At 43.4% G+C, this 72,089-nt stretch overlaps 1 protein-coding gene across 1 annotated transcript; it reads right to left on the bottom strand.

Moving 5' to 3' along the window:
• Positions 1-35,344: 35,344 nt before the first annotated feature.
• Tex36 (testis expressed 36) lies at positions 35,345-50,218 on the bottom strand. The gene is made up of 4 exons (XM_051192129.1): positions 50,168-50,218; positions 42,962-43,093; positions 42,146-42,226; positions 35,345-35,653 (listed from the first exon to the last, which is right to left on the bottom strand). Exons 1-4 carry the CDS (start codon positions 50,216-50,218, stop codon positions 35,357-35,359), a joined length of 561 nt encoding a protein of 186 aa, XP_051048086.1. The 3' UTR covers positions 35,345-35,356.
• Between the last annotated feature and the right edge of the window lie 21,871 nt (positions 50,219-72,089).

Consider the following 72,089-nt stretch of genomic DNA (forward strand, 5'->3'; position numbering starts at 1 on the left):
ATTAAAAAGGAAAGTTTTAACTTTAACATAGTAAAATCATATATAACAAAACAGTTATCAAGAAAGAACTATAGTTACACTATTTAGTTGATTTGCATTTGGCAAAATTAAAGAAAATATTCTATCATCTATTCTAACTTTGTGAGCCTAGAGTTATATCTTTTATCATAACTAAGGAAAACTATAACTATCACATTACCCACTTTCTCCCAATCTTAAGCCACAAGGATCCAATGTGAGGGTTAGCTAAGGAAGATGGCTGCTTGTTTGTCTGAGATGCAATGTAGGACTTGGTGTTTGCTGGAGGACATTATCTAGACATTAGCTGTAATGAGAATCACCATACTTACTTCCACCTGGATTATTACCTGTGTACAATGGTGCTTACCAACCTTGCCAGCTTGGCTTGGAAAATTCTGAAAGAAGATGGTGATCACTGGAAGGTGAACCGTAGCCCTGGGACATTTGGAGCATGTCAGTGTGGCACAGCCACATAAGGCCCTCAAATGACGTCTGAGGACTCTGAGCGGCTGACATGTGGGAGGAGAATGCATGCAATGCACACAGAGGCTGAGCAAGCCTGAATGTGATGTTTTCTTAGGGTCTCCTCTGGACAGTGTCCAAGGACAGCAGCTGAATTCTGGGACTCTGAGTTGTGTTCTTGTTCCTGCCCTTGTCCTTTAGCAGGAGATTTGGGGTGCACATCCTGAAGCCATGCCCATGCCACCAGTGGGCAGTGACCAGATTTCTGCATGACCAAGGTGGTGCTGAAGGCAGGAAGGTCTTTATAGAGATTGCTCCTCACTGTAGCCCCTCACCATAGCTCAGCTTCCTTGCTCATCAAGAAGACAAAGGGGTTCTGAGTGGAGAGGTCCTACTGAGACTGGTGATGTGGGGGTTAGCACAGCACATGCCCCTTACCTCTGGAAAGGGCTTGTGCTTTCACCATGAAATTTCAAGTACAAATCATCCTCTCTTGGCAGTGCCCCAAAAGGGTTGGAATGGCTCCAGAGATGCAGAAGAGAACAAAAAGAAACTAAGGTCATTTTTCAAGATCAGTTTTCACCTCGGGTAAGGACCTTGCCCTAGGAAGGAATGTGCCCTTCCCCTTCACCTCTGTGCCCAATCTGGAGAAGAAGGGCCTGTTTTTGTTTAAAGATGAAGTCTCCCTGTGTTACAGGCTGGGCTCAAACTCTGACTCTACTGATTCCCCCTAGCTCAAGTCTTGATGTATTTAGGACTACAGGTGCCAGGGTCGCTACACCTGGCTCCACGGAGGATCACCATCACTTCCTAATACCCCTTTCCTTCCCACATTCATTCCACACTTTATGTGGGGAAACCACATCTGGTTCCTTCTTCCCAGGACTCATGACCTCCTGGTTATAACCTACACCAGGGCATCACGTGACTGACTTGTGCTTGATCATTTGTTCAGCAAACACCTCTGAGTGCCAGCTCTGTCCTGCAGAAGTAACCAGACAGGAAAGAAGGGAAAGGGAGAAAAGGGGAGTTGTAACCTTTCACATAGGTTCTGAAATGCTTGGTTATATCGCCTTACTATAAAGAATTCTATTTCCTTTTGAAAAATAAGATTAACACTTTTCTCCTGTGGTGGTTTCACTTAGAATTGCCCCTGTAGATCCATTTTTTGAATGTGTAGACTCTAACCCTCTAGAAGGTGGAACCCCAACTAAACACTTTTAGACGTTACCTTGGCCATAGTGTTTTGTCACAGCAATAGAAACATAACTAAGAGAGAAGTTGGTATGAGTGATTGCTGTGGCAAGCCTGACCATGCTGGGGGTTGGAGGAATGTGGGTGACTTTGGGACTTTGGAATAGGAAAGTGGTTGGATGCTGCAGGCAGGGCTTACTGGCCCACATCGGAAGACAGTATGGCTGAGAGCAGTGTGGACTATGGAGGCCCAGCCCAAGAGGTTTCAGAGGAACATTAGCAACTGGGCTGGAGACCGTTCTTACACTATTTTGGAGAAAAATGTCTTAAATCAGGCAAGAGAGGATAGTAGGGCTACCAGGGCCATAACCACAAGGTAGGGTTATGTCTCTACCCAGCCCTGTCCACTGTCCTGTTTCTTAGATGGGTACAGATAAGCTGCTGTCTTGTCTCACTTCAGGATGCCTCTGGAGAGATGCATATCAGGTTTTCCTTACTGTGTACAGGGACAATTACATGATTAATGATCCATTGGGCACTGGAGAATGGACTTACCCTTGACCCATCTTTTCTTCAGTCCAGGTCTCTCCTAGGCCTAAAAAAAAAAAAAAAAAACAAAAAAACAAAAAAACAAAACTTGTAATGTCTGTAAGATTAAGGTCTGTTTGTGGGGATTTGTGAGTGAGGAAGGAAGGCTAGTGTTATAAAAAAAAACTGTGTGTTGTAAAACTCAGCATGATGTCATGGGGGTGGGGCATGGAGAGGCTAGTAGCGTTAGACTGGAAACGGATGTTAGGGTTGAGTTACCATTGGGGATAAAGCAACAAGGTAGGAAATGTTGAAGATATGGCTTATCGTTGGGTATGAGACAGCTAAGCTGAACAGGCAAAAGCAAGGATGAGGCTGTGACAAAAACCACAAAACCTGTCTAGTCAGGTTCTGATGGCTCTCATGACACCGTCCTAATGGTCCAAGATCACACAGAAGGAATTGTTTCCCTTTCCCCTAGTAAACTTTTCAACTCTGAGGAGTTTGCGTTTATTCTGCTTTAGGGTTTCTACTGTTTAACAACAATACCAGCATGACCAAAAGTAGCTTGGAGAGGGAATTATTACAGCTTTCAAATCTCAGGTCACAGTTCATCTGTGCAGGAAGTCAGGGCAGGGGCACAGGAGGAACCCGGCAGCAGGAGCTGGTGCGGAGACCATGGAGGAGCACTGCTTACTGGCTTGTTCCTCAGGGCTTGCTCAGCCTGCTTCCTTACAGCACCTGGAACCAAGGATGGTACCATTCATAATGAGCTGAGTTCTTCTGCATCAATTGCCATTCAAGAGAATGTCCTGCAGTCCTTCCCATGGTCTAACCTAGTGGGGACATTTTCTCAGTTGTTCCTCTTCTCAAATGACTCCAGCTTGTGTCGAGTTGACATAAAACTAACCAACACATATACTTATTTGTGAATGTAGTTATTACAGACTGAAGTGAGTAAGAACGAATACTAGGAAAGCTTTAAATCATTCCAGGAAAAGTGGCCAACAGGTCACCCTGGGGTGGGCCAGAAGAGAGGAAATGACCTCTGGGCTCTGTCTGCCCCCCAACTCCCCACCCAAGACAATTCTCATTTTCCATTTTTGCTTCTGCATCTGCTAAAATAAACCTTGACTGTTTGCTTTCTCTATTTATGTCCTGGAGTGAACCTGAGGCTGCTGCCGTGGTTGGGGTCAAAGGGAATGGGGGGGGGGGGTGGATGCCTCTCTCTCCCCCACACAGAATCACAGCCAGGTCTTAGCTCTTCTGGGCAGGCAGTAGTGCCTACTCCCTACCTCAACTGCCCTTCTTAAGCCTGAGATTACTTACATTTTCTTCCCAGATTGTCTATGAAGTCTATAAGGTTGAGTAAAGCCAGGCCTTCCCAGTTACTCTCAATACAGCAAATAGTATAAGCTTCAATTTTTTTTAAATATATGAATGAAAAATAAATCGTATGGCTAAATGAAGGAATGCATGAAGGAAATTCTCTGGGTCTGATTTGTCTGTTTTTATTTTCTAGTGGCAGAGTTTCTGTTTACCTTCCTCCTAATTTATAAAAACAAACAAATAAACAGACAAAAACCCAGCAGCCTTTGTGGATGTATTTTAAAAGTGCATTCTAGGCCAACAAGATGTCTCAGTGGGGAAAGGTGTCTGCCACCAAGCCTGATGTCCTGAGTTTGAGCTCCAGGCTCTGCATGGTGGAAGAGAATAGACCATGGGACATACACACACACACACGAACACACACAGACACACACACACACACACACGCACACACACACACACCAAACAAATGTAGCTTTAAAAAATCAGTATTTTCCCTTTATTCATCTACAAAGTCCTCACCATCTTCTATATGTCTTTGGCATTGAGGACTTTGTGAACACTGCTAGCTGGGAACAGCCTCAGACTGTATCAGCGCTCTGAAATCAATTCATAGAATCCCATAGTTAGAAAAGGCAGAGAAAGGACATCTTAACTGAGCAACATGGTAGGATTTTCCCCCTATAATGAACTATATTCAGCAAAGATATATCAATAGATTCTTAAATTTTCAGACATCCCTATGAAAACCTGAAGCCTGGACCACTTCCTTCCACCTGTCTGTCCAAACAGGTAATTTTACTCTGTGTATTAAAGTCCTGTATATTTGACCTATCCAGTGGTGGGGGAGTCAGTTTAACCTTTAAACCAAGTCATGTATACCATTTTCCTTCTAGAAAGATGAATTTATGTTATCCTGTCAAATCAGTATCAACCTGACCTTTAAACATATCAGTGTTTCTGGGAAAAATATTATGGCTGGGATGCCTAATGCAGTAAACAGTGTTAGCTTCCCCTACCCAGTGCTGAGCCTTGCTGTGCTGTGGCTTATCAAAACAGGGGATTGGAAGTCAGCGGGGACCCAGCGTTTCTGACACACTCTATAGGGTATGTAAGAAGAACAATGTAAATGCACCAGAGTTGGCAGCTAGATTCCTCTATTACTGTTCCTAAGATAACAGCTAAGGTGAATCATTTCCCACCCCCCTCCTATCCCAAATTATTTCAAATTCTGAAGGGACCCTATTTATTTCATTGGTAGCTAGCAATTTACTTAGCTGAAGATCATTATATTTATGTGTCTGTGAAATCCTCACAATAATTACACATCTGAGCGCTCTCAGATGTGCTATGTGTATTCTCATTAGTCCTATATTTGCAAGGATATTATTGCGTTTCTTTTGTAGCAGCCTTCATGACGTACGGTTAAAGTGCCTGACTGGATGTGAACTTTGGTACTTACGGTTCCCTTCCGCATCAAATTTATGAAACAGCAGGACAGCCTGCTTCACATGCAAATGCTTTTGGAATACTGCGAAGTCTTAATTTCTCTTTTTCTCCCCGTCACTTCAGTGCCTCAGCCCTGGAAGATATTGTATTGGGCAGCAGGGAGAACAAACCTAGCTGAGATCTGAAATTACTCGAGGAGCTTACCAAAAAGTTCCATAATGGGAAATATTTATAAGGCAGGATGCTTCCTTCTGAGCAGTAAAAGTCGTGGAAAGAGGAGTGGGAGGCAGAGTTTGTCGTTTCTAGTGTTCTCCAGCAAATGTCCCTGGTTGAGTTCTGGGTAATTCCAAGGCTGGCTGGTTTATCTGAAAGGTCTGTTTTGTGGTTTTGAAGTCAGAGATTATGAAAGGGAACAGCCTGGTGGTTTTGTTCATTTCTGCCTTCCTGTGTTTATTTCAGAAGAGCTTGCTATTATTATAGACACAGCGGTTCTCAGAACAACTCTAACCTTGATAGCAAATAAAAAGGATTCTCTTTCCTGAGCAATTCTTCTAAGATAACAGGACTGTTTGTGTGAAAAGGAGCATAGCAGAATACTCAGGCCCATCATCTGGAGGTTTATAGTGGGCTGGCAGCGTTTTGTTGGATCTCTTTATTGCACAGGTCACTGGACTCTCATGTAGCTCTCACTCAAATAGCAAGTGCCTTGAGAATATGGATGGTGTCTGCTCATGTTCACCTTCTCCTGGATACCCTGTGCAGTACCTGGCATAGAGTAGGTGTTCTCAGGTACTTACTGTAAATGTGATGGACAGTGTTACTGTTCAGCTTGCCAATCTGGAGTCATCAAGGGGATGGAGCTTTGGGCACACCTGTGCCGAAGCAGAAAAACTCATCCATTGTGGGTGGGGTCATTCCCTGACCAATATACAGAACTGTACAAAGATGGAGGGAGTAAGCAGATCACAAGAATGCATGCATGCATTCATTGCTCTCTGCCATTGACTGGATGTAACGTCAGTAGCTGCTTCAATTTCCTGCCACCTTGGCTTCCCCCACAGTGATAGAGTGTAACCGGGAATTGTGAGCCAAATAAACCCTTTCTCCTTCAAGTTGCTTTTGTCAGGGCATTTTATTGCAATAACATGAAAAGAAACTGAACAACAATACATGACTGAGGGAACCCTCTGAGGCAGCTCTGCCTCTCACCCATAGCATCATCTCATAGTTGACTCACCTAACGCTAAGTCATAAGTTATCTTCATGTAAGATTGAAGTCAGAAGCAGAAACCAAATCTCTGGACCCATCACACTCCTTTATCCATGAAATTATGTCCTGCTCAGCATCTACCAGGTGCAGGGACCTGTGCCAGACACAGGAGAAGCCATGAGGAACAAGTCATACAGATTGGGACTCTTGAAGATCTCATATTCTGATGGGGGAAGGGAAGAGCCTTCTATTGCAAACCCTTAGGGGATCACTGAAGGGGTCTGAGGACAGAAGGAACAGACTAGAAACATGTCCACAATGAAGGGACAGGGGTGTGTGCTTCCTGCTTCTATTGCTGGATAATGGACTATCCAAAGCTTGCTCCCTCAAGGGGCATTCTGTGGGGTTCAACTGTCTCTCTTCATGGTGATGAGATATGGCTTAGAATACAAAGCCCTCCCCCAGGGTTTAGATGTCTTCTGATGGGCTTTTAGGATCCTAAGGACTCTGAACTCACCAGTGTAAGATTTATCTATAGGTGGAATCATAATTTGATGACATTTTGGGGTGTGGAAACTAGGAAGTGAGACCTAGGTGGAGGTTCAGGTCACTTTATAGGCAGGCACTGAACGGAAGGACATACCTTTTCTTCAGTCCGTTGTTCTCTCTCTCTCTCTGTGTGTGTGTGTCTTTCTCTGTGTGTCTGTCTCTTTCTCTGTGTGTCTGTCTCTGTGTCTCTGTCTCTTTCTCTGTGTGTCTGTCTCTTTCTCTGTCTCTCATCCTCTTCCTCCTCCCTTTCCTCTCTCCTATCCCACTCTAGCACACTCCATTCATGATTCTCTGACTTACCACACAGTCCCAGGAGCAATGAAGCCGAGTACCATGGGCTGAAACTTCCAAAACCCTGAGCCAAACCCTTCCCTTCCTCCTTTCAAACTGCGTGTAGCAGGTATTCCAACACAACAACGCAGAGCAACCAATGCCTTCACTGAGGCTGCACATTTGTTAAGACTCATCAAATTGTACATCAAATGGCATATCATTTGTGTTTCAGGGGAAAAAAAAACCACACATTATAAAATAACGAAACATACTGGCTAAAGACAAGAGCTGTTTGTGCTCCTAGATGTAAAAGGTTTCCGTATCCCACTATCAAGTCTCTCTGCCTACTCAGTAATCCAAATCAGGTGGAATTAAAATAAAAGGCCAGATTTATTGGCAAAATGCTCCCGGGTGATTTTCCTGAGCTGAGGAAACCCAGCTCTAGGTGGCAATTTAAATATCCTGTAGACATGGTCTTGAGCAGTTCCAGGGGTGGAGCCGAAGCTTGGCAGGTGTTCTGAGAAGGGGGGTGGGATTGGAATGGGGGAGCCTGAGGCAGAAGGGGAGCTTCCAACTTAAACAAGGTGCATGGAGGAGTGATCTGGAACTTGAGCTGGATTGAGTCAATGGACTGGAAGTGACCATATGATTGAGGAGTTGAATCTCAGTCTTGGGTGCTGGGGAACAGTGAGGAAAGGCTTACCTGGACCACCTCCATTTGATGTCTCTCTGTTCTGCAGATGATCTCCTGTGCTGAGCAGTGCCACCTCTGCTGTGAATGCGGGCATGCTTTAAGGTAACACTCACACAGCCTTGCCCTGTTAGCATTGCAAAGTGGGAAGACAGCGTGTAAACAGTAAACACTACTAACAAGTAAATGAATAGTATGTTAGAAGCAGCACATGCATAGAATAGAAATGTTAAGCAGGATGAGGGGGGTTGGGGGAAAAATCTCTGTGAAGCTGTTTGCTGGCTGTGGATGGTCTTGATAATCTGTTTTGCCAGTCTGGTGATGGAAATGGCTTTAATTACGTTTCCCTGATTGCTAGCGGGAGCTGAGTGTCTCTTAAGATGTGTGGCCAAGATTGCAAGCTATCTGGTTCCCAACTGCTCTCTCCTTTCTCAAGCACAGTTTGACTCCATCTCCCAGCCTCTCCAGCAGTTAGCTGTGGCCTTGGAGTTCCAACCAATGGATATTAACAGAAGCTCTCCACAGTTTCTTGGTCTAATCTGTGAAAACCACCCCAAGACAAACATCTCTTCCTCCCCCACCTTACCCTCCCTCCCTGTTTCCAACTACCAAATTTCCTAATGTAGCTTAGAAATATGTCTCTGAGGCTAGGGAACCCAGAGACAAGTGTATGTGCATTCCCGTCAACAATCTAGAACACTTGCCCTATTCATTTAAGCAATGAACTTGTTATTACATCTTTAAATTGCAGCAGCAACCTTATCTGTGCTATTGTTGTGATCAAGGACCTGACAGAAAGCAGTTTAAGGACGTTAGATAAGAGATGTGCCGTCCAAGAGTAAGGGTTGTTTTGTTTTGTTTCTTTTCCCATAATACAAGACCAATGATCTCTGATCCAATTCCCAGTAGACTCTTTATTTCCCTCTGAAGCTTGCTGATCCCTGGCTTCATTTTCACCTGCATTCTGGTCTTCCAAATTCCCCACAGAAGTGCCCGTGGAGTTCTGCTTACAGAACTCTAGAGCTGTCTCACCTACAGCTTCCACCTTTCCTGCGTTCCTCCTATACACCCGAGTCCAACAAACTACATAACAATAGCACCTACTTCTCTCTGCTCCTTATCTTGTTGCTGGGACAAAATCACTAACAAAAAGCAACTTAAGGCAAGAAGGGCTGATTTTCACTCATCGTTTGAAGGAGTACAGTCCATCGTGGTGGGGAGGGGTGGTGACAGGAGTGGCTGCTGAGCAGAAAAAGACATGTGGCACCCTTCTGAACTTCCTCTCCCATTGTCCTAAGCAATGGAACATGTCTATTGACCACTCAGTTTCTCTTCTCTAAGGACTGCCCACTCAGACCCTTCACCAGGCTTAGTCTTAGGTGTTGATTCTTCTTTTATTTGCCTGTGAGACTCCTTCATATCCTTGTTACTGAAAATGTGCTCCATGGACCAGCAGCTCCAATTCACATACCCACCTGTGATGCCCAGACACGCTGAAATGGAGGATGCATCCCCTCAAGTGTTCTTCCATCCATCTTCCTTTATCTAAATACCTTGACTTCATTCATTGTGGTATTTTCCTGTTTTAGAAACACTTATTTAAGCCAGGAGGTGGTGGTGCACACCTTTAATCCCAGCATTCGGGGAGGGGGGGTAGAGGCAGGCATCTCCCTAAGTTCCAGGCCAGCCTGGTCTACAGAACTAATTCCAGGACAACTACAACTGTTACACAGAGAAACCGAGTCTCAAAAAAAAAAAAAAAAAAAATGAGAAATACAAAAATTCTTATTTAACATTTATTTATGGGTATGGATATAATGTGTTGTTTTAATCCAATTTACCACCTTCTCTCTCCTCGAATTCATGAACGGTATTTGTCAGACATAAACTCACAACAGCTGAGACTACATTCACAAGATTTACTGTTTTTGTTTTAACTCTAGGCTTCTTTGTCACTTAAGACATTGTTCAGCCTGAGGTCATGTGGCTATCATGCCATATTTCCTTCTAAGCCATCTAGTTTTTCTCTTCACCTGTAGCCTTTGCACGTGGCATCTGTGAATGTCAATGGTGGACTATGATGCTTTCATCTTACTTTCTTGTGTGGGTAATCAATGATCCTGAGCTGCCCATTGACTTCTCCATTCATTCTCTGATATGTAATATGAGCCCAGTCCCAGGCAGTCTATCAAGTTTCCACACATGACTGATTTATTTATATCTCTAGCCTCTGGATGGGAATTTTCCAGTTGTGCAAATTCTTTTCCCTCCCGTTTACCATATATTGTGACCATTCTCCTACATCATTAAGTGCCCTCAATGATGTAAATTTTAATGGCTGCCTATCACTCTGTCCCATTTGAATCTGTAAGACAGTTATGGTGTTCTCAGTTTTACTCTGTTATGAGTGATGCTGAAGTTAATATCCCTCATCTAACTTTTAAGTAAAATGACCAAGTAAGCATACTTCTAAAGCTTTTAATGGACACTGCCAAATTGCCTCCCGAGAAAGTGACACCAATTTATATTCCCACCTGCTTCTGGTCACTTCCCTCAACATCTTAATGCCTCAGCACTAAATCCCTGCTGATTTCATCAGCAAAAATAAATAAAGAAATAACGGCACATGACTGTTTTAATTCATGAGTCTTTGATTATCACCGAAAGGAAGTCTTCTTTTTTTCTGCTTATCGGCCTTTTGTATTGACTTATTTGGGCATGCACGTGAGACTTTTTTTTTTTTTTTTTTTTTTTTTTTTGATAGGGAGGAGCTACTTATTGATGGACAAAGCTTTTTTGTATATGAGATTTGTAGCTCTTGCTTTTATTTGTTGCAAGGTTTTCTTGTGGTTTTGTTTTTCTTTTTGCAGTTTGCTTTTGCTTGTAGCATTTTCTCAGTGCCATTGCTTTAGTGGTAATAGGGTCAAATTCAACAGGGCTTTCTTTTAAAAACTTTTATTACATTTTAAATTTTATTTATTGTCTCTGTGTGCCCATGTTGTGTACACCACGGCATGTGTGTGAAGGTCAGAGGACAACTGTGGGAGCTGTTTTTCTCCTCCACCATATGGGTCCTTGGTATAGAATCCAGTTATCAGGCCTGGTGACAAGTGCATACCTTTACCTGCTGAGCCATCTCACCACTCCCAGGAATGCTGTCTTTAGTATTATGGTAAAAAAGAAAAGTAAGCAAACCCTCTTCCCACACACAATTATCCCTCTATGTTTTCTTCCTATTTCTTTAGATTTTTTTTTTAACTTTTAAAAAAAAATTATTTCTTAGTTTCAGTCAGCTCTCAGTTGGTGCATTGTGCCTTCCCTTGCCTTCACTGGCTGGACCCCCGTGACTCTCACAGAGCACCATTTACCTCTTTACCTAGTACTTGGCACAATGGCTAAGTTTCCCAGCTATGCAAGTCACTCATTAAGATTCTCATCCTGTTACACCATGAAGCCCTGTGGAGGTAAGTGCTCTATTGCATCCCACGGTTGTGTTCCAGCATGCGTCTGAGGCACCTGCACTCCCATTCAGACACCTGAGCACTTCTGTTTCCACAGCCCTTGCTGCAGCTGTTTAACTCAGCTAGGACACACAGAGACATAAGTGTATATACTCACACATGTGAGAGCTAACATATAGTGTGCAGATAGACACAAATGTATGCAGGCATGTGCTTGAGTCAACACACTGCAGGCATATAGCAGTAAGCATATAAGTATACATGTACACACATGTGTATATACCTTTATCATTGTAAAGGGGAAACCTAGATACTCCTCTGAGTTTGCATCCAGGCAAGGCTCTGCTATGGTCACTGGCCATCTTGTTCTCTGACCTTCAGTAGGTTTCTAGGCAATCCTCCTGGGTTTATCAGCCACCAATCACAATATTTAAAGGGAATGTAGAGACAGACAGATTCCTGGGGAATCGCTGAGCAACAAACCTTGCTTTGTTGGCTTGCTCTAGGCCAACGAGAGGCCCTGCCTCAAAATACTGGTCACCCATATGCCAGGGCAGGCACCATGCTTGAGTGTCATTGAGCAACACAAACTGGACTCTATGGGAAAAAGAAAGAAGAAAACTCAAAGTTGGGTGGGTAAATTGGGTGGGTATGGAAGTGAGGGTAGATATGGGAGGAGTTGGGGGATGGGTATGATAAAAAAAAATCCATTGTGTGACATCTTCAAAGGACTAGGAAAATATTATTTTAAAAGTTATAAGAAAGGTGTATGCCACCCGAGAAAATACATCCAAGGATGTCCTCTGACCTCACCACACATGAACATACACTTGCACATGCACCTACATACTCATGTGAACCTACACATACATGAACATAACATACATGACCACAGACATACAGAAAGAAATATACCGATTCTGTCTGAAGTTATCCAACGCAACAAATCCTCCCCAATATTAGGTATAGAAATCATGATACTAAACTCTTTACTCATTGTATGGTGGGCAGTGGGCCGTATTGCTTCAACATGCTTCCCCTGGAGCATCGGTGAAGTTAAACATCTCTTCATCGAGTTACTACCATTTGTAATTTATCTCTTGATTTTTCTATTCAACCTTTGTTCCCTTCCTCCATTGACCGCTCCCAGTTTTCCTGAGACATCCGGTGAAGATGTTCTGACCCTAACTGTGGGGAATACTGATCAGGAAGAGATGGAGGGGAAGTCACAACACACCTAGAGCCCAAGCATTGCCTGGCAGCCAGTGACCATTTTCATTGTGATTTTTTTAAAAAAGAAGTTATCATCTTAACCATTGTGTATATGTGTGGTACTTCAGATGGACTCCATGGCCTTGTGCATGCCAGGCAAGCACTATTGCTGAGCTACAGCCCCCATCTTAACAATTTCTCAAGGTCTACTTTGGCAGTATATCCACATTGCTGTGTTACCTGCTCCCAGAACTGTTTCATCTAATAAAACTGAACTTCTGTCCCTATGGCAACAAAGCTTTCTGTGTCACATTCCTCAGATGCTGCTGACCAGCCTTTTGCTGCCCAATTCTGTGGATTTGGCTGCTCTGGGACGTGCTACATGGGGAATCACACAGAGATTTTTCTCTCTGTGTAGTTTACTTCACTTAACATGGTATCCTCAAAATTCTTACATATTAGAAGAGGTGCCAGAATGCACTTCCTTGTTACGGCTGAGTAATATTCCTTTACATTGCAGACCATGTTTTGTTCACCTGTTCACCTGTCAAAACTTTGTGACTTTTTCTTACCTTCTCGTTGTAGACAAAACTGCTTTGCTGATGGGTTCACAAGCATCTTCTGGGTATGTATCCAAAAGGCAAATTTATGAAATCATGTGACAGTTTTATTTTTAACTTTTGGGAAAAGCATCATGCTGTTTTCTGGGGCAACTGTACCAGTTTCCATTCATACAAATTGTGCACAAGGGGATCAGCAAGATGGTTTAAGAGATAAAAATGTTTGCTGCCAACCCTGAGAATCCGAGTTCAATCCCCAAGATCTACTTGGTGGAAGAAGAGAGCTGACTCCAAGAAGTTGTCCTCTGACCTCCAGACATGCACCATGTGCGTGCTCGTGAGTGTGAGGGCATGTGGGCATGTGTACACACACACACACAAACCTTCACCCTCACACATAGGTATACATGTACACAAATGAGCGCACACATGAGACTCACAGGCTAAATCAGTCAATCAATGAAGTAAATATCTGTGATACACACCAATGGGATTGGCTAACTTTACAGTGGAGGAGAAGGCTGTGTGAGTCTCTGATCCCAACCTGCCCTGCACCCATGCTGAGATACTGAGGTGTGGGGCCCTGAAGGGGTCTGACAAACAAGGCGGAAGTGAGTCTGAAAAGAAAAGTATTTTCTGTCCCTTCCAGCTCTCGGAGCCTTGCTGCGAATGTTGTATCAGCAAATATGTACCCAGAGATTTAACAACGCATTAAGAAAGGATTGGGTGTAAATTGTTTGGAGTGGCTGTCTAGGCAGTGTGAATCTACAATCACTTCTGTGCTTTGGGTCTGGAAGTCTGGGGATGTATTTACTGGCACCAATTTATTCTCACCCCAGAGTAGGGACATGTATAAGAATCTGAGTCAAAAGTTTTCTTCCTTTTTTTTTTGTTTTGCTTTGTTTTGTATTTTGGGTCAGGGTCGCGTGTAGACCAGGCTGCCAGTCTGTCCTTGAACTCACTATGTAGCCTTGAATTCCCTATCCTCCTGCCTCAGCCTTCAAAGCACTGGAATTAGAGGTGTATTCCAGTATGTCTGGCTCTATGGGAGGCTTTCTCAGACATCTCTTTCTTTTCATTCTTGCTGAAAATTCTTACATCATTGCTTTTAGAATTTGCTCCCTGCTTTTAGATTCTCAGCAAACGTTGCCTGCCCAATTTCCTTCCCTTTTCTGTACACTGTTGCAGACTCAAAGAGGCAAGCTCATCTCAGGGTTATGGAAGTAAAACACACCCAAGCTAACTATCCTGATCTTCTCCAAAGGCCTCCCTGCAGTTCCCTAATGAGCTAGGGGAAACAAAGGCCAAAGATGTCTCTGTGAACATCAACAGGATGCTCCCACCTGTGAGCCAGGGCAATGTGACTCCTCACTGGGCGAACTTCTTGTCAAGCGGTTTAGGGTCTGAATAATGGAAGGAGTTGGTTCTCACTACTGTCCTGTGAGAGATCAGTGGTGCCAGGCAAGATGGGGTAGGCCACTACTAGTCAAGCTGGGAAGTAGCCAGTTAGAGAGTCCATCAGGCCCTAGGGTCTCCTCTGTTTCTCTTATACCTTGTTCCTGTGGGTTGAGCATGAGAAATGACTGCTCCTTGGATATTCATAAGGCATAGAGCTCTGCAGTTCTTTTTTTTTTTTTTTAAGGTATGAAAACATAGAAGAAATCGTGAATTTTGTGAGAACATTGTCCACCAGACTCAGGGAAGAGTATGGCACAGAGCATTTGGGGAAAAAAGGCTAAAGGGATCCCCTCCAGCAAGAAAACTCTGTGATCGAAGAGCGAGCCACCTTTGTACATAGAGAGATAAGGAATAGGTCCAAAGGCAAGAGCAGAAACCTAGGCACCCAACAACCAAGGAGGTCACAGTGACCTACCTTTATGCTTAGAGAATGCACACACAAGCAAAAAGCGGCTTCCAGGACATGTGCCAAACATTTTAGATGGCAATGTTTTACAATGTGGTAAGGGTGGGGTGCCACCTCTTCCAGAGAGGCCATGCTGATCTTTGGCTTTACTTGTAGGATGCCAGCTTAGCACCCACTGAGCTTCAGATGTGGGCCATCTGTGAGCATCCAACTCCCCCAGCAGATGGGGCCTTATGTGGTCAGATGTACCCTGTTCAGTCCTCTTTTAGAGCTGCCATAGTGCTAACACAAAAGTACATGCTCAGCTAAACTCTGGTAAAAACAAAAGAAACAGAAAATAGTTTCACTCCTCCATAACTGTTTAGCTCTTTACATTCAGTGAGGTTGGAGGGTGGAGGATAGACAGTTGTCCAAGTTCATAGTAATATTCAAGTTCAGATTATTGTGATGCCCTCTGCTCATCTTGACTTAGCTCTGAAATACTTGTTTCCACTTGGGGGTAAAAAAAAAAAAACTGTACAGTCGAACTACTGCGGTATTTTCTCTTTTAAAAAGACAGATGGAGGCAGGGAGTATGGCTCAGCTGGTAGACATAAGTCACATAAATCACATAAGCTCTGTGCTGTGGCACACAACTGTAATCCCAGCTTTTAGGAGGTAGGTGTGTGTAGCGATATTCACCTCCAAACCTGTAGCATTGACCATGCCCTTTTGGGATGAGGAGGATCTGAAGGTGGATCTCAACTATAGAGCAAATCGGAGATCAGCCTGGGATATATAAGACAGAGTGAAGCAGCACCGACTGGAAGAACTTGGGTTTCATTGCCAGCACCGACGTGGCAGTTTACAATTGAGCTGATGTCCTCTTCTGGCTTCTGCAAGTAAGCAGGCAAGCAAGTGGGACACAGACTGCATGCAGGCAAAATGCCCACACATGTAAAAATAAATTAAATAGAAACTTTAAAACATGAAACTAATTTGAACAGCTTTATTGAGATATAATTTTCACAATGTACACATATATATATATGCGATATAAACATAATGTATGCATATAACCCCACACTCAGAGCAAGACTCAGAACACTGAAGCATCCCAGAGGTCCTGGGCTTAGATTCCTGTACTCCATATAGGTGCTGAACCCCTTTGTCCACAGAGACACTCTATGTACATCCCAAGCTTGCTTTGCCACTGCAGCCATCTCCAGTGTGTGGTGTACAGGTCCCAACCTTCTCAACTCCCTGTGGTCATGCTGTGCTAGGCATACTATGTGCTGCCCAGATCCTCTTTTGTAAGGGAGCACTATCCAATGAAATATTAGACACATCTCCAAGGACTGCACCTGCAGAGACACCTCACCTAGGCCATTGCCCTTTCCAGAGAGCTTCACAGCCAAGGATGGTCAGTGTCAGATGTGAAGGTGAATTTATTTTGGTCAGAGCAACTCTGAAGGGTCATTGGAGCCAAGAGCTGCTATGGGTCAGCCAAGCTGTACATGACCAACATTAAGGCCAGCTTCTACCTCTTCATTATCCTTCTTTCCCCATTCTTACCACAGGCTGGTCCATTGCTTCCCTAGGAAATATCCTGCAACCAGGGCCTCCATCTCAGGCTATCCCTGGGATGTGACCCATGACTGGGATGACTCTCTTCAGCTCTGTAGTCTTCATTTCCTCTAGATGCATGGCTCTGAGGCCTCTAGGTCCAAGAGAGGCACCAGGTGATCCCAAGTGTAAACAGATTCCTTTCGGCTCGTTCCCAGGTACTGTGCTTACAAAGCTCTTCTGTGTATAAACTCTAGTCTGCTCACTCCTGTCTTTGCCCTAAAGACATGGCCAAGTGCCAGCTCTATGCAGGAGTGAAGAAATAAGGAAGAAAACACCTTTCCCTTCCTAGGAGAACTTGCAGCCCAGTATAGCAGGCTGATGCCACCCACTGAAATCTTCCAGGTACTAAGGGCCACCATGTGGAGATCACGGAAACCATGAAGTGGAAAGTTTCTGGGGAAGGAGGCAGCTGTGTACAACATGGAACTAGCAAGTGGAGAGCAACAGCACAGCACTAGGCTTGATCCACACTGCCCCCATACACACACAGTGCATCACTGTGCGTGCAGGAGGGTCTGTTGATCTAGGCCAGGTGGCAAGGGTGGGAGAAGCCCAGTGGGTTTCTCTCTTCTTCTCTCTGTCATCATTGGTTGGGGTCCAGGAAGTTGAGCTGATCAGATAGACAGAGGAGTGGAAGGGAAGGAAGGAAGTCCCAAGCGATAGGTGATAGGATTCCAGCTAATGAATGTTTGATCTTGGCAAACTGCCCTAGGTCCCACTTCATGCACTGAACTAACTTAAATCCTTATTTGCTACCTTCCAAAGTCAACATGATTTTCTAAAGTTTGTGCCTTTGGAAAAGAACTTAGAGAAATAAATTAAAACAAAACCCAGGAAAACAATATGTTAGCTCTTGATTGTATTTGGGGCATACTGATGCTGGGGGCTGGGAGTAAGGGGAGGGGCAGAATGTAAAGGCTTAAGGGTGTGGTCAGATGCACTTTTTGAGAGCACGTCTGGATAAAAGAACAATGGACAGCAGATGCATTTCAAGATGACACAAAGTTGAAAATAGATCTTGGCTATTTATCAAATTAATCACCCTATAATCTCAAGACAAATAGGATTCCTAGGGCAATATTCAGCTGGTAATTTAATGCCCAAGTTTTTCTGATCAATAAACCATTGGCCTGTTAGAATATTTTAAGTCATGCTTGAAATCATTCAGGAAAAAAAAAAAAAAACTATTAAGTTCTTTGAAAGCATGCCTTTAATTTAACATGTCATTTTCTATTTAAGCATTGCATTCTGCCTTACTCTAAAACAACCCTGATCTTAATTTTATTAAGAAAGATTAAAATAAATATTTTATGTCTGAAATGACACAATTCATTGTATTTTATTTGGCAAATATTTGACTGCCTATGTTATGTGCCACTATACTGTGGAAGGACAGAAGACACCATTCACGCTGTGTTCTCAAGAAGTGGTCTGGGTCTGGATGAAGATCTGGAGATACTGTGTTCTCAAGAAGTGGTCCATATCTGGGTGAAGATATGGAGAGGCAGTAAAACAGAGCCCTTGCAGCTATGGAAGTAAGCTCAGGGCCCCTGAATGCTCAGAGAAGACAACCAGCTTCCCTGTAGAGCAGTGGTTCTCACCCTTCCTAATGCTGTAACCCTTTGATACAGTTCTTCATATTGTGACCCCCATCACAAAATTTTCATTGATGCTTCATAACTGTAATTCTGATACTGTTATGAATTATAATGTAAGTGTCTGTGTTTTCTCATGGTCTTAGGTGGCCCCTGTGAAAGAGCTGTTTGACCCCCAGAGGGGGTCGAGAGGGGTTGCTCTCAAATATTAAAGCCACAAGAGACTCTTCAAAGCTTATTCAAGTGAAAAATTAAGAGTCATGTCCATGGCTAGGAAGATGGCTCAATCTGTAGAGAGCTTGCTTTGCTATCATCTGAATTTGTGATCCTCAAAACCTACATTTTAAAAGAATGTCACACATGGTGACACATGCTTTTAATCCCAATGCTGGAGTTAGAGTCAAGTGAATACCTAAGGCCCGATGACCAGCCAGTCCAACCTCCTGACCTATGAGAGATCCTGTGTCCAAAATAATAATAATAATAATGATGATATGATAAAAGTACTGCCCCCCACAAGAAAATACATCCTGTAGTATTTTGAACTGGTGAGATGCCTCTGAGATGAAATATTCCTGCTACCATGCCTAACAGCCTGAGTTCTGTCCCCAAGACCCACATGGTGAAAGAACAGAACTGGCACCTATTGATTGTCCTCTGACCTCTACACTCACATTGTGGTGTGCATGGATATACTTGGATGTGTACACCTCACACATAAATAATGTCATAGAAAAAAGAAAAAGGAACAAATGGACATGTTCTCAGGAGCAATCCCCAAGCTGACTCTGGCACCCTCCCCATCACACACACAGAAGAGACTGTCCAGGCAATCCAAATGAATTTCTTGTCCCAATTTACTGCCTGTACAAATGCTGTGTGTGTACACTCCTGGGTTAAATGTTATTCAAGTTATTGGTACCTTAAAAGGGGGGGGCAGTAATAATAAAATGTGCCTGGAACCATGCAACGATAAGAAACATTTGTCGTGTTGAAAGGGAACAAAACTGCAAGTGCTCTGTTTTACGAGCGAGAATGGAGGAACTGCCCTTATAAAAAACATTTAATGTTATGTGCTGGTCTTGGGAGGAAGCAAGGCTTGTGAGAGTTCCATTTGAAGCCACTGCATCAGGGGCCTGCTCCATGCAAGCAGCACAGCCATGCGTGTCCAGTCAGAAATGATTGCCAACCTGGTGCCTCAGACACGGAAGTACAGTTAATGTTCCACTACATCTTCCTCGTTATTGCAGTGCTGGCGTGGGCTGCTTTAAAGAAAGCAGCCGCTGCTTTGTGAGTTGCTTCCTTCTGGAGTCCCTCAGTGTGTGGACCTCAACGTCGACCCAGAGAGTGGGGTGAGAAGATTTCATTCTCTATGTGGTTTTTCCTGGTGATAATGTACCAGACAAAATAGACTACATCTACTAGGTGCAATAAGGAACTATGTGAGAAGCATATTGTGAGAAGCATGTTATGCGGAATCTTCCAGAAAATGTTAGAGAGGTTGTGCATTTGTAGGCAGGTGCTAAAGGAGACACCATTTATTGGCTGCTGTTGTCTTCAAAATTATTTTTACAGAACAGAGAGTGAGGCAATAAAAAGGAGCAGTAAATAATGGCTTACTGTGCCTGCTGTGCCCAGGTCTGGTGGACCTTCTACAGAAGACTCATGAGCTTAGGGAGAATAAATGCTTTAGGGAAAGATGGACCTGTTTCAGAGCAATAGTTTTACACCAGGCCTGGGGTTTGGTGCTTCCCCTTTATGATTTCATCCCATCCTCTTGGAAAACTAAAATGTGATGTCCGTTCTATCGATGGAAAAGCCGTGGTTAAGAAAAACAGTGAAAGGCCTAAAGTCACATGATGCACACCCAGCCCATTGGCTACTCTTTGCAGAGTTGTGACCAAAAAACCTTTGGAAGAGAGAATTTATTTTGTCTCATAATTGAGGATGCCGTCCATCATGGTGGCAAGAGCTTAGGCAATTGGTCACATGGTGTCCACAGTCAGAAAATGCAGAGAGATGAATGCTGCCACTCTGCTTACTTTCTCTTTTTCCTTCAGTCTGGGACCCCAGCCCAAGAAATGGTGCTGTTCACATTTAGGGTGGATCTTCCCCTTCAGTTACCCTAGATCTAGAAACCCCCTCCCAGACATGCCCAGAGACTTGTCTCTGAGGTATTTCTAGATCCCAGTAAGCTGACAATCACTGCTTAGCCACTAAACTGGGATCTTGGCTCTGTAGCTCCAAACTGGTTCAGAACAAGTTGAGAGGGAGCCAGACTTTGGGCTTCATTGTTGTCTGTGTCAGAGCTGGGCTAACCTCTGCTCAAGTATTAACACTGACCAGCGGCCCCAGAGTCAGTACAGAATGCATGGTATGTAGGAAGTGCCCTCTGCCCCCAGGCGAAGCTGTCCAAGCTCTCTAAGAAACCTCTAGAGAAAACACTCTGTAACCAGAAACCCTCCAGTTCTGAGAAGCCTGAACCCTCATCTTCAGAGAACTAGAATCTTCAGAGGACTTGGAATTACCCAACATATTAAGTTCATTTTAATATCAGAGTGCAATTGGGAGAAAGGGTCTAGGGTGAAAGAAAAATAAGTGTAATTGCTTCTTTTTTCAGACTCACATATTGCTTTGTTCATTATGAAATAACGAAGCATTATTTGATCCCATTATTCTGTAAATGAGATTGAGGAAATGGTACATCTGCATTCATGTGGTGACACAGAGTCAGGAAATGTTTATCCCACTGACATTTAAAAATAGCAGCTCCATCTTTTGTGGTAATGAAATTGTAGGTGTTTTCACTGTAATATATATATACATATATATATATATATTACAATATACACAAATACAGCAGAGTTAAATTCAATGCTAGGGAATGCTCTTGTGGAGGCTTTCCTCCATGCTTGAGTTTTTTGCAATGTGGTTTTGCTTCTCTGAAACCAAAGCCTGTCTGTGGGCAGTGACTGATGGGACATAAAATCCATTGGCGAATACACCCCCCTCCCCCCCACCGCCCTGGTGAGATGGAGGTGAAGTTTCTGGAACCATTCAACATGTACATCTGCCCTCTTGTGGCATGCATCTGTATGTTCACTGTTTTTAAGCCCAAGACATTGGTTATCCTAAGCAATAGTCCAAGAGGATCTTCATACTTCTAACCACAGACTCTTGTCCCCAAACATTCAACATTTGCTATATATTTCCTCTGCTGGGTGTGAAGTCCCTCAAGGTGCTCACATTTAGGAAAATTCCTTCATTGGTGTGTCATCATTCACTTTCCTCTATGTACTAGGACTTGTGACAAGTTACCTCAAAACTTAAAGCTGCCAAACAACCATTGTGAGAAAGTCAAACAGAAAAGGGATTGCTTGGAGTCTCAGAAGGCTTCAAAGACTCAGAGCCAGGGCTTTGATACATCTGAAGGCTTCTTCACTCAGGCCATTGGTGGTTGAATGTCTTGGTGTACATGGACTGGGTCAGAATAGGTTTGGTAGACTTCCATCTCTCAAGCCATTTTTTTTTTCAAGCCATTTTTTTTTCTAGAAAAAAATTACATGCAGAGTTGATTGTCTCTTCTTCTACTTGATCTCTGCAGGTGAACAATTTCTTAAACATTGTTGTCTGAAAGAAGTCAATAGATGAAGAGGCTTGATGAGGAGTGTGTGTGTGTGTGTGTGTGTGTGTGTGTGTGTGTGTGTGTGTGTGTGAGATCAGTTTTAAAAGCCAAACATGGAAAACAGGAAAGTAGATCTCTTCCAGTCCTTCCAGGAACCTCAGATTTGTGAGTGGTGACACACTTGCTGTCTTCTCCATAGACAGGTGGCCTTTTAGTTGTAAACACAGTGTGCCTTGTAGCTTGCTTCTTTCCACTTAACATTATCTGATTCTTTCTTTTCTTATAAGCAATGAAATTTGATATGAGAGGCTGGTCATCACTGTTTTGAGAGAAGACCATAGTGAGTCCTGTTTAAACCCCGAGGTCTTTGGGAAATCAGGAAATTAAACTTTTTATTTACTGGTCTTTGACTGTCTCATAAATGTGCACAGTCCTTCCTTGTTTGAGTGTACTATAAAAGCAGACACAGGTCAGGGAACAAAGACACGCCATGGAGAAACTAGGAACTAGGTGGGGGCAGGGCAGAAGTTTATGAGGGGATAGTGGTAGTTGGCCAGTCCATCCACCAGTGTGTGAGTGTGTGTGTGTGTGTGTGTGTGTGTGTGTGTGTTCACCTTCCAGGTTCATGTTTGCTCCCAGGGTATGTAAATTGCCCTGCCTGGTTTTCATTTGGTATTGTCCAGATGTTTAAAAACAAGCAACTGATCTTTTCACAGTCACTTAAGGGAAAGGATAAAGGAAGTTTGTCACTAAGTGATTTTTGAAAAACATGGCTGTCTGGGTTGGATTATCTTGTGTAGCACTCATGTGCTTGCAGCTTCTAGTGTAAAGTAAGAGTTGTCAGACAGCCAGGAAAAGCTCATTTCCAGGGTCTCTCTTCAACACAAGTCACAGCAGAGGCTTTAACCTTGCTTCTGTGCATTTTGTGATCCCAGACAGGATGTGTTCTGGCAACTTCTGCAGCAAGCCCACTGAGGTCATTGGTCTCACCCACAGTCCTGAGGAGGTGCTGTGTGAGCTCTAGACACCATGCCTTGTGAAATGTGTTTATTTGTATGCTTAGTTTAGAACTAATGTGTTGTCTTCTCTACCTGTGATCACAGCTATTAAATAAACAAATGACAGGACTCTGTGGTCAGAGAAACACAGCCCAAGTGAGAAGCTGTCATCTCTGCAGATGTGTCTTTACTTACTCCTGTGGCTTTGGCTAGCAAAGTGATAGTTGCTGCTTGCTGAGCTGGATAACACTCTTTTTTGTTAAAACAACAACAACAACAACAACAGAAGGTTAAAAATGCTCAGGTCTTCAAGTTTGGGTTTAGTGGTCAGCTTTTCTGAAAATATTCATTCATTGGTACAGTGAGTTGTTACTTGGGCTGGAGAGAGACAGAACACTAAGCTCCATGGTGAGCTAAAGATGAAATTTTGGAAGGAACCTACTCACTACACCCTTTGAGGAAAACAAACCCTACATAATGCTGGAAATGCCATGCTCAGGGCTGTGAGGGTTTTTGAGGACAAGTTCACACTATCTGTGAATGCAATGACCTAGTTTTCTCTAAACAAGGCGGGAAGAGGAGCCACAGTCACAGCAGACCCAGACTCACCATCCACCTAATCAACACTCCATGGTTCTCTACAAACTAGCAGACAATAACGTTGGCACAAGGGAATATCGGGACCTGGTTGTGGAAAATGTAACAGCAAAGAGTCTTGAAAGGTGTGCATAGTCTGGTTGTTCCTTGAGAGATCAGCCTAAGGCCTCACGGATGCATGTGTGTGTATGCATGCACATGTGTTTTCATTATTGGGGGTGATACACATGCACTAGTGTGTAGGCCAGAGGACAACCTCATGGGCTTGTTACTTGAATGCTGTCCACCTTCCTTAGAGGCAGTCTCTCATTGGCCTGGAGCTTGCTGGTTAGATTAGGCTAAATAGGCAGCAATCCCCCAGGGCTCACCCGCCTTCGCCTCCCCAGAGCTAGGATTCCAAGTGTACACCATACCTGGCTTTTATTTTGTAGGGTCTGGGCATCAAAGTAGGTCCTTTGGCTTGCATAGCAAATGCCAACTGAGCCATCTCCCTAGCCCAGACCTCTTGATGATTGTCAGTTTTTGTCTCGTACTGGGTAGGGAGTAAGCCTCATGCTTGTCTAGGGGTTTTGCTGCACGGTGTAAGAAGAGCACTATGCTGTCAATGTGAGTCTTCACTATGTGGAGAATGACACAGTTATGTTGAACTTCATTTACCAGAAAGAGTTGGTTTCCCCACAGTTATAGAATTTGGGAAGTCTAAGAGCATGCAGTCAGCATCTGACAAGGCCCCTCATGTTGTATCATCATGATATATGTGTAGAAAACAGAGGGCAAATGATTCAGGGAAAAGACAGGGGTCAAACTATTGCTGCACCTGTCCTCTGTCAATGAGCTACAGCTTTAATCCATCTCTATGTGTAGAACTTAAACACTGCATCTAGTGCTTTGGAAAACATTCCTCATGCATTTTTCTCATATAACTCTTAATGCTACTAGGTAAGTCCTATAAATAACCCAGACTTGGAAGGAACTTGCTCACCACTACAAAGATGGTAGGTAAATGGCTGGGGATCAAAGCTTCGACTCTCAACCAGTATGCTAAAAGTAGCTTTTACCACAGCCCCATGCACATACATTCTAGAAGGATGATTCTTCCAGTCATCAGTCTGTGACAGTGAAAGTGATGTATGCTGGTATCAGCAGTACCGTAGAGAGGGGGAGGTCAGAGTCTCCAGGCCTGAGAACGCAGTACAGTCTTGGTTTCCCCGCATCTCCTGGACCTGCCCGCGCTTTCCTTTCATCCTGTTCTCTGGGTATTCCAGTCAGCATCCATGTTTACCTGCAGCCTGAGCTCCTGAGACCCTTCTGAGGATTGTTGATTATATTGTATTCACTAATGGGATGGAAAATCTATATTCAGTTTTGGTGCCTACATGGAATTCCAAACCAGTTCATGCATATGACTTTTCTAAACTCTGCCTTCCAAGTTCTGTAAGTGCTCAGCACATTGTGAACCATCATATCCACCTCTTACCTCCTCATATGCACCCATCTCCTCTCATCTCCTCCCTCCAGGCATGTCCCTTTCACCCACTTCTAGCATCTACAAAAGCTCTGGTACTTAGTGGAGATCTTTCCTCTTAAATTTTAAGTGTGTGGTATGCAGCATCATTGGCTACAGGCACTGCATTGCACAGACATCTTTGGAGCTTATTTTTCTCACTTAACCCACATTTCTGGCCTGTTGATTAACGGTCCAGTCTAATAAACACTAGTCTGGCCTTTGGCTTTATGAATTTGACTATTTTAGTTGTTGTTGTTGTCTTGAGACAAGGTAGCTTTGAAGCCTGTCCTGGAACTCACTCTGTAGATCAGGCTACAGATCTACCGATCTCTGCCTCCCGAGTGCTGTGATTAAAGTCATGCACCACCTCTATCCGGCTGAATTTGACTATTTTAAACACATAGAAGTATCTATCGTTCTGTGTATGCCTTATTTCACTTAGCACATGTCCTCAGAGTCTTACCAGACTGCTGTGTGCCACTACAGTCCCTTCCTCTCTGAGGCTGCACAATGTGGTGTATCTCCGAGTGTTGTCACACTTACCTATTTAGCTGTTGTTCAGGTGGCCTCCATATCCTGACTTCTTTTTTGTTATTATTATGTTTTGTATCCCTGACTTCTAATGCTGCAGAAGATTTTTGAGATCCTGATATCAATTCTTGGGGATCTTGTTTTTGTGCCAGTCCTGGCTGACCTTAGAGTCACCTGGGGAGCTTTATATAAAGGCTCAGGCATCCCCTCCTTCACAATCTTACTTAGGCTGGTCTACAGGGATCCAAGCACTAATGGATACTAGCTGGGCTCCTCAGAAAACTTGAAGAACAACCACCCTCATAGGTCTTAGCCCCTCTACTTCCCACGTACACTTGGGACTGGAGGGATTGCTCAGTGGTTAAGACTGTTTACTCCTCTTTCCAGAGGACTTAAGCTCTTTTCCCAGCACTCACATCAGGCAGCTCACAACTGCTTTCAGCTGTATCTCCAAGGGTTCTGACATCTTCCCCAGGCCTCTTTGAGCACCCACATACTACAGACTCACCCATGCATGTAAGCAAAAATAAATGTTAGAGAAAACAGCCTTGCTTCCAGCCTCTTCTCAGACACATCTCAGACACTGTTCCTCCTGGGAACAGTTTTTGCTCCCTTTTGTAATTTTCTCCTGCCCCTTTATTGACTTGCCAAGCCCAGTTAAGATCCCGAAGACCTCAAACCCTCTACAGATCCAGACCTGCTGCTGCTGGGCCTCCTGCAGCCTCATGTACCTTCCACCCCCTTGCAACAAAACATCATCACTGAGGGCCTCTGCTCTCTCCCTCACTTCTCTTACATCTTTGTCATCTTATCCCAGTCTCCCATGTGAGCAGCTGATCACACAGCATCCTCAGTTAAAGAGAGAGAGAGAGAGAGAGAGAGAGAGAGAGAGAGAGAGAGAGAGAGGATGATGATGATGGTCTCTTTCTCCTTTCTCTTCAGTCCGGAGGTCCCAAAGGCAATGAGATGGTAACCCCTTCAAAGACACACCCAGAAATGTGTCTCCATGGTGATTCTAAACCATCAAGTAGACAATGAAGATCAACCATCACAACCACCACACCCAGCTGTACCCAGACACTCCCCCGAGTCCCCTTAAGGTGCATTAAACTGAACTCACCTGAACCCTCACCTGTTGCCCCTACCCTGACCCACCTCACCCCACTCTGCCCTTCCACAGTTTCCCTGAAGTTGGTTCCATTCAAGAAAGGGCCATGTGCTACCTAGGATGGACCAAGACCAGATGCTTTGTGTTCCTGACTGTAAGGTGGGAAAACAGTAGACCTCATTCTGTCTGCTGAATAATTCCATTATCCCTCTCTATTACACTATTAATTCTTCATTTTACCTATCATTAGGCTTTCAGTAAATAAATAAATGAAGCCAACACAACTGCTTATATCCATAAGTAATCAAAATGTATTTAGTGCTTTAGTGAGTAGCTTGTTTTTCTAATTTTCCTTTAATTAGCAGAGGAAGAAATAAAATCAATTCCTTATCCAGCAGATAAAAAATTAAACTCAGCTTTCTCCCTCATACATATCCAAATTTAAATGTACATAAGAAACACAAATTCATAATCATCCTGTAATATAATATGTTTCCGATATTAAATGCATTGCTATGACATTTATCTTCTTCCCCTGATCACAGCTTAATAAAATTATAATTACGACCTTTCAAAGCATCCTCGCATGATCCACACTGAGGAGGCATCCTTAGTGTCAAATCTTGGCTTTCTAGGGGCAGATACATCTATCTGGTCTGGATGCAAAGCAAGCATGGAGTCTGTTGTTGCTCACCGTTGTCATGCAGAGGCCAGAACAGCACTAAATCCAAGTAAGGGCTCAAGAAACAGTCACCAGTCCCATCCCTAACTGACAAGCTATTTGCAACTGACACTTTCTGGGAAGGGGCAAATCAGTTTGCTCCAATGGCATGTCCCTGGGTATATCAACCACACTCCAGAGTAGGGCCCATTCCCCAGGCCAACAAAAAAGAACTCAGTATTTCTCTTTGTGTGTGTGTATGTGTGTGCACACGCATGCACACAGATTTGATTTTTGTTTTGTTTAGGCTTTTTTTTTGGTCTTATCAATTATTTTTAAAAATTTGTCTGTTTTGATTTTTTTTTAATGTTTTTCCTGTTTTATTTGGAGAAAAAAACATGAAGTTACATAGGGAGGTGTGACAGACATGAAGGAGTTGGGGTGAAGGGACTAGACCCTCACCCAGTCCTCCTGCTTTGGTAACTATGTCCTCCGACTCAGCAAAATGTGCTGAGCTTACTGACCTTGCCCATCCACCCAGTCACTAGGAGGCCAGATACCCTCCATGTGGCAAGGAATCAGTCAGAAGTTAGCTGGAGGGCTCAGGATGAGCTTTACAGTAAAAGTGACATGCAGAGCATAGCAACCACCCTGGGAGGGCCTATAGGCCATAACAACCATTTGACCAATCAACACAGGACAGGTTGCCCAAGCCCGGAAGTGCACCAATCCTATGACTATTGCATGCCCCTAGACACTCCCCTTGTTCTGCCCAATAAATTCCTGCCTTGCAGCCTCTTGGTGTCCTTCTCATTCCACCTGCCATGTGGAATGGACAGAGGGCCCAAGTTAAGGCAGTTAACCCATTAAACAATAAAAGACTCTTTACTTTTGCACCAGAATGTGTCTCTTGGTGATTTGGGGGTTCAGAATTTGGGTACAACAGGGGGAGGGAAATATGATCAAAATATATTTATGAAAAATTTTTTAAAAATAATTTTAAGTAGTCACAAAATGGTTAAACGTGAACATATACACGTGCCATAGCTGTATATAGTGGATCTCAAAGGGAAAGGGGCATTTGGGAGGAAGTTTGGTGTACAGTGGGTTGGGAGTGCGAAGGGGCAATACTGCGTTAGAAAATAAGCTTTAAGTCAACTCACATGCAACAGCAAACAGCATCTGCTTTCACGGGGACCATTTTAATTGACCAAGGATACCCAACAGTCGATTGAAATGGTCACAGGCCTGTACCACCGTGGCCAGCTAGTGCATAGAGGAACAAGCATGTGTCTCCTGTGGGGTTACATGGGGGAATTCCTGCTGTTCCTTTGGAGCCTCTTAAATATTTGCTGGAGGAGGATTGATACTCCACTTCCAGCTGATATCAGTCATGGATTCTCAAAGGGTCTAGCCACAGAAGACTCTGCAGTATTATACAATGGTGATCTCTATATTCTCCCTCAGAGAAGGCTGTTTTTGCCATAGTCATCAGCAATGTGAGTGACGAACAGAGTTGCTCTTCTCCTCTGGAAATGGTGTTGCCCTTGGTGAGTGACACTGGTGCAGTCAGACGGGTGCCTGTGGGGACCAGAGATGATGACCCTTTCTTTCCCTGGAACCTATTTGAGCTTGAAGAGGAGAAGGGACAAGGACAAGATCTGCACTTTTGTGCCTGTGCTACCTGACTCAGGAACTTGTAGATCTGTTCGAATTTCATTAGGGGACAGAACAATGAGGTAACTACTGTCCCTCTACAAAAATCACACACTTTCAGACAGGCCTGGTGAACCATGTGAACTAGTTCTCTCCGTTCGGTTTATTTGGTGAGTCAGGCTCTGGCAAGGGGCTGATTTGTTGTTTAATATTTTGGGGGAGATTATTTCGGTGTGTTGGGAACATGTTTGCTGAAATACTGAGTGTTGAACAAGATGTTTTCGTTTGTTTTGATGGGTTCTCGTGAAGGCACTACTCCGCATTTCACACTTACCCAGCACTTCCCATCCGCAACCAGCACCAGTATGAGTGCAGCGCCTATCCTGTGTGTTTGCTAAGTGTGGGTCTGTTTCAACCAGAGAAGGGCAGAGCTGGGAAGGACCTCCAAGCCTCAGAGCTCACAGCAGAGCTGAAGAGGGTCTTCCCAAGCCTGTGGCTCCCACTGACATGCTCCAAACAAAGATGATGTGCAGCGCTAAGAGTCCAAATGGATAAATTGATTATTCTCTCCTGTTATATGATGTTCTTAGGGTGTTACCATAACAGCACAGATCCTTCCCTGAACTCAGCAGAACATATGGGAAGCCTATTTTTAGTGTACCATTACTCCCCCACACCTTCTTTCTCTCTGGGAGTCCTCAATATGGACCCATTATGTACGGGGGGGGGGGGAGTTGAATTGGGCAAATGTCTATTCCTGCTGACCCTTGAGGCAGTGGTGACACGTCTTACACTCTGAAGCTGTGATTAGGATTAGCCTATACATGGAGTTTGCCCCTAGAACATTGTCATATCAGCTTTATTAGGAGGCACAGACCAAGGCCACACAGAAGAATGCTTTTGGCCAAAGGCAGTCCCAAGATGTTCTAAATAAGAAATCATTAAGCAGGAGCTTGGACAACCTTGAACAAAACATGAGGACTGAGTTAAAATCCCTGAAACCTACATTAAAAAAAACTGGGCATGGCAAGACTCATCTGAAATACCAGTATTGTGGAGGGTCAGGCAAAGACAATGGATCCCTAGAGCTCATTGGCCAAGCAGCCTAGGCAAAACAGTAAACTCCTGCTTCTTCCTTTCAGAACTCTGCCTTAAAACATAAGGTAGAGAGCCACAGAGAAAGACACCTGCAGTGAACCCTGGCTTTCCTGATTCTGGCCTCCACATGCATGCTCACCCATGTACTCATACCTATCTAAATATGTACATGCACCACACATAGACACACATATGTTCATGTGTGTGCAGATGCAACCATATGCATGTGCACATATCTACCTGAACATGTGTATACACTGCACACTGACACATGCCTATTAAGAAAGAAGTCACAAAAATAATCCTTATAATCATAGATGTCCAAATGAACCACAGAGGATTATGTGCCTCTGTTCAAAAAGTGGACAGCACTTGAGAGCATTTCATACAGAAAACCACCACTCTGTCCCTTTGTCTGTACTGCCCAAGGATCTCCAGACTCTATTCTTACAGATATGAGGTTCATTAGTTATGCATATGCCTTCTACATGCACAGGAAGTAATGGGAGCTTCCTGGTATTGTTCTAAAACAAGAACCAGGCAGTATCTCTCCAGAATGGGATTGCTGAGCCATCAGTTGCTCTCTTAGTGCCTAAGTGACTTCTGGCATGGCACAAGTCCAAGGCTAATTCATTAAGATGTAAGAACACCTGCATGTAATTGACTGGTATGTTGGGGTTTCTGTAACTGACTTGTTCACTCCCCCACTCAAAACGACTCCCTAAAACCAAGAGCCAGCTACAACAGGTAAGTAGCATGGTGACAATTTATGGAAGATTTTTATTTGCATAAAGTGAACTGTGTTTGGAATTCTCAGCTCCTCCCTCCATTAAAGTCAAGTAGCCCCTTGTTCTTGGTTCACTGCATAAAGAATTGTGGGTAATTAGATGATGTTTTTTGTTTTACACAGGAGACAATTAAGTGAAGAAAGACTAGTTTTCAGGAGTGTCTCCGTGATGATAAACATACCTCTCATTCATTAATCGCTATGTAATTGCAGATTTGGTTCATTTTAGGTGTGTGTGTGTGTGTGTGTGTGTGTGTGTGTGTACATGTGCACATATATGGGTGTGGGTGTTGGATATGAACTTGGGAGTTAAGTGCGGTGCAAGCCCAAGAATTTCAAACATCCAATGCCTGTATCTACATCAGATGAGCAGTCCAAGAAGCAGGACTAGACTTCAAAAGAAGCTCTACTGTCACCACCGTGTCCTATTCAATGAGCTCCAACAAAACCAGACAGCCCTCTTGAAATTAGGAACAAGAGAGCATGCCTGCATGGTACCCTCAGTAAAGAAACGGGAGGCTACTACCACAGTACTGGATTATGATGCATAAAACGGGGTCTTTGAGCCCATTTGTAAGATTGTATCCTGTAAACATGAAATATCCTTAGCCTGCATCCCTACAGTGTGGGAGACAGCATGCAGGTGGCCACCCAGTGCAGCATTCAGTTACACTGACCCACACATTAGCAAAGTTCCTTATTTTTCTCTTCTTTTCAAGCCTGTTGACTTCAAGGAGAATGTCTCTGGGATCTGATGATGGCATATCTAACACCCCTCTGACACACAATGGTCTCCAGTTCCAACAGACTGAGAGCTGGCCTTGGACAAGAAGCTGCTGGAACTTGATCTCATTGTTTGTGTTTGTTTCCCATCATATTCATGTTTAGATTACTTCCATGACAAGAGTGTCTGGGTTTCTAAGGCAAAGAAGACAGAAAGAGCCCAGGTCAGGTCTGCTGCAAATGTGTGCACTTGGGCTTCTCTGGTGCTGGCATGGATGTATTAAATTTGGGGAGAGGTTGAAGTAACAGCATTTGGTGGGGTTACTTACAGCAGTCCTCTGCCATGTCTGGTGCCCATCATTCTCTCCATTAAGCACTAAAATGAATCAAGGTCTGATGGGGGATGTCCTGTATGCTGTGAGTAAATGTTTCTCTTATTGGTTGATGAATAAATGCTGATTGGCCAGTAGCCAGGTTGGAAGTATAGGTGGGGCTACCAGACTAGAAGAATTCTGGGAAGAGAAAGGCAGAGAGAAGCCACCAGAGAGACGCCATGTAGCTAATGGGAAGCTAGCATGCAGAGCATTCTCCCATAAGATAAGGCCATGTAGAAATACATAGCTTAATAGTTATGGATTAATAATTAAGAGAGAGCTAGTCAGTGAGAAGCCTAAGCCATTGGTCAAACAGTTTATAATTAATATAAGCCCCTGTGTGTTTATTTGGGATCAAGGGAGACCCCTGGCATCAACTTCTGGTGCTACACACACACATATACACACAAATAAAGAGTAAATTGTAAATACTAATAAATGACTTCGAATTGTAAGTGTATTTTATAGGATAGAAACAAGAGTGGGTGGTGACTATTATGGTGTTGTTGAGAGAAAGCGGTGTTGATTAAGAAATAATGTGTGAGAGAATCTGTGTATATGCTACCGGAGGAAGGAAACAAATCCAGTATAGAGCCAGGCATGGGGAAAGAAAATAAGGACTACAGTCAGAACCTGAGGAACATCATTATTGTTGTCACTATTTATTCTTAAAAATAAGAAATTAGAAAATAATAAAAATTTCAACATGCATGTACTCAAAAAAGCTTTAGAAGAAATAAACCTAATTAAGACTCTTAGAGATTATGCTCAATTAGATAAATATAAAATGTAATTATATAAAGCCCATTATAGAAGTTGGGATTCTGGATTCCATATTAGAAGCAGCCACTACAAACTTAGAAATAAATTAAAGTATTATCAATGCTAATGTTAAAAGTGTATCTAGACCTACCCAAAGAATGTGTCAAATAATGATACCAAGTTACTGCTTTCATAAAAGATGAAATTGTTTACACAGAAAAAGAAGGGAGAAGCAAATGGAAAACTACTAGAACTTAATAATTTCTTTAGATTACTTTATTAAAAGTCCAACTGGGGGAACAAATACAAGATTTATATATGGAAATCATTAACTTCTTCCTAGTCATAGCTAATCTAAAAGTGCAACTTAAAAAAATATTAAAAATTACCACCCAAATCCAGATCCAGAAAGACAAATGTGGCATGTTGTCTCTTGTATGTGGTTGCTATGGGTCTATGGGGAAATTTCAAGGAAGATGAAATAGATCACATGTAGTATGAAGGCAGAATGGGGGATAGCAGAGTATGACTAAGTGGGATGGGGTAGGAAAGACAGGATACAGGATGGAATGTATGGAGAGACAACTAACACTAAAGGCCTTTGAAAATGCCATATGGAAACCTGTTACTGTACAATTCTCTTACATCATACACACACACACACACACACACACACACACACACACACACACACACGGAGTTTAAATGGAGTTACACTATAACAGGGAGCGATCCTTCTCCTGAACACCATAGGCTGTCAAATATGAAGCCCAGTATTAGGTGGGCATTTTGAGATGTTGATCAGTGTGGTACCATAGGAAACCCCCCCCCCCAGCAAACATCTCAGGATATTGCCATTGCTCTTAGTTTTGTCCAGAACTTGAAAGTCAGACCTTATTGCTAAGGATGCCTCTTAATAGAGTCATAGGTCAGAAAAATCAAGCTGGTATCCACCTGGAAGCTTTATCCCTGCCAGCTAGCTTTTATAGTGCTGAAGATGCTGTGGATACTACTGAAGGAGGAAAGTAATCATCAGTCTTACCCAGCTGTGATCCCTTCAAGCCACAATCATGAGTGGCCTGGCAAGATATGTTTGATGGTGCCATAGTGGCACCAATTGTTATGGAAGTAACCAACCAGCCACGTCATGACTGGATTTAAAGTCCACTCCATAAGATGGAATTCATGCCTGGTACTGTTAACTGGGACAAAACCCCATGACTCACTAGGTCACAGACCCTATAGAAGAATCTTTTACTACTATTCTACTAAATAGATATAGTAATAAACTTTCCCCTAAGTTTTTTATCTATATAGATTAATACATCTCTCAACCCTCATTGGAGAAACTTCTTTTTTGGTTAATACAGAGACCCAATACTGATCAATGTTCAGATAATAAAATACTTTGGAGTACTGATCTCTAACACACACACACACACAAAAAAAAAAAAACTGCTCACACACATTTCAATAAACATGAACACACCCATAACACATGCAAAGAAGAAAAGGGAAAATAGAAGCAAAATCATTATTTAATATATAAATACCCAAAAGATAATGGAGGGGAGAAAAATGCAAACTCACAGATACAAATTGGCAGAGGATTAATGGGTCCCAGTCTTTCCAAGACAATTTGATCATGAAGTTGAGTTGTGTATCCCATCCAATCCCACACAAATTAGTTAAGCTTTCATTATCTGACCTGCAGTACACACAAGCATGCACCCAAAGAGGCTGATCTAACATCAACAGAGCAACTAGGGTTGCTGCAGAAGGACTCCAAAAGTTATTAACAGTCCAATTGCCTACTAAAAAGAAAATCATTTCTAAAAGCATAGTGCACATCCACACTTAAAGATGAAATATAGTTCATTCTTTCTAAAAAGAACTTTTTAAAGATTCATTTTAATATTTTTATGTGTGTAGGGTGGTAGTGTGTGAGTATGCAAGTGCCTGTGGAGGTCAGAGTTCACAAAATTGCCCTGGAGCTAGAGTTCAGTTGCCCAGTGTAAGTGCTGGGATTCCTTTGCAAGAATAGTGATGGGAGATGCGATTCTGTAAATATGTTTCTCATATTGGTTTAATGAATAAAGCACTGTTGGCCAATAGGAAAGCAAGATAGGCAGGACTAGGAGATGAGGAGGAGAGAAGAAGTAGTAAAAAGGGATCAAGATGGAGAGACCGGAGAGACCAGACACCTGCCCCACTCCCCAGTAGGTGAAACCACATGGAAATACATAGAAATAGATTAATAATTAAGAAAGAGCTAGCCGATAAGAAACTAGTAACGGGCCAACAGAATTATATCAAATACAGAGTCTCGGTGTGTTAATTGGGGCTGGTGCAGCAGCGGGACAAGATGGGGAGGCGGGTGGAAAAACTTTACTCCTTACAGAATAGTACATACTCTTAACCATTAAGCCATATCTCTAGCCCATCAGCTAGTTCTTTTAAAAAAAAAAAAAGCTATATATGATGTTGCAAGAAAACCAAGGTACATAGCCAGATAGCAAAATTAAGCTATGAAATATTACATGTGGTGAGACAGCATCCCCTCAAACTTTCATGGATCTGTGTGCAAATATCTGAATGTAAATGCATAGAATTCAAACAAGTAGTGACAGAACAAGGGTTGGATTTGAAACAGAATCAGGGGGACTTTTGCCTCCTCTGCATTGTTTGGAATTTCAGAATGAAAATTTAATCATGTATGAGTTACATAATTTTTTAACTCCCCCAAATGTAAACGTGACAATCTTAGCAGTTTATTTACAGGTGCATGTAGCCTCACACAGCTTGGTAAGGATTTGATTATCTTCAATCTTATGAAAATCACAAAAGTGTTGATTCAGAGACGTACTTTATGAATTCCTGGTGAGATGACATCACAAACCTCATCGAGAATCTTCTGGAAGGATTAGGGCTCCTGTGGAGAGACAGCCTTTGTGTCATAAGAAACCTCCTTATTTGGTTGGTTTCTCAAAAACTCTGCAAAACTTTGTTTGGGAATAAACTTGAAGGCACTCCATTTTTCATCATAACATCTAGGGAAGCGTCGGAAAGTTGAGATTACCACAGCTTCCTTATGTACATATGACGTCTGGTTATTTGAAAGGCCATCGAAATGGGATGGGATGAAGTCACAGGCCCAGAGATTGAAATTTCTAGAAAGGTGTTGCCTTTTTTCTGGGGAGATCTTCTTGCGTCCTAGGCCCTAGGGAGAAAGAACAAAATTAGAGGGGGGATGCACAAGATCACACAGTTCTGATGATGTTAATGAAACCATCAAATGACACACATATGCTTAAATGCATACATAAGACAACCATTATAAAAGTCAACCTGTTGGATATCAAAAGTCAACAACCTCCTGGCCGTGCCTTTTTTGCTGTTCTCAGTGTTCCTTTGCCACAAAGGGGACCAGACTTTTAAACACAAGGAAGGTAAAATCAGAGGGTCCTCAGCCATATATATCCTGTTAAGCACCATCACTTCCCAGGGAAGCACCCTCCTGGCTGCCTCCGAGGAGCTGGCAGATTGACTTTCTTTTTTTCCTATGCTATGGCATCTCCCAACAGGAGCAAGATCTCTGGCCTCTGCTCACATGCTTGTTTGTCAACAGTTAGCACTTTACTTGTGAACCTGAGAATCATCATGCATTCAAAATCAAACATTTGATTCATCACAATGGGGTGAAAATGAAGAAAGAAAATGGAAAAAGAGGTAGAGACATCAGGTTATACAGACTCGGCACCAATATAATGAGGCTTACTGCTCAGTGAAATGGCAAAAGGCCTGACAGGATGCTTGAATCAGAATGTAAGAGAAGTCTACAAAGTAACACAGGTGGCACCTGCCTCCCTACTTCAACCAACCTCAGATCCATGTAACTCAAACGGAAAGTGTGTGTGTGTGTGTGTGTGTGTGTGTGTGTGTATATATACCAAAAAATACTTTAATCACATCTGAACTGAACATCATAGGCCTTTTCTTTATCATAATTCCCTAAACAATATTAAAACTATTTGCACAGCATTTACAATACATGATAAGTAGTCTAGAGGATATGCATGGGTAGCACGGGTAATGTGAGAATGTTATGCCATTGTCTATAAGAGACAAGCATCTGCTGATTTTGGTATCAACAGAGGATTCCAGAACCAATCCCTCCAGATACCCAGGATAACTGCATTTACATACTGTATGTAGAGTGTGGGGAAATAACCAGCAGCAGTGCAATGGCTCCTGATACAGTCTGTACAGACCAGCCTGTGAGGTTAGGGCAGGGCAGAAAATGGGGAGAGAAGCTCTGGGATCAAAGAGAAGATGCTGGGCACATTACATCTTTTGGGGAAGTTATCTGAGGATAGAGGGAAAAACAGCATAGGGAAGAGCTTCAAGGAAAGCGGCTGGCAATGCAAATCAAAATACTTACTGAACATGTGGCCGTGAAATATATTAGAAAATTAAGAGGAAGGAACAAGATGGGGAGAGCAGGAAGTGCTCAGAAAAGGAAGAGGAGGGGAGGGAGGGAGACAGGTGAGAGGGCAGACAGGAGCAAAGTTGTAGGGTTTTAGTCAGACTGAAGCATCAGGACCAGTGGCTGAGCTGCAGATGGAAACCCCTTCAGGGCTCAGCTGGAGACTGAGAGGAACCAGCCAAGGCCTCCACCCCACCAGCCCCAGAGAGGAAAGAACAAAGATAAGGCTCTCAGAGGGGCCTCTTTGACCTGAAGGAAGACTGCAGGTGTTCATTTTGCATCCAGAGAGTAGTGCCTTGTTAGGACACATTTTAAACATTTGTATTTGAAGATAACTATTAGTAAAAATTCATAAGTCAAAGTAAGCAAATAAACTCAACTGGTAGAGCCTTGTGGGAAGAGAGAACAAAGAGAGAATATGATAGCTAAGAGATAGAAAGTGAGTGACAGGTGCAAAACATGTAACTGTCAAATAATGTGAGTGGCTTAAATTATTATATGGGGAAACAGTGACTCTTGGGTATTGTTTTTCTTTTTGATTAGGCTGCACTTCATTTATAGTGTAAGACAAGCTCAAAGCAAAATGACTCAAGTTCATAAAGACACCAAGACTCCAGGACAGTTGTAGAAGAGAGAGCAGAAAGATTTTAAGAGCCAGAGGTCAGGGAGGACCAAGGTGAAACATTGTGCCCTGAACCTGAGTGCTTTATTCATTAACCAGTATGAGAAACATATTTACAGAATGACATCTCCCATCAGACTTATGAACTCACAGCTGTTGTGGTTGCCTGCATAAGACCTGGACAAAATCCAGTTAGTCAATAGTCCAGCATGGAGTAGGCAGGGACTCAGTAGCCCCCACGCCAAGTGGGTGAGTTACAAAGAGTTAATGGCTTCTGGAAGAGAGAGGGTCTGTTTTCTTTAGAAGTATGGCCATGGTAGGTAAAAGGCTTCAGTGGAGGCTCCTATAGCCATGAGTATACAGGCCTTGGTGGGTTATTTAAAAAAAAAAAAAGGACATGAAGTTGGGAAAAGGTGGGGAGCTGGGAGGTAGATCTGGGAGGGGTTATGGGAAAGAGTGGAGTGAATATACACCATATGTGTGTGCGAAATGCTCAAAGAATTAGCAAAAGTATTTTGTAAAAAGATGAAGGAACTGCACTTTGTAGTACAACACATGCAAGGAAGGATCCATGGCGAAAAGAAATATGTAGTCTGAGAGATACTTGTAACAAGACTTTTTCTGTCCCTCCAGCCAGCTCCTAAATGATGGCATGGAGACTTGTTACTCGTTATGAAAACTTGGCCTATAGTTTAGACTTACTCCTAGCCAGCTCTTATTGCTTAAATTACCCCATTTTTATTAATCTATGTTCTATCACATGGCATTACCTCTCTTCCATCTTGTACCTCCAGTTTTCTCTCTGTGTCTCCTGGCATCTCCTACTTGCCTAGATTCCTCCTCATCCTCTTCCTTTATCTCCCCAGAAGACCCACCTATACCTCTGCCTAGCTATTGGCTGTTCAGCTTTTTATTACACCAATCACAACAATACATCTTTACACAGTGTACAAATATCCCACAACAGATACCCACAGTGCTAGATGGCAAAGCCATCAAGATAAAAATAAAACAATCATTAACTTTTATGCAACAAGACATGATACCAAACTATTTAAAGAAAAATCAAAGTGTTGAAATGTAAAAGCAACTCTTAGAAGCAGAAATTGACAGGCCAAGACAAAGAGTAAGATATACTTTATAACATAATTAACAGTCCTCAGCCAATAATTTTGTCATTAGATGAGGGACTATATAATCTTTTTACCCACTAATGAGACACTTTAAAATTAATCACATGCAAAAATAATCTCTACTAATCAAATAGGCAAAGTCAGAGTGTCCTCCATAAAACTTAATGTAACACCAAAATCAGATATTAGCAACAAATAGGTAAACTAACCAATTCTAGCTACATCAGAAATTCAAGGAATCTTCCAAATGACTCTGTTAAAGGAGAATTTAAAAATTAAATAAAGATTATTTGGAGGCAGATACTAATCACACAAATTAAGTCTGATTAACAGAGATTTTAATGATGTGTTTGCCTAAATGTTATTTGTTCATTTATTTGGTCTTTCTGACTTCTGATATTTTCCTAATAGTTACCTTTAAGTATAAATGTTTAAGAAGTGTATCAACAAGGTACTACCCTCTGGAAGTAAAAAATGATTGCCTGCACATTTCTTCAAGAAAAAAAAAACAAAAACAAAAACAAAAAAAACAACCCTTCCAGAAAGCTTTAGCTCTGTTCAGGTAATGGAAAAATATTAGAATTATTAGATAGGTCTCAATAATAGTATCTTCCTGGTATAGCCAGAACTAGAGAATATTCATAGTTTTAATAATTTCATTAGCAGAAATGGCAAGTATTTGAATTCTACTGTCAACTGAAGAACATTTTAAAGAATAGAAAAGTGCAATGCTTTGATTGACAGTATACCATTAAATTTGAAATGGATGAGATAAATTTTAAGCAAAACACATCATTAAACTCTATGCAATAGAAAGCAGGAAGTTTAAATAGACAGACTTGTAGTCAAGGTAAAATTAAAAAAACAAAAGAAACTTGTTCTAAAAAGTGATTTGTGAACCAAATTATTTAGGCAGTACTTCCTGTGCAGTAGACAGACAACTACAGTGAGCTACTGGTGCTGGCCTGCCAAGGATATCTAGAACACAAAAAGCTGGGACACCTCTAGAACCTTCCTGGAGGCTCTCATCACCCTGATAAGATGCACGGGTCGAAGCCTACTTGTGTCATTAATGAACAAGATATTCACTTCTGTGGATCTGTCCACTTGCCCCTGACCAGGAGTTAATTGCAGGCTAAGGTGTTGAAAAGGGAAACAAGGATGCAAATTTTATTTGGAATTTTATATAAATCTGGGTGGACTTTTTTTAAAAAAAATATTCATTGTGTGTATGTAGGTCAGAGGACAACTTGTGCAAGTGTGTTCTCTTTTTTCCGCAGTCTCTTCGGGTTGGCGACAAGCATCCAATGAGTCATCTCACCATCACTTATTTGACTTTTATGACAAGTGTGTGTCATTGGGGCAATTCAGAAAGCACATTAAGTGAGGCTGGAGAGATGGCTCAGCGTTGAAGAGCATTGTTGCTCTTGCAGGAGACCTGGGTTTGATTCCCAGCATCCACATGGTGTCTCACAACTATTCATAACTCCAGTTCCAGGGGATCTGACTCCTTCTCCCGACATCCATGGGCACCGGGTACACATATGGTGATACGGTGCCCAGACATTCATGCAGACAAAACATGTATACACATAGAGTAAAATGAAAATAAACATTTTATTATAAAGAAAGCATTAAGCACTCCATGTGAAGAAGGCAGGGTAGAAATTCTGACTCTGTATTGGATGCACTGACAAAGGAAAGCGAGTGTTTATGTTAAGCTATTCATGCTCACTTGGAAGATGGTTGTGTGGAGGGAAAGGTTTCTCTGGGTATGATGTTTCATCTCAGTGTTTCTCAGTTTGCTCATTTCTAAATCAACAATAAGAGTAATTAGCCCACAGGAGTGCCACTGGGCTTAAACAAAATAATATGAAACACTGGTGTGTCTTACAGCCTTAATAAACAGAGGGTGTTGCTAACGCCACCTTTGTCATGGGGCTTGTCAATTTTGGTAAGTTTTCCGGAAGCTCACCCAACACATGCTTCTGCCTAAGATACGCTAACCTGTGGTGTGCGGCGCAGCAGCCACTGACTACTAGTGGTTGAGTGCTTAAATGTGGGCAGTTTAAATTGAGATGAGTAACATGTAAATCAGATTTTTAAGGACTTAGTTTGAAAAGGGAACTATAAAGTAACTGGCCATAATTTTTATGGAGCCAATGAGGTGCCTTAACTGGGAAGGATTATTGACATTGAGCCTGAAGACCTGAGCTCCATCCCCAGAGCGTGGGAACCAACTCCTGCAAGTTGTCTTCGGACCTCCACCCACACCCACACATGCTCACACCCACACACAGTAAATGTAAAAAAAAAAAAAAAAAAAAAAATCAGTTGCTTTAAAGCTTAACAATTTGTATAATTTTATGTGGATTGCTCTATTACATGCTGAATTGATAATCCGGGGAAAATACTGGGTTAAATAAAGTATGTAAATGCCTTTGAACTTATGGCCCAATAAACCCAGTGGAAGCTGGAAATACTCTAAGTTGAACGCTCATCTGGGTGTGGCCTTTGTGGGTTTAAAACAGAACACATGAAATTGAGAGAATAAAAGTGGCCACAGAGATAGGAGAGGAATTGGAGGGGAGGGGTGGAGGTAGATTAAATCAAAACATATCATGTACATGTATGAAATTCCTAAACAATAAGAAAAATTTAAAAAAAAAAAAAAACAAGATGCATCTGTCTCACCTGGCCTAGCTTGGTAACATACTATACTGTAGAGCACTAAATTTGTCTAGTGGTTTCTTGTGTGGCTAGCTGGGAGCTGTGACCCCAATGCCAATGACAGAGCCTCACAAGAAACACAGATACAAAATACTTCATACCTGGCAATAGCCCAAGAAAAAGGCAGAATTCTAAGTCTGCATTTTTACCAAATCTGTTATTTCCACAGTATCATAAGGTTGAAAGTTTTTAAGTAGACCATCTGTCTTATTAATTTTACCTGGCTTTTAAATTTTCCTGTTGCTACTAGAACTTTGAAAACTACACTCGCAGCTTGTGTTATATTTCTCTACCCAGTACTATGTTAAACTGCTAACAAGACCTTAAGCTCTCCAGTGGCAGGGGCCGTGCCACCCCTAGGATAACTCGAGGAATTCCAAGGAAGGACACTTTGTAAGCATAGCCTGCTTGTGCTTGAACCGAGGCAGAAGCCTTGTGCAGACTTGGAAAACTCCACCCAACTCTGAGAGCTTCAAGAGAGGGCTTTTGTTTCATGACCTTTCAGGCATCTCAATGCAGATCCTGAGCCATTTTGGGCTTTGTTTCACTTTTAAAGAACACCTGTCTCTCTGTAACCTGTGCACCTTGGAAATCAAGAGACTGATCACTGCTCCCCATTCTACCAGTTGCCTGCTTGCTGTGCTAGTGATGAGGCCCTAGGCCTCCCTCATGGTAGGCAAGAGTTCTCTCTCACCACTGAGCTGTACATGAGGCCCTACTAGTTTGCAAAGAAGTACTCACAGAGTCAAAATAGTATCCAGAGTTCTCAAAACTGTGGCGATTGTCATGCACAGAGAAGGGGAAGCATTTGTTTGCTGCTTGCTGGAGAGGAACAGGAGAGAGATGAAAAAAGGTACATGTCAGAACTGTGGAATGCCCTCAGACTGGGGCACAGTGAAGGGGGAGGAAGTGGGGTGGGACAAAGGAACCTCTCAGTAAAGCTAATGAAGTCCAACACCAGCATGGAGCGAACAGCACAGGAGGAGGGATATGGGCAGGCATGGGGCTTCCCAACTCAACCCTACTAACAAATCTCTGAAATCGGAAAATTTCTCTCTCAAAATGTCTTTGGAGGTAAGGAGGCAAAAAGTGCATAGATGCAAAGAACCAAATGCTGGCAAGGACTTTTGACAGCTTGGGAGCCAACCTCTTATATGACTAATAAGGATGGCAGAAACCAAATCCTGGAAACCTGACCAGATCCTAGAAGCCCCGAGGCTGGGTTCCCAGAAGCCTGGCGCCTGAGTTGAGTGAGGCTCACGGGGAGTGCAGTTGATGTTGATGTTAAAACCGTTCTGCTTCCTGCTTTACACCACTGAGGTCTTCATAGTTGCTCATGACCTAACCAGGGAGGCAGACCACGACTGTTAATAACTAAAGGTGCCTGTGGAGAACCCCAGCTCATTGTCCGGACCAGCAGGCAGCTCTAGCTGCAGAGCACTTGGGTCTATCACAGGGAACCACGGCAAATGGGTAAATGAGTTCATGGTCTGACCAAAATTGCACCTCCTCAGAAAAGCCCCGGGATCCTGTATCTGGGACCCAAGCTCATCTTACTTTCTCTCGGATTTTGTATATTGGCGGCAGCTTCCTCTCCACCTGCTGAGACAAGTATGGGCAGTGGATTTCCTTCAGGGTAGTGCTTGTGATGGATTCCGGCGTCTTCTGCACAAGTCCAATGTGAGGGAACTGGAAACACAACATGTGGCTTGATTAGAACCAGACACGCTGAATCTGTGTGCCAAGTGCGGCTTCCTCTGCAAAAATGATTAAAACACAGTTTGGGCACTTCTGGAGGGCTGGGGGGATGGTAAAAACCCATGTAACTTTGAAGTGTTCCTTCCAAACAAACATTTCAAGCCACAGGAGGCTCTTCCTAGTCAAAGTCTCTGGGAACCTGGAAATGTCTCCACATTTGGGAAAGTGTGAATGGAGGTACTGGGAGATGGCAGAACTCCTCTGGCCTGGGAGCCCTGGTACTTGGAGTCTAGTGTCCAGCCCATGTTCTCAGAACTGGGTCTACTTTTAGCCCTAGAGGTTGCCAAGCATGCTAGACTAGCTTGGTCAACGTGCAGATCTCCTGTCTGTTTTCATCTGTCACTGGGATTGCAGCCATGTGTCAACATTCCCAGCTTTGTATGTGGGTTCCGGGGACCAAACTCATGTCCTTACACTTTCAAGTTGAGTGTTTTACCAACTAAGCCATCTCCCCAGCCACTCTCTTCCCTTTTGAAGTATAAAGATGTTGGCTAACTGTAATTATGTCTCCATTCCTCCAAGTTAGGATACAACTGTATGTTCAGGTGGCTTTTGATTGGCATCTGTGCAAGAGTGTGCTAAGTACGTAGGCTGGGAGATTGTGTTATGAATTCAATCAATATTGTAGGCATTCTGTCCATCTGTAAAGAAGCTAGAAGACACATAGAACTTAGCAGAGTGGACAGAAGAAAGAAACAGAAGGAGGTATTGTTGAGAACAGAGGGCCATAAAGGTCAGTTTTGTGCTTAGATAACATAGTGCTGACACAGGACATTGAAGAACTGTGAGTCAGCACAAAATGAGTGATACTAGATGTTCTGGGAACCCCAAAAGTGAGTGGTTAAGTGATATGTCATATGACTATACCTGGCAGAGGGCTTTTTGTGGGGGTTCTGTGTAAACCTGGCTTTGATGTCAAAGGCTTGAGTCTTTACCTTTTCCAAGCTACCTATGTGTTTTTGTCTGGAGGCTCATGTGTCACCTGCATGTATGTGGCTAGTGTGTACCAATGTGTGCCTGGGTGCCTGCCAGCGGCTCCCTACCTAGTATATGGAATATGTCTTTACCGGTCTACAGTTTCCAATTCTCTTCAACCTCCCAGTCTCTGTGACCTTCCTCCTTTCCTGACACTGGAGTATGGCCCTCACAGATGTATAACCCAGCACCATTGGTGTGAATAAGTAACCTATGCACACCAAACAACAGGTAACTTAGAAGAGCACAGTATAACAAAAGAACCACCACAAAATATGTCCCAGTGTCTGCCTGTGACACCAAGACCACCAGGCAAGCCCACTGGCTTAATGCATGCAGACCCTCCTGTGACATAAGAAACTGCCTATGGGGCTATATATATATATATATATATATATATATATATATATATATATATATATAAAAGTTGGTAGAGGAAAAACATAGGGAAACAGCCAAGTCTGGTGGTACTAGACTGTGACCCACTGCACAAGAGGTTGAGACAGGAAGATTGTAAGTTCAAGGCCTGCCTGGGCAACTCAGTGAGAGTCTGTGTCAAAATAAGAAATTAAAAGAAAGCTAGGAATATACCTCAGTAGTAGAGTGCTTTGCCTAGGATGGGTTCAATCCTTAGAACCACAAGTACAGGGGTGACATTCTCCCAAATTCTCCACCACTGCCCCCTCCCCTTAGTGCTTTGAAGAATAGTATAACATCCTGATATGGATATACAATCTTACATATGGGTCGTTTGCACACATTGTATCATATGGATAATGTAAGGATTAAAATGTTTCATAATTTTAGAAATCACATGTGACTGTGTGATATGACTGATATTGCCCCTAAACAATACCTTTTTTTTTTTTTTTTTTTTTTTTTAAGTCTTTCGAGACAGCTCTATGTAGCTCTGTCCTGGAACTCGCTGTGTCGGACCAGGATGACCTGAACTCAAAGAGATCCACCTGCCTCTGCCTCCCAAGTGCCGGAATTTAAAGTGTGTGCCACCACCATCTGGCCTTTGAATACCTTTCTATTTATTTATTTATCTTTTCGTTGCCCGCCCTCCCCTCCTTGCTGCCTGTACCACCACCCCAGATAGCAACATTAACTAAGCTTTCGTGTTATATGTGAAGTGACTAATACTGCTGTCCACTGTACACACCTTGCTTTCCTTAGTCACATACATAGAAAGCTCTCAACCAACTTACATATGTTTCTAATTAGTTCTGTATTACATTTTAAAAGCATTTTCAGACCATTGTTGTTTGTGTGTGTTCATGTTCATGCTGTGGCTAGAGATCAAACTCATGTATTATTCAGCAAGAGCTGTCACCTTGTTTTTTAAGCCAGAATCTGTCACTGGAACTCAAGGCATGCAAAGAAAGGATAGGCTAGCTAGGCAGTAAGCCTCAGGAATCTGCCTGTCTCTACCTCCCCAGAACTTGGCTACAATAGGTGCTACCATAACCATTTGTTTCTAGGAAAATAAACTTGGGCCTTCATGCTTGCAAGGCAAACACCTTGCTGAGCTATTGTCTCCTAAGGCACTAAACAACGTTAATTATTTACTTTTATTACTGTGTGCACATGTATGCACGATGCATTGTATGTAGATAGAAGTCTGAGAACTCTGTGAAGTTGGTTCTCTTCTACCTTGACAGGATTCCAGGGATTGAATCTAGGTTGTAGGATTGCATGGTAAGTGCCCTTATTTGCTGATTTTTAAACAGTCACTTTTTTAATTAAATATTTTTATTTATTTCAAATACCAACCACAGTTTTTCCTTCCTCCTTTTCTCCCATTCCCTCCCCCAACCTCCTTTCTACCCCTCCATCTACTCCTCTGAAAGGGTAAGGCCTCCCATGGGAATCATCAAAGCCTAGTATATCAAATTGAGGCAGAACCAAGAACCTTCTCCCTGCATCAAGGCTGAATGAAGATCCCACCAAAGGGAATAGGTTCCAAAAAGCCAGCTCATGTGCCAGGGACAGATCCTGGTTCTACTACTAGGGACCCCACAAACAGACCAAGCTACACAAGTGTCATCCATATGAGAGAGCCTAGGTCCCATGCAAGCTCCCTAGCAATTGAACCAGAGTTTATGAGCTCCCTTTAGCTCAGGTCAGTGAACTCCATAGGTTTCCCCATCATGATCTCAAACCCCCTTACTTATATAATCCCTCCTCCCTCTCTTTAGCTGGACTCCCAGAGCTCATCCCAGTGTTTGGCTGTGGATCTCTGAATCTGCTTCTATGATGACAATTAGGGTAATCACTCACCAATCAGATTCTAATAGGCCAGTTCAGGTATCCTCTCCAGTATTGCTATGAGTCTTAGTTGGTGTCAACCTTGTAGGTTCCTAGGAGTTTCCATGGCACCAAATTTCTGTCTGACCCCATAATAACTTCTCTATAAAGATATCTCTTCCGTTGCTCTCCCTCTCCATTCTTTCCCCAACTCAACCATCCTGGTCCCTCTCTTGTTTCCATTTCCCATCTCTTCCTCTCTATCCTCTCCTCAAAAATCACTTCTAAAGATAAATATAAATAGTTCAAATAGGCTCCAAGTGGATCCTCTCTCTGGCTTCCCTCCACACCACTAAGTTGCAGCCTTCTTGGAAGAGTCGTGAGACCAGGCTGGTGGGGATGCTGCTCAGACAGCAGGTTCTGACTTGAGTTCATTTGTATTCTACAAGTCTGTGGACTAAATCACTATTTAAAAAATATGGCTCTGGCATTTAATTTCACTCTTTTAAAATATATATTTAATGACTATAGTATGATAGCTGTGGAATAAACCCTTCTGTCAGATAGTGTAACCATGAAATACAGCTTTTTAACTAGTTGGTTGTGAAATTTTCACTGCCTTCCATCACTCAATGACTGAAATATTAAATAGGAAAAGGAAAGTAGGAGGAAAAGAAAGCCTTTCCTGTCCAGCAACAACTAGATTACAACCAGCAAGGTCAACTACAAAATGACTGTCACCTCTAATGGGACAATTACTGTCCTCAAAGATGGGCTGCAGCTGACTCACAGCCAACAGTTTCTTTAATTTTCCCAACTTCCAGAAACTTCGTGATCAGGACTATTCTTTTCACGCTCTTAGGTGCTGACAGCAAGGACGACTTTTTTCAGAGGCCCATGTTAAATTAAGGGTGTGGGCGGGCTAAGGATGTGGACAGACAGTGCCTCTCCTTCTGACTCCTGGGCTTATGGCTGGAAGAGTATATGAAATGTTGATTCACGATATGTGGATTCTCAGTTTATCTTCAATAACTTGACTTCACTTGGAATGTCAATGTAGTTGTGTTAAATAAATGAACTTCCTATACTCCCTTGCAGCTATATTGGCTATGTGAACCCATGAGCCTGCAAGGCTTCTGGGGAAAGTATTGTTTTCCAGATAAAGGGGGTAGCCTGAGAAGACAGATACCTTTTGTCTTCTCTTGATCTATTGTCCCTTGATCTTCTTATTTTCCTGCTTGGAATGCAGACTCACTACTTTATGGGGAGGACTAGTTCATCAATGAAGATGGCTAAACACAAAACTGGAAAGAACCCAGGGCTCTGAAAACTCTCCTAAACAGAGTCCCACCTGTAGTTTGATTGCTTCTGCACCTTTCTACTATTTAAGAAGAAACACAAATCTGTGTCTGGTTGAGACACTATCAATCCTGCCCTTCACCATGCTGATGACCAAAGCCCAAACCCAGGACTTTGCACATGCTAATATATAGCGCAAGCTACATCTCCATTCCTGTAGTCAGCATTTTTGCCAGTCAAACACAATCCTAACTGATATTTAGATGACAGAAACAGGAAGCTATTTAATCTGAGAGACATATGTTTCTCACCAAGGGCCATCACAATGATGTGGCTGACATGGCTGGAGGTAGGCTGGTCTCTTAAGTTGGAAAAAGCCTAGTCTATGCAGTGAGTTCCAGGCCTGGCCAGCCAGGGCTTCATAGCAAAACTCTGTCTTAAAAAAAAATAATTAACTAAAGTAGAATAAAATTAAAATGTGGCTGACACTATTTCCAATTTGACTATGGCTCCCAGGGAACCCAGATTTAAAAACTTTCCCAGTCGCAGCCTCTTATTCTAACATATATTTATACTGGTATTAAATTTTTATTTTACTTAGACTTTTCTGTTTTATTTTATATAATCCACATGTTACTTTTGATCTTAATGAATAAAACAAAGTTTACTCTGTGTGTGTGTGTGTGTGTGTGTGTGTGTGTGTGTGTGTGTGTGTGAGTGGTGCGTGTATACATGAATATGAGATACACTATAGTTAGGAAGTATTGATTGGCTATTCTGCCTACCTTTGTCCTTCTGAATGAATTCTCTTGTTAGTCACACAGCAGCCCTCTAATGTTGGTATATTTCATTCTACATTTTAAGAAGTCAAGATTAGGCAAAGCTTGTTTGCTTTAGTCTAAGGTAATGCTGAAAAGAGCACAAGCGTTGTCATAAATTCTAAAGACCCACGTTTGCTCTCGTTCCCTTTTTCTTTTAAACAAACAAAATTTCCATTTGGGAGCTAGAGATAAGACTGGTTAAGTAGAGATCTTGCCTCTTGCCATGCAAACTTGAGGACCAGCGCTGGAGTACCGGCTCACCTGTCATCCCTGCACTCAAGGGGCAGACATAGCATGTCCAGAGCAAGGTGACTGTGTAACTAACCCAGTCAGCCAGCTGTTGATTTAAGTGACAGACTCCACCTCAGTGTATAAGGGGGAGAGTTATTGAGGAGGATGCTTGTGACATCAATTTCGGAACCTCCACAAACACATGTGCACAGCACCTGCCCACGCAATCATACACACTACTCACACACACGTTAAAAAACAAACTCCACAAATCTCTACACACACACACACACACACACACACACACACACCATGTTATGCTTTGAACACAAATCTTTTCTCAGACTCTGCCTCTGGTTGTGGAAGAGGATACAGGGACTCTCCTTTTGTGAACAAGTTGAAGAAATTAGACATGGAAAACTGGTAGCACATGCAATGTGCATATTAAAGAACAAATGAGAAGTCCTTAGGCCAAGAGGATAAGTCTTCACAATGGGGACAGATGCTAATGTTTCTAGAAGACACTAGAACAACAGCATGACCAGGTGGGCTGTTTGTGATAGTGATAGACAGGAGTCTTGCCAGGAGAGCTTCAGCCTGGGAGGTTGAGTTATGATCGAGGACTCACTCCTAGGCTCTGTCCATCTCATCATCTGGTGATGGAAATTGGGAGTTTAAGAATCCTTCATCCAACAATCACTTAGTGGGCTTTCTGCACAGGATCCTAGTCTAGGTATTAGCATCACTGAGGAAAAGTGACATTTGAGGGGAAATGACAAAGGAAAGATGAGACAGCTCACAGTATAGTGAAGGCTGTCCTGCTAGAAGGCAGGTGTTTGGAGATGGGAGCAGCTGAGCAGGTGACAATTGCTGCCCAGTGAGCATCCTCAAGGGCTCGCCCTGTGCCAAGCAGTTCCATTCTTTCCCCCTTCTTCCTCGTTCCTTCCCCCTTTCTTCCTTCCACCTTTTGATTATCCTCCTTCCTTCCTTCTCCTCTTCCCTCCTTTTCTTGCCTCTTTTCCATTCTTCTTTCCCCTTCCTTCTTTCTTCATTTCCCCTTTTCCCCCTTCTGTATCCCCCATGCCTCCCTTCTCTCTGTGTGTCCTTCCTATTTCTTTTTCAGTTTTATTTTCTGAGATTGTGTCTTATTAAGCAGCCTGGGACGTCTTAGAAGCTCTCAATCCTCCTGCCTCAGCCTCCCAATTACTAGGATTACAGGTGTGGGTTGCCTCCCCCAGATACATGTGCATTCATTCAGTCCTCAAAGCATGCTGAGTTTCCCATTGGACCAGAAAGAAACCAAGGCCAAGGGAGGGACTCTTCAAATGTCCTGCTATCATAGGTAGCAGAAGGGAATCCAACTCAGTTCCGTGGCCTCAATTACAGCCACATTGCACGGGGAAGCTTCCAGGAATACCATCTTTCTTACCCATGTTCCAACCTTGTCCAAAGGCGGGTTGAACCGCTTCCCTTTGGCCATCCTCTCCAAAGAGCTGAATGTACTGATTTTGGCTTCCTCACCTCTCCATGTCCTCACAAGCTTGACATATCTGAAAAGCCCTCCCACCCCCTGCTCCTGATCTTTGCAGTTGCTGCCCAGTCAGGGAGGTGGAGAATGCTCACTACTGTCATGGAATGGGAACTCATGTCACAATGGGCAGAGCCTTCTAAGCCCTGAGGGACAGTTCTTGCCACTTGTTCCTTGCATCAGGTTCCCTAAGTGTGTACAGAGTTCCAACTAGCAGATCCCAGCTGAAGAATTCCAAGAACCAGCTAGAGAGGTGAGGATGAGAAGCTGCAGGGAACATGGTAGTAAACATTTTGCACCTTACTGGAACAGTAATTGCTTTAATGTCCTCAGAGCAACCATCTGTTTCAGTCCCTTAGTTTTTTGAAAACTGAGTCCTGGGCTGGAGTTAACCTTGTTCTCATGAACAAGGCTCTGTATCAGAACCAAAGCAGCCACTGTCTCCTTCCATGGTGTTCTCTGTTTCCCAGCTCAGACCTAGTCACAGCACACACACTCCTAGGCTCACTCACCTTCCTGGCACACACAGAAGCCATACGGATATAACATTTGTACATAACTATGTGTCAGACACTATTCTAAAATAAACTCTTTTCTGTGTTTTTACTTTATCTTCCATAAGGTTCACATCATCAATGACTGGGCACCAGAAAGCAAAGCAAGGTCACAAGCCCCCTCTAGATATCATGAGCACTGCCTAGGGCTGCCTGCCACCCTTAGACTGCGAAGGCTGCTCCTTAAATCTGGCCTCTGTCCCTGGTCCAGGACATAGGCGTGCCTGTCTCCCTCTTGGTGATGGGCTTCGTCTTTGTTGGATGACACCCAGCCAATTCTCTTGGCTGTTCCACATGATGATGTGAGTGGATATCCACAGCAGGATGACCAATGCCGCGCCTGCATGGCCTGAGTACTGATCTTGGTGGAGGGTGTCAGGATTGAAACACTTAACAGACCACCACAAGAAGTGAAGAGGAAGCTGCTACCTTTTATTACAGAGAGTAATGGGCTTATATACCCAAGCCAGGGGATGGGCTAAGCATAGGAGGAAGCCATGCACCACCCACACCTGGGGTCAAGGCTCGGGCACTGCACACCGGAAAGTTATGAGAACAACCTTGTTTGATCAACCTTGAGAGCACAGGAGTTCTACAGCTGGGTGGGGAGGAAGAGAGCCATTCCCAACAGACCAACTATCCTTTGCATTAAGACATTGTGTCTTCATCTCCCACCTTCTCAAACCATTGCATCTCTGGTTCTAAGAGTTGCTATGGCAGTGACAAGAGACCTTACTCTCTGCCAGTGCTGAAGGTCTCTCAACATGGGTTCCTGGGTGTGATGCACAGGGTACCACAGCCCTGATGCAGCTGAGACACAAAAGCCACAGGCTAAGGAGAAAAGGGAGATTGGGAGGTGGCTATGCTGTGCACCATGCCAGCCCCAGATGGAGCAGTACTACTATGGTGTCACAACTCCTTCCATGGATACTGCTGCCCACCAACAAGCCAGGGTAGTAGACAATGTTTCTCAATGCCCCCAATGCTATCCACACTGCAGAGCACAGCGTGATGTCCACCTCACCTCTGCTCAGCAGCCTGGCCAAGACTTGGTATGTGGAGTTAGATAAATTCTGGGACATGAGACCCCCAAATGACCAGGTTCTAAACATAAGACATTGATTTTCACTTTCAAAGCTGAGTACTGGATTGTCATGGCAACTGTGCTGAAGTTGGGTCCTGGGATACTGGGGCTCCCTCTTGCCTATCACCAGGGGACCAGACACAGGAGGCAGCTGTCATCTCCTGGTCCCTGTATATGGCATCTGACTCTAGCATCACAATGAAGGATGAGAATAGGCAACTGGAGTGTCCATGTGTTACACTGGACCAGTCCTAGCCCACACCTGACATGATCTCAGTGGTCTAAGAAACATCCCTGGAAGTCACCATTATAACACTTTCTGTCATGGCCCAGAGCTGAAATATGGGGCCATACTTTTTTTGCACAGGGGACTGTCAGGTGTGGTGATGTGGTGACATTGTTTAGTTCAAAGTCCTCAGAATAGAGGAGACAGAATCAAGATCCAAGGTCATTCAGCTATGCCACCCTGATCTTGAATTTCCAGGTGCCCTGGATTCTAGCTGAGAGAAGGGCGCTCTCATTCTTTGTTTGTATTTATTTTTTAGTCATTCATTCATTCATTCATTGTTTGGCTTTTTGTTTGTTTTGGGGGGTGTTTGTTTGTTTGTTTTGGAGACAGGGTTTCTCTGTGTGTAGCCTTGGCTGTCCTGGAACTCACTTTATAGACCAGGCTGGCCTTGAACTCACAGAGATCTGACTATCTCTGCCTCTGAGTGTAGGGATTTAAGGTATGTGCCACCATAGCCTGGCACACTCATTCTTTATAGTACAGGTGTGGCAGTAAAGGAAGAAGTTTGCCATTCTCTTCCTGTGGTCACTGTAGTCACAGGAGCCCAGGAAATGTTGATAACTCAAAAGCACACTGGAAAATGAAGAATGGACACAATGAACATGCGTCAATGTTTGCTAAGTGCTTCCATGTTTGCTCTTTCTTAAATGACTTCCACACCATCCCTAAGAGCTGTGCTGGTTATTTTCCACTTATGTGTGCTAGCCCACTACCGATTCATTTCCTACCCCACCCTGCTGTGCACCCAGGGGTTTGATGTGTAAAAACTGCATAATCTATTCCCCTAGTGTTTGTCTCAGGCTTAATTTCATCTGGAACTGAAGCTTTGATGAGAACTGGGAAGGCAGGAGGCATTAGGTGCAGGAGGGGTGTGCTCCTGTGATAGCTGGCACTCAGCTCTCTGGGAGGATACCAGCCTGACTTTTTGCTCATTTCTGCAATGTGAGGGCTTCTGCTGGTGGGTTTCAACCTACTAATATCATTGAGCATAGACTAGGGAAGAACTATTGATAATCATAGAATAGGGAAGAGATATTGATAATCTCTAATATACTTCTGAATCAAATTGCTGAGCTTTCAGGCTCTTTCCCTAAAAAAAAACCATCATTTGGAAGCAGCTAAGCATCTCCACCTGCATCCATGGCTCTCCCTGTTAAGGGCTCCCTTTGGCTTCAGGATGCACCAAGCCTCCTGCAAACTGCTGCTCCTGGGAGCTGTGTATCTTCCTTGTTGGTCCCTGTGATGCTGTCCACAGCTCTTAGAAGAGACTTCAAGGTACACATCTGTTCTCCCTCCCTCCCTCCTCCCACCCTCCCCTTCTCTCTTTTTGTCTCTGTCTGTATGTGTGCACACATGGAGGCTGGAGGGCAATGTTGGATGTCTACCTCTAGCATTTGTTACCCTGTTTTGTTTTTTGAGACAAGGTCTCCCACTGAACCTGAAGCTCCCTGTTTGTCTGGACCAGCCACCCAGAAAGTCTCTAGTATTTGCCTGTCTCCATTTCCCTGGTGTTAGAATTAGAGATGCACAGCACAGTGCTGGACTTTTATGTGGGTTCTATGCATCTGAACTCAGGTCCTCATGCCTGCTCAGTGAGCACTACTCACTGAGCCATCTCCACATCCCTGCCTCCGCTGTGTTGAAATGTACCATCGGTCTCCTTGGTGGGACATTAATAGGAACTGAAGCAGGTGCTAGTAATTATCTCCATTGGCAAGGGAGGGAAATGGCACTTCCGAGAAGTGAGGTGACACAACATGGCCACGAAGCTGGTATGTAATAGAATCATACTGGACCCATATGTGCTAAAGCCACTTTCCATGGAAGCATCTAGCAGTCCTCTACTTGCTAGACAGAAAGACGGTGACTCTGCAAGAGTATGTCTTCTCTTTTTAAAATAAAATTATCCTTCCACAAATATTACTGCAAACCCACTGTGGGCCAGCACCATTGCAGCCAACATCAGCACTCATTAAACAGCAAACATGGCTTCAGAAGCACATCCAAAGAGCGAGCAGTGTCCCCTAATCTCTGAGTAATCTACGGTCTTCAATATTACAGCAAATATTTTCATGTGTTTTTTTCACAGATGGCTTTGAAGTTCAGATAGTCTTTGTCCAAAGCACCCATGCGCCTGTAGAAGACCTGCATGCCCATCCCTACCATGTGTTTCTTGTGCCAGATGCTGCTCTTTGTTTCAGAGGATGATTTGATCCTCTCCACCTCCCAATTCTGGAATGACAAACATGTGCCCATCACTCTACACTTTTTAAGAGCTTTCCAGAAAAGGTTTTTCTGGGAGCTGTTGTATGCTAGATGCCATGACAGACACTGTAGATGTTGTCTCCATTCTCATGAAACTGTCTGGCTGATGGAGAGACAGGCTTTACTACACAGGTACCTGGTTATAACCATGAGAGGTACAGGTTCCTGGAGACTATTTGGCAGAGAAGCCTGAATCTGGAAAGTGATAAAGAAATAAAGAATAACTTCAGTGAGCTCAGGGAAGAGGGAGCAAACAGCCCAGGCAGATGGACAGCCTGCTGGAGGCCTGATGGTCAGAGGAGTTCTCTCACTAAAGAGCAGGAGAGCTCTTCTTTAAAAGGACAGGATAGCTTGGACACTTCGGAGAAGGTCATGCATGAGTTGGAGCAGAGGCTGGATAGGCGAGCAAAGAGGCAGGTCATCTGGGCAGTCCCAGAAGCTACAAACAGGCACCTAGCCCTCTATGACCTTGACCAGCTGGCCAAGGTCAATGGGAGGCAGAGGCCAGAGAGTTGGGACTGGAGAGATGGCTCAGTCTGTAAAGTGTTGCCTTACAAGCAGGAAAATCAGAATTTAATTTCCAGTACCCATATTTTCAAAGGCGGTGAATGCTGACAGGCTCGTGATCACAGTGCCTAGGAGGCAGAGAAAACAGATCCCTGGGGCTTATGGCCAGCCAGCTACAGACAGTAAGTAAGCTTTGGGCTAGAGAGAGAGAGAGAGACCTTGATTGAAAATAAGGTGAATAATGACTGAAGAGTAGCACCCAAGGTTGACCTCCAGCTTCGACATGCATGAGCACACATATACTTACATATCCACACACATGTGTGCACCCTCCCATGAACATGTACACACACAAAAAAGAAAAGGCAACAACAACAAAACAAGCTTTAATATTTTGAGGGAATATTTTTGTGTCCATACATGCATGCATATGTGTATTGAGTGTGTGTGTGTGTTGGTGTGCACGTTGTGTGTGTTGGTGTGCACATTGTGTGTGTTGGTGTGCATATATGTGGGGAAGTATATGTGCATGAGTGTGCATGTATATGAACATGTTAGGGTGTGCATGTGTGCATGTGTGTACACGAGTGTGGGAATGGAGGAATAGAGGTCTTCTTCTGGTATTTTCTTCACTCCCCACCTCATTTTCTGAGTCAAGGTCTCTCACTGAACCTGAAGCTTACCATATCAGTTAGACTGGCCAGGAGTGCCAATATAGTTCAGTTTCCACCCCTTCCTCCAGCACTGGGGCTATATATGTGGGTCACCACTCCTGACTTTTATGTGAATGCTGGGGATCTGAACTCAGGTCCTCATGCTTGCCCAATGCACTTTACCCATTGAAGCAGCCCCAAGATTTAAAAAACAAAACAAAATAACAACAACAAAAATCATCCCCATCAGGGAGAGAAAGAAGCCTTACCCTAAAATGCAGCAGGTGGGAATGTCTAGTAGTACATAGCCATCTGCATCTCTGCTTCTCTGGTGCAGTGTTAGATGCATCTGAATGAAAACATTGTGTTCCAGCTTGCTTTACCTCTAGAAAGACAGATGCTTGTTGGATTGGTTGGTTCGTTTTTTGTTTGTTTGTTTGGTTTCTTTCTTTCTTTCTCTTTCTTTCTTTCTTTTTTAAAGAGACAGTCTCTTGTGTCCCAGGCTGACCTCACTTTCTCTACAGCTAAGGGTGACTTTGAACTACTAATCCTCCTGTTTCTTCTTTCTAAGTGCTGGGATTACAGGCGTGTGTGGCTATGGCAGCTGTTTTTGTCTTCTTAGATTGAATGGGATAGCTCTCCAAAACACCCAGAATAAATGACAGCAGTAATTACACGTGTGACTCAAAATGAAGCTCTAAGATGGAAAACAGCAGCCCTAGAATTTTGAAACAAACCAGCAAAATAAATATCTATTTTCAGCTAAAGAGAAAATAAACAGTGGCTTGGAACATGGCAAGAAGTTCACCCCCACCCCCACAGAGACACAGAGAAAAGCAAGGGAGGCAGAGTCTCTAAACAGAAGACTTGAAAAAAAACCACCTTATCCTCTTATTTTGAACTATAAAACATAATGGAGATTTCATCAAGTTGGCAGGAAATCGTGAGCTAATAAAAGAGCCTTGTTACAAAGACAATAAGACAAAGTCATAAAAGACAGACTTGGGCTGAGTCCTGGCTTCCAGCCTTGCTCTGCAGCTCCATGGAGACACAGGGTTCATCAACTGAGTTAATCGTGTGGATGGCCACGAATTTGTCCTTTCTTGTCTCTGCTCTTTCTTCACATTCCAAGATTTTTCCCCAGTGAGTGAGCCTCAAAAAGCGGACAGGAGGTGGATGGGGTGCTAAGTCGTATTATACAGGGTTCTACACTTGGGCCACCTGCAATTCAGTTCAGGAAACAAGTTAGGAGACCCAGATGTGGCATCCCATGCTGGTTCCCAATATGTCCTGTCACCAAACTGTCAGCAGTGGGCGTTGCTCTTCTTCCTTCTGATATTTTGATGTCTTGAATGGGCTATGGGAGGGAGCTCTCTGCTTGGGCCTCCTGTATCTATTATGGAGATTGGCCCAGCATCATTGAAATTACCCAGGGTTCATCAGAATTACAGGTCCTTGGGCATGCCCTAGACCTCAGTCAGAACCTGTGTAAAACAAGGTTCCTGGACCCAAAAAACCTAAAACAAAAACCATTTCTGGATTGTACCTTAGCATCTTCCAGGGTACGTAATAGGGACATCAGAAAGCCTTTCCCACACTTCCTCAGAGGGTCCTATGGTGCATGCCGCTTCGTTGCACAGTTACATAAACATGCAGCAGTGTTGCTGTGTTAATGTTTAATTTAGATTGCTGCCCCATTGATTCCACTGTGGCTCAAGCAAATGAGAGTTAGCCAGATTCATGGTTTTGCCACACCACGGTCCAGTCGTTCTGAGTGTACAAGAATGACCACATCAGGGCTGTGCGCCTAATTAAGCACTTAGTCAATAACCCACTCCCTCTGGGCTGAGTCATTTGCTTCATCCACTGCAGAAATGAGATCAAGCTGGGCAGTGAGTGTGGGTAATCCATGCAGGAAGAACTCGTTTAAGGTGAGGGTGGATTGATTGGCATTTGTATTTCAGAAAGCAGTGAGAATGTGCAGTCCCTCCTCAGATGACTCCAGTATTCTTTTACAAATGCATGATGAGAGCTAAAGCCAAATGCACTGGGGATGTGGGGTGTGGGGACCCAGCGTGTGAGCATCTTTGCCTCCCATGAGCAGCTGGGATATTGGGGATCAGGCTCTGCCATTGATATACACAAGGCTCACTGAGGTGTGATTTTTAGAAAGTGATTTGATGTGTCTAATTGTTCTTGGTGAGATAAAAACTCTGTTTTATCTCTAGTCACAAAACACCTTATTGACTGTCTTACAGGGTGGCCCATAATAGCATTGTTAGGGGGAATGTCAGTGAAGGCACTGGAGGGTAAAGAAACATGGAATCAAATTTCTCACATGACAATAGCTCAAATCTCTTCTGGGCTTTTGCTCCCACCAAATATGGTGAACATTCTTTCCAGGCTGAACCCGTTAGCCACCAAAATGTGTTTGTTCAGCCAAGCTAACCAGTAGCTACAGATTCTAACAAATCCCTACGCGTCCTTCCGAGAAGTCTGGACACTGCACACCCTGCCCACCACGACACTACACCAGTCTCTTCTCAGAAAAAAAAAATCATTTTTTGTTGTAACCCCTGTGCCTAAGCCTTCATGTGGCATTTTTTTCATTCAGCCATCTGCTTGTGTAGAGACATCCATGAGACTTCTTCCTTGGCTGGCATAATTAAGAGATTCTCTTCTTTCGAGTGTTGTGTTACATTTACATTCAAGTTATTTTGCTTGCTTGCAGACTCTCTTTCCTCCCTCTCTCTCTTTCTCTGTCTGTCTCTCTCTTTGCCCTTGCCCTCAAGGAATTGTGGGAATTCAAGTTAATAGGCTTTTAATGGTTCTGTGATAACTGTGATTATAAACTGTGAATCCGATCAGGGGGAGCGTCCAAGTTCAGCAGGATCTCCGGCAAAGACACCAATGTCGCTTTTGATTCTCAGTGGAGATTAGTTTTGTGTTCAGACACCACTATGCTTAGGAGAAAAGAAAAAAAAAAAGACAGGAGAGAAAAAAAATTAAAGGCGCCTCATTTGCTTTGCAATTGCTTTGATAACAATTTTAAAGCCTTTACACTTTCTCTTTTTGATATGTTAGTGGTATTTAGAAACACATCCTGTTGCTAAAAATTAAATTTCAAGTGTCTACATGATTGTATATCTTGCTTCCTTTTGGAGGGGAAGATGCTGGGCTTATTTAAAACACATGCAGCATGTTGAACACACACAGGCACACCGCCTTCAACCTTTCACTGCCAAATATTTAGAAATAAAATTTTACTGTGTTCTCTGAACATATAATTACTGCTTTGAGGCTAGTTAATGAAAATATACTTTTCTTTGAAACATGTTGGCCCTCCTAAATGAGTCTGTCCTTGCGGGTCCGTACATGAATCGATTGTGAGCCTCCTTGAAAAAAGAGGCGTTGATCATTGCAGCCAGATGCCTCAGGAAAGCCTGCCAAGCTGGAGCTAGAAACACAGCCTTAAAATAGTAGGCACGTAATTACACCATCAGCCAATTAGGGCCTTGGAGCAAATTAGCTCTTGTTCCCATTGGCCAGTGCAGCTGTGACTTTCACCTAGCTAGCCCAGGGAATGTTCCAGCAAGTATCTCCTTCTTTGGCCAGTTATTGCTGGCATCTGAAAGGCCACAAAGAATGGTCAGCTCTCTGTTTAAAATAAATAAAAATGTCTTGCTCAAGCACCTCAGCTCACTTCCCAGGAAAATCCCTATGGCCATCACAGAAACCAGGCTGCTGTCAAGGTAAAATAAACCCTTCAGGTTGGAATAGATCCAAATGGAGAAGTCTGGAGAGATGGACTTGCTCTTAGGAAGGGGTGTTCTGACCTGCAGCCCCTCCCTAATAGACTCAGAATCAAAACTGAACCATGAAGCAAAGATACACACCACCAGTTCCAGGCATCAGGGTCTCAAGGTGGAGGATCGGGGGCTGGGGACATAGCTCAGTCAGGAAAATGTAGAACCTGAATTCAGTCTCCAGAACACATGTAAAAAAATTCCAGGCATAATGCTACATGTTTAGAATCCCAAAATGGGGTTCACTGGCCAATCAGCTTAGCCTACTCAGTGAGTTCCAGATCAACGAGAGACCCTGTCTCCGAAAGAAAACAAAAAATGGCGAATGGTGCTTAAGGAAAGAAAGGCACTAGAGGTTGACCTCTGACCTCCATACACACACACACACACACACACACACACACACCATGGAGCACCATCACACACACAAACATACACATATCCATACAAAAAAAGGTGGACACCAAATTCACATTAATGTTAATAGAGATGTCTAGGGACTGGAAAAATGGTTCAGTGATTAAGAGTGCTTGCTTGGGTACATGCGTGAGGACCTGAGTTTGAATCCCCAGCACCCACATAAAAATTCTGGTCATATATGCCTGTAACCCTAGCATTGGATGGGGTTTATACAAGTGAATCCCTAGGGCAAGCCTAGCTGAAACCATGAACTTCTCGTTCAGTGAGAGATGCTGTCTCAAAAGAATAAGGAAGAGAAGGATATAGGTAGATGCAAGCTATCTTCCTCTGGCCTTCACACATGGATACCTGTGCACATTGATGTACACACACACACACACACACACACACACACACACACACACACACACGATATTTGGAGAAGCAGTGAGAGGAACTGAGCCCTAGAGGCCAGGCTTACTTGTAAGGAACAAAGAGCACTATGTCTGGGAGTCTCCTCTGTCAAGGTTGATGCTGGTATCTGCATTCCCCAGAGCCACTCAGTGTTTAGTGATGCTACCAGTCCTGGTTCAGGAGCCAAGAATTAAGAAATTACTGTTGTCCTCAAAGAGTAAGTGGTAGCAACAGCTACCCATATTTTATGGTCCAGCAGTTCTACCTCAGAGACTGTATCCCAAGAAAACAGACATGCACTCCTACAGATTTCTCCCTAAGTATACTCATTATAGTTTTCATTATGGGGAAAAAATGAGACATAATTTAAATGCAACTGAAAGCAGGGCAGTCAGTCCTGGAAAATATAGGGGAAAAAAGATACAGAAAATATAAAAGAGAAAGGGAGATTTTTTTTTAACAAAAAGATCTCTTTTTTAAAAGTTACATGCACAGTTTAATGGAAATTACATAAATATTTTATAACTGTTTCTTTTTACCTGCATTGGTTTTATCCAAACTTCTACAGTAAACATATACTGCTACTTGTGGTAAGAAGCAAAATCTAGGGATTTTTAAAAAGAGCATAGCAAACCCTGTAATGTCTTGCAGTCACTCAGGAGCCAGACAAGAATGGGACAAAGCTAAAATGGGTGCCAGATCAGAGGTAGTGCTGCCTACAGATTATTCACCAAATGACATAAGGTGCTAAAGAGCCCCTATTCTCAGGGGCTCACAGCCTGAGGGATGGGTTTGCAGGGAACCATTGTCATCCACCCTTGTGGCAGGCAGAACAATTCTCCCATCAGGTCCTTGGGGGCCACTCTAATTAAGTCTTGCATTATGGAAAGTGAAACTGCACAGTGTCCGGTCTGCTGAGGCTTGATACTTGGCCCTGGGCCAGGCTTGGAAGAGGGAATCCTTGGAGCCCAACAGTAGAGAATAACAGAGCTGAGTTCCAGGAAAATTCCTGATAAGATCTATAAGCAGAAAGCCCAGACCTTTTAGGTTGTCTTCGTGTGTATCTCTGAACACAGCTGTGAAACTTTATAAATTTTCATTCTCAAGAATCAGGCCCCCCAAAAGGTAGATGGTGCCAATTGAAGATATGTATGTATATATCTTCCCTTCTTGAGCTCTGAGAAGCCTATTTGCCTTACTCTTTGAGTGTCCAGGAATGATTTTTATGTAAATAGATCACTTGAATGTTTCCTCCTTAAAGGGGAGGTGCCAGAGACCAGATCTTAATATAATGAATTAATTGTAGTGGTTAGAGGCAGATGGATCTGTGGCTATAGAGAGGGACATCTAGGGCTTGTAGTTCTGAGATCACCTTTGTCCATCCAGCAATAACCTCCACTGGCATTTTGTATTGTCTGGGTGGAGGCAGCTGTGTTCGTCAAGCCAACACCAACCCATCAGAGCATCATATTCTTCTGGGGAAAATGATGGGGTCTAGAATCAGTACATGAATCAAATCCAGTTCTGGAATTCTTATTTGATCAGAGTGAGAACCTCAGTCCTCCCAGATTTGAATCTAAACCCATACAGGCTGGTGCTTCTGCAACTTTCCCACCTGTGAGTCAATGATGGCTCCTTGTCAAAAAAAAGAAAAAGAATGAGCATCCAAAGGGAAGTTGGGAAAAAAAGAAGGTGAGGCCTTGCAGATGACAGGTAGAGAGAGTCCTGGGGGAAGCGGGTCCCTAATAGAGGCCTGACTGAAGCCTTCAAAGCCAGAGACAATTGTCTCCCCTCCAGTGTGGCTTTTCCAGGCCTGTCTGTCCACCACTGCTGAGCACGGATCTGCCCTTGGCCACCCTTGCTGTTGCCTCTCCAGGGCTGAGTAGTGGGTCTCATACCTGAGTCTTCACAGAGATGATGTTTGTGGAAACAGCTCCCTGGCCCTGCTGGGATCTTCTACATGTCGGACTCTAACCCCAGACTGCCTACTCTGACTTAAACTTGAGTCAAAACACCTGGGGCCTCCATGACACCCCCTCCATCCCATTATTTGGGCTTTCCCTCTAGCTGGTACAGAAAGCCTCAGATGCTCCCTGTCTCCTTGTCCAGAGAGGGATCTCCCTGGCATTCATAGCAGATGCTCATTCTTTTACTGTCGGGGTCCAGTTACTCCTTTTGGAGTGTGAAAGTCAGGAGCAATGGCAGGCTCTTCAGTTCAGTTCAGGGTTCTAGTCATAAACCAAAGCTTTGCTGAACCAGAGTGAAGAAAGAAATGACAGTCACACATCTTTGTGAGCAAACACTCACACACTGTAATCAGCTCTACACAAGGTCATCCTGGAAAACCAAGGACAGTCCCGACACCTTCTGGCTCTCCTCTCCTCAGTGATGGATGTAAGCAGTGACGCAGACAACCCAGCCAAATGGTGGGGAATGCAAAAGCCATTTGTATTTGGCCTTAGGAGAAGTTTCTGTGCTTGTTCTGAGCAGGGGTGGGTGTCTGTGAACCTCCCTGGGAGATCAGTGCACCCATGCTGGGAGAAGACTGAGCAGAGCCCCAGACTCAGGCTGGACTCAGGGAAGATCTTTCCCAGCCAGCAGCAAGGGCAGCAATGAAGAGGGCAGTTTAGAAGTTGTAATGGTTGACACTGATTGGCAGCATGACAGGATCTAGACTGGATTAATTGAGGTGGAAAGAAACACCCTAAATGTGGGTGGTACCATTCTGTAGGCTGAATAGAAAGGAGAAAGTGCACTAGGCTCCAGTGTTCATCTCTCTGCTTCCTGACTGTGGACATAGTATGACCAGCTGCCTCAGGCCCCTTCTGCCATTCCTTCCCCCATGTGATGAAAAGTGACATCAACTATGACTCAACATAATCCCTTATGTTGGCTCTTTTGTGGCAGCAACTAGAAAAGTAACCAATACGTGGGTGGTTCTCCACTCCCCCTTTCTTAGTCTATCTCCTCCTCCTTGCTCCTGGATATAAGATTGTACCCTGCAGACACCATGGCCCAGGCTCTTTTGCCTTCTGGCTCCTAAGTAGACTTGAAACATGCAAGAGAGAAGCAAACTGTGAGAAAGGTTAGGATATTTTTTTCCTCTTTGATATGGTACCATCTCTCTAGATGTCTCTGTTTTCATTTGCATCTCTGGTTCTAGTTTTCACTAAGATCCAGGACCACTATTCACTCTCTGTCCTTTAGTCCCAGGAATAGTGACAGAGCCTTACCATGCACATTGGCTCATAACTTGCCTGTACCTCTCTGAATCATTGCTCCATGAAAATGTTTTCATGAAGCCATCTGGTCAAGCTCTCTATTTCCCATCTGCAACTCCACAGACAGAGGGTGGGACTGCAATATGGGCTGGAGATGTGGGAGTGATTGACAGGTACCTAGGAGCCCTGCTTACAGCATAGCCCCTCACTAGCTGAATCTTGTGAAAGCCCATGGCTTACCTTTGTTTAGAAGCCCTGCATGTATGGATAAGCTTTGCATATCCATACAGGTGGAGACAAGTGCATCCAGCTAGTTCTCAAGCCAGTATTGGACACCAACTCAGTGCCCCCGTGTGGTCACCCTGGATGATGCAGCTCTGCAAACAGTAGTTTCCAGTTTACAAAGGAGAAACAGCTACAAAAGCTGCCTCCTCCATGCTCCTCTCTCAAGACTGGAATTGGGTTTTTATCAGTTGCACCTTTAGCTAGTCAGCAGCTCTGTGGTGTTGACCCTTAGCCTATTTTCCAGAATCATGATTCAAGTTCTTCCTGATCTGCAGGGCTCCTAAGGGTTACAGCCTTTGGTTCTGTCACAGTCTGACATTATTTCTTCTGTTGATGGATAAATCTGGGTTACAAGCTTTGCTGTCCAGTTTTGCCTCCATCATGGTCTATCTGACATTATTTCTTATGCTGGTGGACAAATCTGGTCTTTTAATAATGTTTTGATACAAAACATATATCCCTGGCTGGCCTTAAACTTAATAAGTTGCTGAGGATGGTCTTGAACTCCTGCTTCTTCTGCTCCCACCCCCTAAGTGCTGGAATTTACAGGCATGTGCCAAATGGGCGAATCTGTCATTTCTGGTAATTCTTAAACCTAGTTATTGTCCAGAATTTTCTATTCCTTTGTTGCCACTATCTGTCCAGTTCTATATACTAAAGACATAGGCATCAACCTCATGACGCTTGCTTCTCCCACTCCCCAAGTCCTGTCACATCTTGGAAGTCACCCCTATTTATCAGCTCAATGGCTACCTCTTCCCTGGGTCCCTGAGTCCCTGGGTCTCCCATTCAAGCCACTCTTTACCCCATAGTCATTGAAGTACATGAAGATTCTGCTGACACTTTCGGGTCTCTTCACTGATCTGAGTAACGCTGAATACTGAGACACAGTCCTTAATGTGGACCATGCTCCATGTCCCCTCACACCATCGACTTCCCTTCTCTGTGCTTTCTCCATGCACCACACTCTGTCAGCACACAGACTCTACATAGTTCTCTGCTGATTCCCAATGTTCCACTCCCAGTCATCTTCCAGATCCCACCAGTCAGCTCTGGACTAAGTCAGCTAGAACCTTCCTGCAGAATATCTACCACAGTTTGTAATGACACACACACGGTGATCCCCATAAAGCAAAGACCATCCTTGGATTGGATTAATGCCCACCATCACATCTCAGTGGCCTGGTGAATGGCAGCTTCTGAATGAGTAATGCATTGTCCATTGAAAATAAGCCACAGATGGGGTACCTGTGGTGCAGGCCTGCTAGTTAACTACTCTGAAGGGGAAAAATAAAGGGGGACCACGAGTTCAGCCTGGGCCACACAAGTTCATCTTGAATAACTTAAGAAGACCTTCTCTCAGGGTTAGAAAGGAAAGAGTGGGACCCGGGCTATGACTTCAGTGGTGGAGCACTTGCCTAGCTTGTGCAAGAGGTCCTGGGTTCAATCCCCAGCACAAGTAAAAACAACTGCCACAGGGAACATTCTTAGCAAGCTGCCTACATTTCTGCTAACTGCTTCTGAAAGTCCTCCAAAAGGGGAGTTTTCAAAGACAGAGATCAGTGGTTCTCACCCTTCCTAATGTTGCAGCATTTTAATACAGTTCCTCAAGTTGTGGTGGACCCCCCCCACCATAAAATTACTTTTGTTCCTATACTTCATAACTGTAATCTCACTACTGTTGTGAGCTGTAATGTAAATATCTAATATGTGACCCCCTTGAAAAGGTGTTAGTCCCCCAAAGGGGGTCGAAACTCACAGATTGAGATCTGCTGATGTAGACCCACAAGAACTAAGAGAACCAAGAAACAACAGCAGCGGTATGGCAAAGAGCACCAGCTGCATCCCAGAGGTTGAAAGGACATTATCCAGGTGACATGAACTGAGACCATGAGAGGTGGCTGGACACAGCAGGGTGGAGTAGAGGGCTGCATGGCAATCTGCTACAGGGTGGCTAAGGCAAAGCTTCTACTCCCCTGCAGTAGAGCCAAAGACAGTTGGGGAGGGGAGTTCCCAAAGCTAGCTGTGGGTAGGTGAACTGCTTCTGTACTGGGGAAATGGGGCCTGGTCCACCAGCCTGTCAATGCTCATGACTGCACGTTGGCATGCATACTTGGAGAACCATGATCTGGGGAGGACCCAGTATCCTTTTCAGCCAACACATATGTCTTGAGAGCGACACTTAACCCAGGGTCAGAAAAAGAATCAAGGCACGGAATGAAGGTGATCCGAGGCCACTGGGAGAAATTTGAATTACAGACTCCATGTTGGGCTCTCCTGTGTCTGTTTCAGTGTCTTACAAAGTGTCCTTTAAAAAGTCATGCAGAAGTGTTCAGGATGGAGGCATGATGACAGGTGATGCTTTCAAATGCTCAACAGAGGAACTTTATGATAGATATGCAAAAGAGTTTATTCATGGACAGTGTGCTGGTTAGTTTTTGTCAACTTGACGCAAGCTCGGGTCACCTGGGAAGAGGGACCCTCAAATGAGAAAATGCCTCCAAAAGACTGGTCTGTGGGCAAGCCTGTTCGGCATTTTTTTAAATTAATGGTTCATGTGGGAGGGCCTAGCCCACTGTGTGCAGTTTGACCCTTGGGCAGGTGGCCCTGGGACACATAAAGAAGATGAAGCAAACCATGAGGAACACACCAGTAAGCATCATTCCCCCATGGTCTCTTCTTCAGTCCCTGCCTTGATTTCCCTTGATGACTGACTATAAGCTGTAAGATGAAGCAAACCCTTTCTTCCCCTTAGCTGCTTTGGGTCAGTGTTTTATCATCGCAACAGAAAGCACACTAGGACAGACAGTCATTACATAGCAGGTAGAAACAAATGAAAAGGAAAAAGGAGAAGAAAGCAGAGGGGGTGTGCCTACCAAGATGCTAACAGCAAGGAGTCGCATGTGTGGGTTCCAGGTGCCCATTGTTCTTTCTTTTGTTTTTTCCTTGTAGGTTTGTAATATCATGAAATAAAACAGAAAGCAAGCATACCATAAGATTTCTCAGCAGCAACACTGAGAATGAAGACCAAGACTAAGAGGGGCTGGGGATGTGTTTGGAGGCAGAACGTGAGCTTGGAATCTGCTAGCTCCCAAGTTCAATCTCCATACTGTCCGAGGGGGGAGATAAAATCAGGAGAAATATTTTCTCACATTATCCTAATAAAGTGATCTGTCCATTTAGAGTTCTATTCTCAGTTGTGAAATCTTCCACAATAGTGACTAAATACACTTAACATAATTGAGACATCAGACTATTAATCACCAGTATGTTTTTCCTTAGAAAGTAATTGAAAGATGTATTTTAAGCAGCAAAGATGTGATATGGTGAACAACAACAAAAAGAAGGGATGGTTTGGGCTTCAGAGATGGCTCAGTGGTTAAGAGCACCTGTTCCTCTTGTAGAGGACTCAGATTAGTTCCCAGAACCTACATGATGGTTGATAACCATCTGTAACTCCAGTTCTAGAGGATCTAATGCCCTCTTCTGACCTCCATGGACACCTGGCATGCATGTGGTATACATACATACATACATACATACATACATACTTGCATGCATGCATACATACATACAGGCAAAGCACTCATATACATAGAATAAAATAAATCTAAAAAATTAAAAGGGAACATCTTGGTACAATGGAGAAGAGGACAGGATTTCAGCCATACAAAGGAGAACACACTGAAGTAGTAAGGGTACATGACAGAATTCTGGGCGTGGAGGAGTGGAGAAGAAAAAGAAAAAAGAGCCACCTTGTCTGATTGACCTGAACCTATTATTCTTAAACATGGATCTGAGTGTTGAAGAAAAAGTACTGATCACACACAGAGCCAGCACATGAAAACTATGACACACAGAGCCAGCTCATGAGAACTGTGACACACAGAACCAGAACATGAGAATACACAGAGCCAGCACATGAGAACTGTGACACACAGAAACAGAACATGAGAGTACACAGAGCCAGCACATGAAAACTACGATACACAGAGCCAGCTCATGAGGAGAACTGTGATATATAGAGCCAGCATATGAGAACTGATACTGGAAAACTCTGGCAAAAAGCAGTGAATGGTCAAGAAAAGACAAGTCCAGAACATACGCCTCAGATGGAACCCATATTTTTATGGTCACAATAAAATGGGTTTGGTACCATTGATGGGTAGGAATTGGGGCTCTGTGGGTAAAAGGAAACGTGTTGACTACAGGTCACATCCTTGCCTGACTAATACGCCATGTCTGGAAATCAAGAGATTTAAAAGAAGAAGAAAGATAAATCAAGAAATACCTACCTGAAAGACTTGAAAGCAGGGACACCTATGTTTATATAAACATCTTCCAATAGCCACAGACAGAAGATAGCTGAATGTCCATAAGATGGACTATTATTCAGCCTCACAAAGGAGTGAGGGGGTGGGGACAGATAGCCCAGTCAGTGAGTTGCTTGCTATGCAAGCATGAGCACACACATAAAAAGCTGAGCACAGGAGCACACTCCTACAACCCCATTTCTAGGTGAGTGGAGGCAGGTGGACCCTGGGAACTCATCAGGCTAGCCAGAACAGCATGTCTAGGGTTCAAAAAGAATCCCTATTTAAAAAAAATAAGGTCAAGAATGTTTGAGGAAGATCAGTGTTGGCCTCTGGTACATGTACACACACACACACACACACACACACACACACACACACACAAGAGTGAATAAAATTTTGATGCAAATGCTACAAAGTGGATGGCTCTCAGAAATGCCCTAAGTAAACCAATCACAAGGAAACAGTGTATAGTTACACTTTCCTGTGGTCATTAATATAACCAAATTCATACAGAAAACAGAATTATGGATGAGGTATGGGAGCCAGGGAATTTGTGTTTCATGGGAAGAATTTCATTTGGGGAGATGAAAAAGTTCTGGAAGTGGGGTAACAGCAGATTGTGGTGATATATTGTTTATGATTTAATAAAGCTTGCTTGGGGATCAGAATGCAAAGCTAGCCATACTAGTTAGCCACAGAAGCTGGGCAATGGTGGTCCACACCTTTAATCCCAGGACTCAGGAGTCAGTGGCAGACAGAGCTCCTGTAGATCACCCTGGGCTGCATGAGAGTGAATCAGTCTAAAAGAGTAATAGAGCTCACACCTTTAATCCCAGCACTACAGAGTGTATAAGGAAGAAGCACAGGGTCATGTGAAACTCAGTTTCCAGTCTCGGGGAAGACAGGATCTCCGTTTTCAGCCTTGGTAGAGGTAAGAGCTACTGGCTTGGTGCTTTGCTTTTCTGATCTTCAGTTTGAACCCCAATGTCTGTCTCTGGGTTTTTATTATTTGTGCTATAGCACATAATTTCATGACATTGTGAATGTACTTAATGCTACAAATTACCCACTAAAAGTGACTAAAGTGGCTTGAATGGCTTTAAAAAACAGAATGGCATTTAAAGGCTGTGAAAGCAACTAGCAGGAGAAACACAGGATCTATGTCTTTATAGCATTCCACCTTGTATATTAACAAAGTCTCTCAATTCAATTCAACGCTCCCCATTTAAGCTAGTCTGGCTAGCCAGCTTGCTCCAAAGATCTGGGATTACAGGTGAGCTGCCATGCTGCCTGGAATTTCTGTAGGTGCCGGGGTTTCAAACTCTTGTTCTTTTACTTGCAAGGCAAGCACTTTACTCACTGAGCCATTTCCAGCCCTATTTCACATTTTACTTATCAATTTTTTTTGAGACAGTGCCTCTTTACATAGCCCTGTCTGCCCTGGAACTCATAGAGATTCACCTGCTTTTACTTCCTGAGTGCTGGGATTAAAACCATGTGCCTCCTCTACATCTGGCTATTTTACTATTTAAAATACTGTGTTGGGGCTGGAGAGATGGCCCAGTGAGTTAGAGTGCTTCCTACACAAGCATGAGGACCTGGATTCAGATCCCAACACATGCATAAAAAGTCAGGAATAGCAACACATGCTTGCAGAGTCAAAAGAATGGCCGGGGCTTACCAGCTGCCTGCCCAGCTCTGAGTTCAATCAGAGACCCTGCCTCAAAAGAATAAAGTGGAAAGTGAAAGAACAGATAAAACTCCTAGCACCCTCTTCTGGACTCTGCACACATGTAGACACATGTGTGTATACGGGTGTGCACACACATGCACACACACAAGAATAACATAATAGCACTAACATTTATACAGCAATGGCTATGAATCCTCCAAGCTCTAAATGCATTGCCTATGTGCTCATTTATTCAACACCATGAGGGAGGTTTGGATACTAAAAAGGAAACAGCTACCTCGAGCTGTAGCAGGCTCCTTCTCAGGCAGACTGCCCCAGAGTTGTCCCTGCATGTAGTCATCCTGTGTTGCTACAGATCACACAAACAAATGACTGCAATAAAAGAAAACAATTGAAGCCTGGCAGTGGGGGTGGGGTGGAACTGGCTGGCTCTAAGAGGCATGTGGATCTCTGTTTAATCTTGCTTACAGAGCTAGTTCTAGGACAGTCAGGGCTACATAGAGAAACCCTGTCTCAAAAAGCAAAAACAAAACAAAGCAAAAACAAAAGTTGGGGGTAGGAGGGGGGACGGGGGACAGGGGAAGGGACGGGACGGGGACAATTGACTTTAAAATATGCTGTATGGAGCATCCCAGCATGCATGATCTGCTTGGGTGAAGCCATCACCTCATATAAATATAAAGCTTGGCATTCACTTCATTGTATAAACATGAAAACTAATACTCTAACACATAATGGACTTGAAGCACATGAGCAAATGTTTTTTTCTATGTATACATAGTTTTTAGCAGGCCTTCTGGCTTTTCTAGCCCTCCCTGGTTCCTCCTCTCACTTCCCCTGTGCAGACATCAGCAGAAAGCGATCTTCGGACTAGCCTTCTTTAGAGAGCTTGGTCTGAAGCTGAAAAGACACATTGAAATCCTGTCCCTGTAGTGGAGATCCTGGCTTTAAATCACATTGCGCCCCCTGCTGGAACATACGTTGCTGTAAACCCCTGATGACTGGAGCACTTTGGAAAATTGAGAATTATGTTTCCAGTTACCGGCTGGAGAGCAGGCCCTTTCACTTGTGGAGAATGCCCAACTCTGAGTTACTTCGGGGACCACTTCTCAAAACAAACTCTTTAGAAACTAAACTTAATCATGCAGCCAAATTAACACACTGTATGACTGTTTATAAAAAACAAAATGATTAAATCCGAATATGTCAAGTAAAGTGATAAACATGTAAATGGGAGGGAACCCGGAAATCAATACACATTATCAGTTGCTAAATCAGCATTTAAAAATGAGATTCAAGCAGACAACTGGAAAATGACAGGAAGCATAAGCATGCAGGGTAATAAACAGAACAGAACCCGGCATTAATTAAAGAACTCACCCAGTGAAATGTGATAGTGTTTATATCCAAAGTAATAATCGTTGTCACAGCTTAATTACAGCCTGAACGTCAAGGCACCAAGCATTCCTGTTTAGGCTTTTTGACGTTTTAAAGAACACTTGCACAAAAATTTTCATTTTTTTTATAACAAAGTACTCCGAGCAATAAATTTTTGAATATGCAGCAACATTTGTTTTTGTACAACTGACAGGGATTTTCTTTTAAATTACAGCTACAGTATCTACTATTCTAGATGAAATTGCTTTAGAATAGAAGCCTAAATATATTACATTTTAATTTCTTGAAACCTATTATACCATTTCACTTATTTTATGGGTATTTTGTCTGAAAATTGATTTTATGTCAACTAAATTAGGTGTCAACTAAATTAACTGGAGCATAAAATATGCTAGGGAGATATATTTACAAACATACACAGCAAAATGGTGCTCAAATAGCGAGACTTTGAAGTGAAACTTTGACTTCAACTCACAGGCAGAAAAGAGCTCAGGCAAGGGTGACCAAATTCATCCACCAACCTCTCTCTCTCTGTTATAGCAGATGATGGGTTTGAATGGTTACGATGATGCAAGGTGACTCCAAGGTCATTCATTATTATTGTGTGTGCACACATGTATTTATTTTCAGGGTGTACATGTGTGGGGGCAGGTGTATGGTGTGTGAGGGTGTGTGAGTATGTGTGTGTGGTGTATATGCATATGTGTGTGGTGTCTGGTGTGAGGGGTGGTATGTGTGTATGAAGTGTGGGAGTTGGGCTGTGTGTGTATGGTATATGTATGTGGGTATGTATGGTTGTGGGGGTGTGGTCTGTGTATGTGGTGCATATGTATATGTGTGTGGTGTCTGGTGTGAGGGTGGTGTGTGTGCGTATGCATGAATGTTGTGTGTGTTTCATGTGTATGTCATGAGTGGTGTATGTGAATGTTGTGTGGTATG

Source organism: Phodopus roborovskii, unplaced genomic scaffold, assembly GCF_943737965.1.
Source record: "Phodopus roborovskii unplaced genomic scaffold, PHOROB, whole genome shotgun sequence".
In the NCBI taxonomy this organism is placed as follows: Eukaryota; Metazoa; Chordata; class Mammalia; order Rodentia; family Cricetidae; genus Phodopus; species Phodopus roborovskii.

What these genes read in the sequence shown, in the direction of transcription:
- Tex36 (XM_051192129.1), bottom strand. Translation starts at nt 50,218, where the DNA reads ATGGCCAAAGGGAAGCGGTTCAACCCGCCTTTGGACAAGGTTGGAACA. An exon ending in TATACAAAATCCGAGAGAAA is followed by an intron (nt 42,227 to 42,961) that starts GTAAGATGAGCT and finishes GTTCCTCTCCAG; the next exon opens with CAAGCAGCAAACAAATGCTT. An exon ending in CTGGATACTATTTTGACTCT is followed by an intron (nt 35,654 to 42,145) that starts GTGAGTACTTCT and finishes CTTTCTCCCTAG; the next exon opens with GGCCTAGGACGCAAGAAGAT.